General features: G+C 34.0%; 2 protein-coding genes across 6 annotated transcripts; one reads left to right on the forward strand and one right to left on the reverse strand.

The window, feature by feature from the left end:
• Positions 1–25,123: 25,123 nt before the first annotated feature.
• On the forward strand, positions 25,124–34,298 carry LOC121213573 (metal-nicotianamine transporter YSL1). Of its 5 annotated transcripts, XR_005908969.1 has the most exons (10): positions 25,164–25,654; positions 25,761–26,123; positions 26,209–26,381; positions 26,693–26,787; positions 26,871–27,005; positions 27,157–27,346; positions 27,434–27,548; positions 27,640–28,777; positions 29,293–29,480; positions 33,964–34,298. XR_005908969.1 is itself a non-coding variant. In XM_041086367.1 (8 exons), the coding sequence occupies exons 2-8, from the start codon at positions 25,772–25,774 to the stop codon at positions 28,566–28,568; spliced, it is 1,989 nt and encodes a 662-aa protein (XP_040942301.1). In that variant the 5' UTR covers positions 25,124–25,654; positions 25,745–25,771; the 3' UTR covers positions 28,569–29,071. The 5 variants fall into 5 exon arrangements, 2 of the variants coding, with proteins under 2 accessions (XP_040942301.1, XP_040942299.1); XR_005908970.1 differs by lacking the exon at positions 33,964–34,298 and having other exon boundaries at positions 25,124–25,654; positions 25,745–26,123; positions 29,293–29,572; XR_005908968.1 differs by lacking the exon at positions 33,964–34,298 and having other exon boundaries at positions 29,293–29,572.
• Positions 28,829–35,739, reverse strand: LOC107950729 (protein HLB1). The gene is made up of 14 exons (XM_041086370.1): positions 35,269–35,739; positions 34,534–34,656; positions 34,347–34,416; positions 34,058–34,171; positions 33,702–33,785; positions 33,305–33,355; positions 33,164–33,193; positions 32,961–33,023; positions 32,753–32,818; positions 32,486–32,611; positions 31,920–31,955; positions 29,757–29,876; positions 29,259–29,447; positions 28,829–29,070 (listed from the first exon to the last, which is right to left on the reverse strand). The coding sequence occupies exons 1-14, from the start codon at positions 35,622–35,624 to the stop codon at positions 28,960–28,962; spliced, it is 1,539 nt and encodes a 512-aa protein (XP_040942304.1). The 5' UTR covers positions 35,625–35,739; the 3' UTR covers positions 28,829–28,959.
• Between the last annotated feature and the right edge of the window lie 36,350 nt (positions 35,740–72,089).

Raw genomic sequence — 72,089 nt, forward strand, 5'->3', positions numbered from 1 at the left:
TTCGATGACTTCCAATCTGAGATAGCTTCGAAATTCACCATAAAACAATGGAAAAGTAAACAAAGTAAGCTATAGAGCTTAGTAAGCTTGTATAGTTAATAAGTAAAACTCACCATTTAATCATCATTCAAGTAATATAACATAGTATACTTCAAAATCATGTAATTATAATGTTAACATATATTCAATCACATAATTAATCAAGATCTCATAACTTTTATAGTTTCAATGCTCGTATAGTTTTCGTACGTACCTATACTGATACGTATCTATTTCTCACCATTTCATATCTTTGATATACCAGTTGAGCCATTTGGAATACCATTGGATACATGGGGAATCTCGCACCCTAAGTGCCAATACATAGCTGAAGCTATCTCAATCTCATATTACATATAATGCTCACTCTCGAGCTATCAATGGATCTGCTCACACAAGTTGACGGTCATGACGTAGCTACATGGTGCCACTCACACAAGTTGATGAGAATTTGCAACACACGCCAGATAACTCAACCACCAGTAGGACGTACGGACTAGCACCCAAATCACATAACCCCTAATGATATGTCATTCGAATCCTAATCTATTCCTAAGGTTCAACCAGGATTTCACATTTTTCGAATCATCGTCGAACATATCCGCAAGGTCGTATTCATAAATAATTCAATAATGAAGCATTTAAAATGCAATTATATTAATGCTTATTAACATATGAACTTACCTCGAATGCAAAAATGATGAAATGAGTCGATTAGTCCAACACTTTATTTTTCCTCTGATCTAAATTTGAATTTTGCTTTTCTTGATCTATATGTAATTAAAATTAACTTATTAATTATCATTCTATTCAATTTAGCCCAAAATGCATATTATGATAACTTTACACTTTTGATATTTCAACAATTTTACAATTTAGTCTTTAGCTCATAAAAACACAAATTCATGCAATTTAGTCCTTACCCATGCTAGCTGAATTTCATATAGACCCATAGCAACCCATATTTTTCATTTATTTCACAATTTAACCACAAAATTTACACATTTCACAATTTAATCCCTAATTGGCAATTCTATATAAATTACTTTATAAATGTTGTTTATCTAACAACCACCATACACTTTCTATCATCAAACATAAAAATAAACCTATATTCATAAATGAAAAAACCCTAAAACTTTAATATTTTTGCAAATTAGTCCCTGGGCTAGCTAGATTAAGCTGCAACGATCTCAAAAACATAGAAATCATTAAAAACGAGACAAAAACCATACTTAAATGGACAATGGAAGCTTGGTCAAATGTTAAATGTTCAACAATGGAGTTTTCCCTATTATTTTCTATTGGATAAGAACTAAAAGATGATAATATGTTTTGTTTTTATTTATTTTAACATAATTTACTCAATTACTATTATAATACATAATTTACTCAATTACTATTATAACCTTTAAAAACATTAAAGTTTTCACTTATACCAAGCCATGTACATCCAATATCAACATAAATGGTCTAATTACCACATAAGGACCTCCAATTTAAAGTTATATAGCTATTAGAAACCTTTAGCTAATAGAACTCAAGTTTTACACTTTACGCGATTTAGTCCTTTTTATCAAATTGAGCATTTAAACGATAAAATTTCTTAACAAAATTTTCACACAATCATAATATCATGTTGCAGAAATTAAAATAATAATAAAATAAATATTTCAACCTCATATTTGTGGTCCCGAAACCACTGTTCCTATTTGACTAAAAACTGGCTGTTACAATTACACGGCCTACCTACACGGGCATGTGTCCCCTGCATTTAAGAAAATTTTTAAATTTTTGAGAAAAATTTTTTAAGATCTCAACTTAGTCCCAACTTGTTTCTAATGCATTAATTGGGCCTTAAAGGTCCATTTAAAGGACAATATGATTGGATTTGGATATGAATAGTAAATGACATGAATTAATTATATTTATCTGTAAACTTCGGTAATGCTCTGTAACCCTATTCTGGTGATGGATATGGGTTAGGGGTGTTACATTTATTGGTATCAGAGCTACAGTTTAGTCGATTCTTGGACTAACGTAACAAGTATGAGTTTAGCTATACATGTCATTATATAATTTGTGATAGTGTGATATCTCCTGACCATTTTAATTGTTTTTTCATATAGTAATGTCATCCAACCAAGCTAGAGCTGAATCTGAGGAAGCTGAGAGCAATGCTTAAGCTGCAATACAAAGTGCTACATCTAGTAGTAGTAGAAGCCGTATCTAAGGGCCGATGTGAGGAGGCAAAAGAAGCCTTCTTTCAAATGATAAACGATTGGTTCACAGAATTTTTGAGAACAAATCCTGCTGTACAAAAATCTCCCCCTCTTGCTCCTCAACCGGTTCCTGACATGTCACAAAGTGCTAGACCTGTTAGAACTGGTAAGCCTTCAGTAAATACAATCCATAAATATGGGGCAGAAGGATTTAGGGCCACTACCGAAGATGATGGGCTGAATTTTGGTTGGAAAATACTATCAGGGTTTTAGATTAATTATCATGTACACTAGCTGAGTGTCTAAAATGTGTCGTATCATTGTTAAAAGATTTGGCTTATCAGTGGTGGAATACTCTGGTTTCTGTTGTGCCAAGGAAAAATGTTACATGGGAGTTTTTTCAAATGGAATTTAGAAAGAAAAATATTAGTCAGAGATTTTTAGATCAAAAAAAGAAGGAATTTTTAGAGCTAAAATAGGGAAATATGACAGTATCTGAGTATGAACGAGAATTTGTTAGATTGAGCAAGTATGTTAGGGAATGTGTTCCGCCTGAGGTTGTTATGTGTAAACGTTTTGAAGAAGGATTAAACGAGGACATCAAGCTATTGATTGAAATTTTTGAATTAATGGAATTTGTAGTACTGGTCGATTGAGCACACAAAGCTAAGGAATTAGGTAAAGAAAAGAAACAAGCAGAGAGAGAAGCCCAGATTTCTGGTAAAAAGATTTATGAGCAAATCACAATCATCTGCTTTTAAGAAATCAAAGAAATACCATGATCATTTTACCGCATGTATGGGATATCCTGGAAAAGAACGAGGTTCTTAACACTCTAACCCGAGATCTTCGTCTCTATCTGTAACAAGTGTTGGAAGTGTTGGTAACCCCAAATTAATGTGTAAACATTGTAATAAATTTCATTTTGGGGAGTGCCATATGATAAGTGGAGCTTGCTATAGATATGGTTCTCTTGACCATTATCTTATAGATTGTTCAGAAAGGACTGAAAAAGATATTGATTAGACTTCGAAGCTGAGTAACCCCGGCTCACCCTGGCAATGTTAGTTGTAGCTGAAGTGCTACGAAAGATTTAACAGTTAAATTTGAAATAAGGGCACCGAGAAGGACATATGCTATACGTGCAAGAGAGGATGCTTCTGCACCAGACGTCATTACTAGTACATTTTCTCTTCTTGATACTGACATTATTGCTTTGATTGATCCTGGTTCAACACATTCATACATATGCACAAATTTAGTGTCTGTTAAAAATTTACCTATTGAGTTCACTGAATTTTTAGTTAAAGTTTCAAACCCCCTAGGCCAGTATGTTATGGTGGATAAAGTTTGTAAAAACTGTTCGTTGATGGTAAAGGGTTATTATTTCTTGGCTGATTTGATGCTACTAGCTTTTGATGAATTTGATGTAATTTTGGGAATGGACTAGCTAACTCAACATAATGCGGTGGTGAATTGTAAAAACAAAAATACATTGGGTTGAAATGTTAGAATGTTGAATTACTTTATGTTGAATTTGATAAACTAGATGGGTTATTTAATGTAATCTCAGCTATATCAGCACTGAAATATGTCAGAAAAGGTATGATGCTTATCTTGCATACGTGTTGGACACTAAAATATTCGAATCAAAGATTAAGTCAGTGCTAGTTGTTTGTGAGTTTCCTGATGTGTTTCCAGAAGAATTACCCAGATTAGCGCCAGTTAGAGAGGTGGAATTTTCTATATATCTTATTCTAGGAACAACTCCTATATCTATAGCACCTTATCAAATGGCCCCAACTGAGTTAAAAGATTTGAAAGCAAAATTGTAAGAATTGATAGATAGGGGCTTTTCTCAACCTAGTTTTTTTCACCTTGGGGTGCACCGGCTCTGTTTGTCAAGAAGAAAGATAGATCGTTGAGGCTGTGTGTTGATTACAGGCAGCTCAATAAGGTTACAATAAAAAACAAGTATCCATTGCCTCGAATTGACGACCTATTTGATCAGCTGAAGGGTGCCACTGTGTTCTCTAAAATAGATCTTTGTTCTAGATACTATCAGTTGCAAGTGAAAGACTTAGATGTATCAAAGACAACTTTCAAAACCAGTTATGGGCACTATGAATTTCTTTTGATGTCATTCGGGTTGACGAATACACCTGCAGTATTTATGGATCTGATGAACAGAATTTATAGACCGTATCTAGACATTTTTGTGGTGGCATTTATTAATAATATCTTACTCACGAGATGAAAATGAACATGCTGATCATCTGAGAATTGTGTTGCAAACTCTGCGTGAGAAACAATTGTATGCCAAATTTAGTAAATGCTAATTTTGGCTTTTGAAAGTTGGTTTTCTTGGATATATAGTATCTGCTGAAGGCATCAGAGTATATCCAAATAAAATTTCAGCAATTGTTAATTGGAAACGACCTAAAATGTGTTTGGAGTCAGAAGTTTTTTGGGATAAGCTGGTTATTATCGGAGGTTTGTAAAAGGGTTCTCAATGATAACTTCTTCGATAACTCGTCTATTGCAAAAAGATGTGAAATTTGAGTGGTCTGATAAATGTCAACAAAATTTTGATAGATTGAAAACTTTGTTGACTAAAGCACTTGTGTTAGTTCAACCTGAACTGGGTAAAGAATTTTTAATATACAGTGATGCATCATTGAATGGTTTAGGCTATGTTTTGATGCAATAAGGCAAAGTAATAGCTTATGCTTCTAGAAGACTAAAACCACATGAAAGAAATTACCCGATACATGATTTGGAGTCAGAAGTTATTGTATTTGCATTGAAAATTTGGCGGCATTACTTTTTTGGTGGAAAATGTTACATATTTACGGATCACAAGAGATTGAATTCTCTGATAATGCAAAAAGACTTGAACTTGAGACAATGCAAGTGGCTTGAGTTATTAAAAGATTATGATTTGGTTATTGATTATCATCCGGGAAAGGCCAATGTGGTTGCTGATGCTCTGAGTAGGAAATCTCTGTTTGCTTTGTGAGCAATGAATACCTAGTTATCTTTGTCTGATGATGGTTCAGTCATAGCTGAGTTAAAGCTAAACCAATATTCCTACAACAGATTTGTGAAGCTTAGAAGAGTGATGATGAATTACAAGCTAAACGGGTACAATGTGAGTCAAATTCTGATTCAGAATTTAAGATTGGGTCTGATGACTCCTTATTATTCAGAGGTAGAATATGTGTACTGAAGAATTCAGAACTTGTACAGAGGATTTTGTATGAAGCTCACAATGGTACAATGTCTATTCACCCTGGTAGTAACAAAATGTACAATGATTTGAAAAAGATATACTAGTGGTCGGGAATGAAATGAGATATTTCTGAATTTGTATCTAAATATTTGATATGTCAGCAAGTAAAAGCTGAACATCAAGTGCCTTCGGGATTTTTACAACCAGTTACTATACCGGAGTGGAAACGGGAAAAAGGTTACTATGGATTTTGTATCAGGATTACCCTTATCCCCGAAAAAGAAAGATGTTATTTGGGTAATAGTCGATCGTTTAACGAAGTCCACACATCTTATTTCGGTACGTATGAATCTCTCCCTGGATAGATTGGCTGAATTATATGTTTCTGAGATTGTCAAACCACATGGAGTGCCAAATTCCATTATTTCAGACAGAGATCCCTGGTTTACATCTCGATTCTGGAGAAAATTGTAAGAAGCTCTGGGTATGTGTTACATTTCAGTACTGCATTTCATCCTCAGACTGATGGTCAATTTGAACGTGTAATATAGATTTTAAAGGATATGCTCCGGTGTTGTGTTTTAGAATTTGAAGGTTGTTGGGAAAAATATCTACCTTTAGTTACATATAATAATAGTTATCAGTCGAGCATTAAAATGGCATCGTATGAGGCTCTATATGGTCGTAAATGTAGAACTCCGTTGCACTAGGCAGAACTCAGTGAGAAAAAGATACACAGGGTTGATTTAACTCGTGAGACTAAAAAAAGGTAAAAGTAATTCGGGATAGTTTAAAAGCAGCTTCTGATCATCAAAAGTCTTATGCTGATCTTAAATGAAAAGAGATAAAATTTCAGGTCGATGATAAAGTATTCTTGAAAATATCACCTTGGAAGAAAGTTCTTCAAATTGGCCGTAAAGGAAAATTGAGTCCATGATTCATTGGACCTTATGAGATTACAGAAAGAATCAGACCTGTTGCATATCGACTGGCATTACCACCAGAGTTTGATAGAGTTCATAATGTTTCTCACGTGTCCATGTTACGACAGTATTAGTCAGATTCTTCACATGTTATATCTCCGACAGAAGTAGAAATTTAGCCTAACATGACTTACAGTGAAGAACCGATTAAAATCCTGGCACGAGAGACAAAAGAATTAAGAAATAAAAAAGTAGCTTTAGTAACAGTTCTTTGGCAATGACATGGGATTAAAGAAACTACCTGGGAACTGGAGGATACCATGAGAAAGCAATACCTTAACCTTTTTACTGGTAAGATTTTCGAGGACTAAAATTTTTAAAGGATGAGAGTTGTAACAACCCATTTTTAGTGAAATCGGAACAATGGTTTCGAGACAACAAATTCGAGTTAGAAAGATAATTTATTTTAATATTATTGCATGAGTTTCATTATGATAGAAATGACATATGAAAATTTCATTAAGAAAATTTTACTGATTTCATGTTTAATTGTGGAAAGGACCAAATTGCATAAAGTGTAGAAGTTGAGTTCTAGTAGCTATAAGTATCAAATAGCTATGAAATTCAAAATTTGAGGTCCTTATATGGTAATTAGACCATTAAGAAAAGTTAGTAGATATTTATGATGAATCATCCATGGAAAATTAGAAAAAATAAATGGACTAAATTGAAAAGTAGGAAAAATAACGAATGATATAATAATTAAATAGAAATAACATATTATAATTATCATCTTCTTCCTTAAAATATATGGAAACCCTAGGAAAGAGAAAGTAAAACAAATAAGCTTAATTGGGTAAGTAATCTTGTCACATTTTTAGTAATTTTTATATTTCCGAGATCAGAATAGCTTAATCTATCTATTTTGGGGATCAATTTGTAAAGATATCAAAGTATAGAAATTTTTCCATAGATGTAAAATCTCAAATTTTGAAATTTATGGTAGAAAATGAAAGGTTGTTGAAAGATAAACAACTTTTACAAAGAGAATTTTTATGAAATTGTGATTTAGGGACTAAATTGTAAAGATGTAAAGCCCATGGAAAAATTTTGGTTTTTGTGAAATTCATGGGCTGTTATTTTAACATGTAAAATTCAGTTAGGCTTTAAATAAGGATTAACTTGCATGAATTTCATTTTCCAAGCTTAGGGACAAAATTGTCATTCATGAAAAGTATAGGGCAAAATGGTAATTTTGCTTAAGATGTGAATTGAATTCAATTGAGTATAAAGAAAATAAAATTGATGCTAAATTCATTTATATAGATCCAGAAAGATCAAAGAAAGAGTTAGATCGAGGAAAAGAAAAGGTGTTGATTAGTAGATTTTCATACACGAACAAGTGTTGAGGTAAGTTCCTACAACTTAATTATGTATATTAATATGTTTGAATTGAACGTTTCATTTGTATGAATTGTATAAATGTTTAATGTATGAAATTAATCATATGCTTGATATTGCTTGATAAATGATAAGTCCCGTTTGAATAATGAAATACGATGGGTACAATATTTTCCTGTATTGATTATAGTCCTGCATATGTTGCCAACATTATAACTAGGACGAGTATCTTACTAAAAGCCCTCTCGAACGTTCCTTTTATATGGTTCCTGCGAGCATCCTAATCGGAAGTGATTCTGCATGTGTTGCAAACTACCACAGCTCTTTGTGAGCGTCCTGTTATATGATCAGTTGTGATCCTGTATATATTGCGGACACAAACGAAAATCTTTATGAGCATCCTATTATAGCTTGCTTGAGCTTCTTGTTAAATGGCTATCCGGAGCTCCTTGATAGTAACTCTCTAGAGTTACCTGTTAAGCTCAATGAGCTTCCTGATTAAAACTCTTATGTGTTTCCTGTTTAGCCCAGATATGCTTCCTGATACATGGCTCACATGAGCATCCTGTTACATGGCTCGAGAGAGTGCTTCCTAATTATGTACCCTAATTGGGTACCCCTGAATACGAATGGAAGAATTTAAAGTTTTGTACATTTTGAGTGTACTATTTATGTATCCATCGATATTTCAAATAAATTCAACGAGTAAAGTTTTTAACATGTCTACACTGAACTTGAGATGACTTGTTATGGAAATGTATAAGTTATGTGAAGATACAATATGAAAGTTATTACCTGATGAGCTCATCATCATCATTATTTGAAAAGTATTTAGAAAATTTATGACTAACTTGCTTGATTAAGTGTATGTGATTAGGCAAATGGCTAATTTTGTTGGGATGCATGTTATTGATATGCTTATTTTAAATGAACATGATTGGCAAGTGAAATTCCTATTATACGAACTTACTAAGCATCAAATGCTTACTAGGTTTTCTTTCCTTTGTTTTATAGTACTCAGAAGCTCGTAAAGGTTGGAGATCAATCGGAGCATCATTACATTATCCTCCAGCTCGTTTTGGTATAAATAGGAATCTTACCTTGGTGTAATGGCATGTATAGGCTAATGATAATAAATGAGGGTATGTAAATTTTTTGGTTGTAACTAGCCATTGGAATGGCTAGTGATAGTAAATTTAGTGCATACTTATGCATGAGGTTTATTATAATTAGTCTATGAATGTGTTTAGTTTAATATATTAGATGCAATTAAGTTTGGGTAAGTACATAATTTTAATGTAAAGATGATACTTGAAAGCATGAATAAATGTGTCATGTATAAAACTTGATCATTAGTGTAACACCCCTTAACTGTATTTGACGCCGAAACAGGGTACGAGGCATTAACGGATGTAAACAGAAGCATCATACATTTCGAGTTGTAAATTTGGCACCAAATTTAAACTTTTTAACAATCAATCACATCATCCCAAAAACGAGCCTACGAGTCCCAAAACATGCTTCGGAAGCAATTCGGGAGTAAATCGAGAACTTTAGAAAATTTTATGACACTTAGAGAATTTTTGCTGCAACAGGGGTCACACGCCCGTGGGGCTTGGGACAAGCCGTGTGGTCACAGATGCCCCTGTCCCAAACCCGTGTAACTCTCTGTTTGTCACCTAAGAACAAATTGAAGTCACACAGTCGTGTCTCATGCCCATGTGCTCGATACTGAGAATTCTGTTTGCCACAATTTAAGTGCATGGGACAACGGCCAGATCAAATGCCCATAGGGCTGACGGTGTGTCACACACGGCCTAGACACACGCCTGTGTGTCTACCGTGTGGACAATAATAAGGCTATTTACCAAGCCATTTTTCACCCTTATCCACACATACACTTATCCCAATTCAAAGGCACGAAACGAGACATACTTAGGCAACCAAAACATCCACATTTATGGTCAAAACATATCAACTTTGAATCTTTATCTAACATATTCACTACATTTATTAAGCCCTAAATCAAACATACAAATCTCACATTCATTAGGCTTCATTCAATTACTATCTAGTTACCAAATTATACTCAAATTCCTCATCTCATCAATAGGTCACAATTCCAAACATTACACAATCATGCCATAAATCACATTTCCAAATATTTCACATTCACCAAGCATACCATGATCATATCACCATAGACATTGACATATATATGAATATACTTAGGCTTACAACCATGTTGCCAATATAAGCCAACTTACATGACCAACAGTAAAACATGCCTTTGACAATTAAAAGCCATTACATTGGCTAAAATCATATGACACATACAACAAAATCACCAAGTCCCTATACATGTCATAACTCAAAATACTTGAATTTATCAATACCCAAAATAATAGCTTGATAGTGTGATAGGATCTCCTGCGATCTCCAACTTGAGCTAGCTTGACAGAACTATAAAATATGGGAAAGGAAAGAGGGGTAAGCTATATAGCTTAGTAAGCCCGTATGAACATAATAAGCAACTCTTACCAATCATTTACCAAGTCTAACAATATAAACACAAAACAAAATAGTATAAATTGCATTAAAACCAACAGTTATAACTTATTCAGTCACATTGTTTGTTCTATCAATTTGCAAACATAATTTAACATGTCTTGACATTACCCTAATAACCAAAATCTCTCCATTATAACCGTTTACCACAATCAACCAATCGTTTCAAACCTCATAATAAACATGCAAATTAATTATGAGTGTTCACTTTTCAAGCATATATTCTAACATATTTCAATTGTTTAAAGCCCATATCTTCTCATAATCATTTTAATAGGCAAATATGCCAAACTTTCCTTTTTCTCATATTCGATAAATCACAATTTGTGTGAATCAAACATGCTAGATCATAACTCAATTTGGCCCGAAAGCCAATTACACGATCGCCAACCGAATTTATCATATATTTCGTACATCACAAGTATAGATCAATAATCACAAGGCTTTCACAAAAACATTATCATGGAAACCATGAACTTACAATATCATGAAGTCAATGCTTATAGACTTTATGTACATACCTGTAAAAATTCGTAATACTTACATGTTCTTTCTCTTCTTTGACATACCCATTAAATTACCTATTAAACCACTTGGAATACTAAAGGATACTTGGAAATCTCGTACACACAGTACCGTACCAATGCCATATCAGAGATATGGTCTTACATGTAATCTCGTATCGATGCTAATAGCCCTGCTATGGTCTTACACGAAGTCTCATATCAATGCCATATCCCGGATATGGTCTTACATGTAATCTCAGTAACCCTAATGTCATAACATTTGTATCTTATCCATTCCTAAAGTTCAACCAAGACTTTTGTTGTATCGAATCTCTATCAGTCATTTCAGTAGTATCGTACTCAATAGCATTCACATTTCATTTCAATAATATAACATTTACCACAATTATATCAATTAAGCATTTATACATATATAATTTAATTCTTATTAAACATGCAAACTTACCTTAGCATAAAAATGGCGAAAAGGACTTAGCCATCAAGTACTCGTTTTTCTCCCATTCTAATTTCGAACCTCGTTTTTCTTAATCTATAATATCACATTTAACTTACTTAATTCAAATCAGCCTAAAATCACATTATGGAAAAAATTATATTTTTTGCCCCTAAAGTTTGACATTTTTACAATTTAGTCCCTAGGCTCGTAAAATGAAATGTACTCAATTTCTTCAACACCCATGCCTAGCCGAACCTTATAAATGCTTATAGTAGCCCACAATTTTCTTTTATTTACATTTTAACACCCATTTTACAATTTTTTTACAAATAGCTCCTTTTTGACATTTTTACCGAAAATCACTTAGCAAAAGTTGTTTTTTAACATAAAACATGCACTTTCTACCATTAGACATCAAAATACACAAATATCCATCATGGTTAAAATTTTAGACTTTGATTATGTCTTAAGTTAATGGTAGAAATAGATAGATCATGCTACGAGGATTTCAAAAACATAAAAATCATTAAAAACAGGGCTAGAATGGACTTACAATCGAGCTTGGAAGCTTGAAAAAACCTAGCCATGGTTTCTTCTTGGTACATTCAGCCATGGGGTAGAAGATGAGCAAAAATTGGCTTTTAATTTGGCTTTTTAATTCATTTAATTACCAAATTACTAAAATACCCTTAATGAAAAACTTTAGAAACATACCTAACCATGTCCACTTTTGCCCACCAACTTAACCAATGGTCTAATTACTATTTGAGGACCTCCAATTTAAAATTTCATAACAATTAGACACCTCTAGCTTATAGAACTCAAGTTTTGCACTTTCTGCAATTTAGTCTTTTTGACTAAATTGAGTGCCCAAACGTCAAAATTTGTTGAACCAAATTTTCACAAAATCATTCCATAAAATTTTAGACCATAAAAATATAATAAAAATAAATTTTTCTACGTCAGATTTGGGGTCCTGAAACCACTGTTCTGACTAAGCCCAATATCGAGCTGTTACAATTAGATTGATTTATATGCCTTGAATTGGTTGGTGAAAATATTGAAGTGTTGATGTAGGTGCAAGGTAAAATGGGTGAGAAATAAGGTGTGGAAAATGGCCTTATTCTGTCCACACAGGCGTGTGTCTCAACCGTGTGTGACACACGGCCATATGCACGAGCATGTGGTTTGGCCGTGTGTCCCCTGCATCTTAAAATTAAAGAAAGAAAATGCTCAGAATTGAGCACACGGTCCAGCACATGGGCGTGTGTCTTGGCTGTGTAACCGCTGCACCTAACTTTAGAAAATTGAGTTGTCCACACGGTCTAGCATACGGGCGTGTGTTTGGCCGTGTAACCCAAGTCAAAAAGTTGCACGGGTAAGGACATGAGCTGGGACACGGCTATGTGCCTCACATCGAATGCCGACACAGCCTAAGACATAAGCGTGTTACTTGACCGTGTGAGCTACACAGCCTACTCACACAGGCGTGTGTCCCCTGTATTTAGGAAAATTTTTAAATTTTCGCGAAAATTTTTTTGAGATATCAACTTAGTCCCGACTTGTCTCTAATGCATAAATTGGGCCTCGAGGGTCCATTTAAGGGACAATATGATTGGATTTGGATATGAATAGTAAATGACATGAATTAATTATATTTGTTCTGTAAACTTCGGTAATGCTCTGTAACCCTGTTTCGGTGACGGATATGGGTTAGGGGTGTTACAAGATCTCTCACATTTTCTTTGTCTAAAAGTCCGCTCAATTTCAGGGTCCACAGGTAATACATCAATGATTCAATTTATGCTCATAAAACACCTGAGAATAAGTCACAAAAAATAAATAATAAAGAATAAATTAGTAATGTTAAAAATTAAAAAAAAATAAAAACCAAATTGTAAAAATAATTTCAAAAAAACAATTAAGGCAATAGTCCCCGGCAACGGCGCCAAAAACTTGTAACGCGGTTTACGCACGCAAGTGTACGTAGTAGTTGAAGTAATAAGTAAAAATGGGTTATCGTCTCCACATGGACTGTATAAGCTTAATCAATTAAGTGCAAAATTATAATTAACAACTTGATGTAAAAGCTCAATAAATTTGGATAGTGATAATTAAATTTAATTCAATGCAAAGAGTGATCTCTAATGCAATTTTAATCTAGATGCAATTTACCTAAATGTATCAATGAATGGCTTTAGAAACAAAAACAATCAACATAAATGAGCTAGGATAATTATATTAATCAATTCAATTTACTTTATAATGCTTAACAATGTTTGGAAACACTTCCACGACAACTCGATCGTTCATGAGTTTGGAAACCAAATTAAATCCTTTTGGAGTCTTTTACTTAGTTAAATATACATTTTACTGATCATATTAACTAAGGGTTTCTTAGCATTTAAGTAACGTCACAGGGACATTTACGTTTGTAACTGTTTAATTATATAAACCTAAAAACCATGAAAGATAATAGATCTAAGTAAAGATATTACGAACCTCAACTTAGTTGGGTTTAAGGATCTAAATTGAGCATTACACTTCTCAATTATGTGTTTACTAGCCATCGTCTAGTTAGGATCGCTTAGCTAACTTAAGTGCACCCAATCACGTATGAATGAAATGCATCTTGATATTAATTGAAAACATGATTGATTGAGGCCTAAACATGTTAAACATGAATAAAATAAATCTTATTAAATTAACATAATCATCCTAGCAAATAGGATTTAAAATATCATTGTTGATGTCAAAAAAAATAAACTTAAAGAAAACATAACTAAAATAAATAACAAGAGGAAAGCGCAAACTCTATTCAATTTAGTAGCCTTTTGGATCTATTTTGACTAATTTATTTCAGTAGCCTTTTGGATCTATTCTGACTAATGTGTTCATCTGTTTTGCTCAATGCTTATTTTGCTAACGAGTTCCTAAGGTGACCGACCAAAAAATGCTTTTGACACAGCTTTTGTGGCTAAAGGATGGGAAGAAGATGGGCGGCTATGCAAGGGGAAAAAATGGAAATAGAATGTGGAAAAATGCTAATGAAAGAAGAGGAATGAATTGCCAGGGATGATGGATGAATGAAGGGATGACAAGGTATTTATAGGTAAATGTAAAGGTTTGAGTTTACTAAAAATAGGTTTAAATTTCCTTCCTTCCCTCTCTCATATGGCCTACCATGCTTCAAGGAATAAGGGATGACCAAGTCTTCTCAATTTGAATTTCAAATTCAAGCTAAGAATAGCTTAGAATGGATGATTTCAACAGAGAAGTTGTTGGGCTGAATTCTAATTATTTTCCAACTGTGAGGACCTTCAATTAATTATCCCTAAACATATTTTGGGCGGCCACCTTTAAGAGCCGAATTTGGGCTATTAGTTCCCCTTATTGGATGGTTCTTCAGTCCCAAACTTCAGCAAACACGTCCATCTTTCATTACCTTCTTTATTGGGTCAAATAGTCAATCTCATGCCCCAAATTGCATGGCCGTCCACATGGATAACTTGTACATTTCCATATTTTATTTATTTAAATCATTTCTCCAATAGACCTCTTACATAGTGAAAAAAACATACATTAATAAATTAACATGAATTAATATAAAATATGCATGAAAATCATGTAATTAATCATAATTTCACATACTTTCTAAATTTGTGTCTAAAATTACTAATTAAGTAAAATTCACTTATTTCAATAATAATTACTCAAGATAAACACATTTATTAAGTAAAAAGATGGTAAAAATATATAGAAAAACTTATATAGCATCATAGTAAAAGAAGAGCCGATCTTGTTGGGGTTGTTGTTGGAGTTTTGAGTCCTTCCAGTTTTCTATCAATGAACTTACCATTTTCTACTACCCTCGCTAGTTTGCCGATCACTGTTGCTGAGGATACCCCTCCATCTACGGCTTGTGTTTTTCCTCCTATGCCCGTTGTTAGAGAAACACCGATTGAGGGTGATGGAGGTTTATTTCCTTGGTTTGGGAACTTCAGCGCATAAGAGTACCCTTATAACCCTAATGTCGTAGCCTTTGAATGGCATCTTTCAGTGCCATAAGTTGTTAAACCAAACAGCGCGCAACTACCTTCAGCATCAAACCTGTGTTCCTCTCTGCGAGTTTTGCTTTCTACAGCCAATATGGTTGGACTAAGGTATGAGGAGGCCCGTCAGAGGGAGCTCGTGGATACTAAGGCAGAGTTGACGAGAATTTGTGAGCAGCACCGTAAGATGATGGAAGTGAATAGGTCATCATTAAGCAAAACGAAGATCTCATGGAGTGTCTGGCCATTGTGGAAACTAAAGCGAAGGACTTAGAGCACGAGGTGGCCATTGAAAGAGAAATGAAATAGGCTTTGCAAGTTGAGTTGGATGAGCTTACAGAAGAGTACGCAACCGAAATGGATAGGATTATCCAAGGGTGTTAAGATCAAGTAGCTGGAACTATCAAGGAACAAATTTGAATCTTTGAGGATTTTAAGAAAAAGACAGTTGAAAATGTCTTAAGTTCTATTTCAAAGCTGAAGATGAACGTTTTTGCTCCATGCCCAGGTCGTTGGTGGTCCCTATGATGTTTACAAAGTGGATCTTGATACTCTTGAAAGGGTGGATATGAGCTCGCTAGGCTTCGATGTGTTATGTCCCTCGACTATTGCGTGGGACTCTTTCATGTCTATATAGAGGAGTTATCTATATTTTTATATAGAGGAGGATCCAGCTGTGAACGAGGATGTGGCCCCTTCTACTGCAAACAACGACGTTGCTCCTTCTGATGATGTGGACCAAGGCATAGATAGGGATAGCATGCCTTAGTTTTTTTTTTAATATTTTGTACTTTGTTGTTTATTTTCCAATGAGAATATGTTTAATTTTGTAGTTTTTACTTTTTTTTCCTTTGCGAAGTTAATCATTTTTATCGCATAACTATATAGGTATTTATGAATAACCTTCGAGAATCACTAGCTACAATCTTTAATGAAAATTTTGAAAAGTAACACAACTGGGGGTGTTAATCCGATAGCTATTTTATACTTTGTGAAAATTTTGAAAGATAAAAAGCTGCAGATGCGAATTTGCGAGTTATTTCATACTTAAGAAAATTTTGAAAGGGAACAAACTGAGAATGTTTATCTAGGAGCTGTTTCATAATTTTGAAAGATAACAAACTGAGATTTTTGCTCTCATTAACTGTCTTAGAGGTTCTGGTTTTTCGTCTGCGAACCTTAATATGACAACTGGGAGTTTTGCTATCGCTAACTATTTTGGAAGTTGTGATTCTTCGCTTGCAAACCTTATTAAGACATTTAGGAGCTTTGCTCTCGTTAATTTTTATGGAGGTTGTGGCTCTTCACCTACGAGCCTTAATACTACAATTGGGAGCTTTGTTGTCGCTAACTATTTTAAAGGTTGTAACTCTTCACTTGTGAACCTTAATATGATAGCTGAGAGCTTTACTCTCGCTAATTTTTTTAAAAGTTATGGCTCTTCGCCTATGAACCTTAATATGATAGCTGGGAGCTTTGTTCTCACTAACTGTTTTGGAGGTTGTGACTTTTCGCCTGCAAACCTTAATATAATAGTTGGGAGCTTTGCCCTTACTAACTGTTTTGGAAGTTGTAGTTCTTCACCTACGAACTTTAATATGACAACTGGGAGCTTTACTTTCGCTAATTGTTTTAGAGGTTACTGCTCTTCGCCTGCGAGTCTTAATATGATAGTTGGGAGCTTTGCTCTCGCTAATTGTTTTGAAGGTTGCGGCTCTTTGCCTTTAAACCTTAATAATACACGAACATTGTTAGGGAAAAATTTTCATTTACATCATAAGGAGTTAAACATAGTATATTTTTAGATGTCGGGCGTTTCAAGTTTGCGATACAACTGTGCCCTCTATTCTTGCTAGCTTATACGCTACATAACCTATTTTTTTCTATCACTTTATATGGCATTTCCCAATTTGGAGCAAGTTTTCCTCATTGGAAAGAGGGTAGACTAGCCTTAATATTTCTTAAGACAAGGTCAACTTGGAACTGTTTGTTTCTAACCTTGGAATTATAGTAGTGAGCTACCTGTTGGGTGGCGTTGCATTTCTAACTTTAGTTGCTTCTCTAAGTTCGTCAATTAGATCAAGGTTAAGTCTGATATCTTCCAAATTAGCTTCCTCATTGAAGTTTTATGTTTTATGCAACCTTAAACCAACTTTTGCAAGGATTACAACTTTTTCATCGTAGACCAGAAAGAAAGTTGTTTCTTCTATCGTGGTGTGAGGTGTAGTTTGCAGGGCCCATAAAATTCCCAGTAGCTCTTCCAACCAAGCTTTATTAGCCTTACCCACTTTTTTCTTGAGGGCTGTTAGGATTTTCTTATTTGTTGCCTCCACTTGCCCATCGATCTGTGGCGTTTTCACTGAACTCTGGGCTAGAGCTATTTGGAGGTCAGCGTAGAACCACTTGAATTTTCCCTGAAATTGCATGTTGTTGTTTGTAATAATTGTGCAAGGTACCCTGAATCTATAGACAACTGATTTCCATGGGAAAAACTCCATCTGTTTTTCTGTAATGGTTGTCAGAGCTTCAATTCCGATCCACTTGGTGAAGTAATCCACAACTACTACTATGAATTTCTTTTAGGTTGTGGCTATAGGAAATGGACCAAGGATATCGACCTCTCACGTGGCGAACAGCCAAGGGCTTGAAATGACTTGAAAGGTTTCCGCTGGCAGTTGCTTGACTTTGGAATTTCTCTGGCAGGAATTGTGACAACCCTAGTTTGACCCCAGTCGGAAAGTGGTTTCGGGACCACAAAACCGAGTCACAAAAATAATTAGATGTTATATTCTGTGCTTAGTATATGTGAAAGTGCATGTGTGAAAATTTCATGCTTTGATTTTTTTTTTGTATGTGAAATTTATTAAATAGGACTTATGTGAAAATTTTTGAAAATGTTATAGGTTAATTTGTAGTGGCCAAATAAATTGTAGTGTAAAATAAGTGGATTTGCATGTCAAGTTTCCCACTTTAGTTGTAACGGCTGGCCATGATAATGATGATAAGTAAAATATGTATTATATAATAATATAATAATGGTAATGGTTTAATTTATGAAATAAAAATTAAGTAAAATAAGAATAGATAATAGAAAAACAAAAGAAAAACAAAATGTTTGTTTCATCTTCTTCCTTAGTAGCCGAACCTTAAAGAAGAAAAGGGGATATAGCATTTGGTCACTTTGAGCTTGAATTAAGGTATGAAATCCATGTTAGTTTTTGAAATTTTTGTATATATTAAGCTAGTTACAAAATCCCTTACTTGCCCATGTCAAAATTTTGAATTTGGTAGCAATATGAGTATTCGGCTATAGAAGATGTTTAAGGGAATGGTTGTTGCCTTTATGATTTAAGGAATAATTAGGAATGGGTGATGTTTGAACTAGTTTAATGTTCTTATAGATAGTTTGAATGATAGAAAAAAATCGGCTTGTGTAATTGTGAAAATGCCGAATGTGAACATAGATAATAGTTGAGTAATGCTTGTGTTTAAAATGATGGAATGGAGTGGATGCTTTAAATGTGTTATGAACAATTATAAGTTAAATTAAGGTTTGCTAAATTACCATTGTCATTGCCGAATATGTGTTTAATTAAAGAAGAATTTGTTGTTGGATGTTTCAAATGATTTAGATAGTTATAAAGTAAGTTTGAGATAAGTATTATGTTTTTGAGAAAGGTTAATATGTTTGGGTTGAATTTGTGGCTAGTTCGGTTATGATATGCATGGATAATAGTATAGGTGTATTAGGTGGTGGTATTTAATCAATGTGTTGTAAGAGAGAATTGATAATTAGGGTTATTTTGTTATACCCGAATTTGATCAATAAATAAATAAAATGTTTTAATATGATTATATCATAGCAAGATTTATGCTTTGATTTTATTTCAATTTGTAATTTGGCATTTTTTCATGATTTGATAGTTGGATGTGTATGTATATTAATTTATAAAAATTTGAAAATGCAAGGTAATAAGTTAGGAAAATGTTCTATGATAGCTTAAGTTTATTAATAGGAATAAATGCAATGTTAATATTTAGTTGCTAGTGTTTATATGTGTGTTAGCCGAATTTGAACTTGAATAATGATTCGAGCACGATGTAGTGTATTGAGATTATGCTTAACTGAAATTATAGATATGTGATGAAATTGATTGGTGATATACATGTTTAAATAATATGAATGCAAAGAGTTGTGAAAGAGTAAATTGTAGTAAATCTGCTTGGGACAGCAGCTGTAACGTGATTTTGGAAAATCACCATAAATTGTGGGAGTGGAGTTAGAAGCTGAATAAATTATGTAATTAAATCTTAATGAGTCTAGTTTCAAATGAAATCAACAAGAACATATTTTGACTTCTGTACAATTAGAAATTTGATTCGTAGTAAAGGGTGGTCAGATTAGTCAAACAGTGAAACAGGGGAAACTTTAAGAAAAATCTGGTATTGATTGGCCAAACCAAAAATTCTGAAAATTTTATGGATAAAATATATATGAGTCTATTTTTAGGTAAAATTTACGGAAATTGAATTGGAGTTTCGTAGCTCCAGTTATAAATAATTTAGTGACTGTTGCTCAGGAAGACAGCTTATAGTGAATTTGTGATTATGTGGTAAACATTGATAAAAATTTGTTAATGAGTTGTTTATTGTTTTCTTATAAACTTACTATGATCTATATGTGTGAAATTCGAATATATATTATATTTTTGAAGTAATGCTTGAATAGTCAAACAATGACTAGTTTAAAATTGTTGAATTTAAGCTCAAGAGCATAGAGGGGCAAATTCGGATAAGGGAAAAGAGAAAGTAGTTGAATAGCCGATCCGAGACTGTTCGAAAATATTCGAGGTAATTTTTAAGTAGTTATATATATAATATTATTAGAAAATGATATGACAGATTATGAGAATTAAGTGTTACTTGTCAAATATGTACATGGCCGAATGGCAATTTGTATTGGAAGTAAAAAGTGATATGTTTTCATGATCAAATGATAGTGTTAGATGAGAATGAGTAAGATTTTACGTGTAAACTATTATGTATTTAAATGTGAGTGATGAAATGAGATAAAAGTGAATGAAGTATAGGATGATATATTTGAATGATGATTGTACCTAAATTGGTGTGATTGTGTTGTATAAAACTTGTTGATTTGAATATTGTACAGTACTATTCGGGCCTTTGAGCCTAGCAGGCTATAATGCCGGTGAGATATTATTCGGGCCTTTGAGCCTAGCAGGCTATAATGCCGGTGGGATATTATTCGGGCCTCGAGCCTAGCAGGCGAAATGCCGGTGAATGAATTCGGGTTTTTAAACCTAGTAGGCTGAATGCCGGTGATTTGATAAAAGTCTAAAACTAAGATACCTCGTGTTAGAACGACGAATGAATACATTCAATACGTTAAGTTGGCTAGGTACGTATTATGTATTTATATGTGAGTATGATTTAAATTGAATCATAAGAGTATAATTTGATACATATGTGAATACATGATATATTTATATCTATGATTATGATATATTCGGTCAATGTGTGAATGTATGTGAAAATGTTAGATTTATTTATGCCATATGAATTCAGATTAAGTGTAACTAGAATACTAAGTGTGCATTATATGCTTGTGTATATTCGGCCAATGGTAATAAATATATAGGAAATGACCTTTTGAGAAATTGGATAATTGATGTATAATTGAGTTTGTATGTTGTATTGCTTAAAACTTACTAAGCTTATGAAAGCTTACTCCTTTTGTTATATTTCTCTGTTTTATAGATTGTTGATTCCAGTTACCTGCTTGGGGAGGGGATTGTCAGCAACTCGTCACACTATCTGTCTTTTTGGTACTACTATATTTTGGAACTAGTATGGCATGTATAGAATAGACTTAAGTGAATGTTATTTTGAGATGTTTTTGTATATATGCCATGTGAATATGGCAACTTTTGAATGTCGATATAAGTTGAATTTCTATCTTTGATGATGTTTGGCTATGAGTATAACTGCTAATTAAATTATGTAAATGTGTATGTAGTAATGTTGAAATTCAGAATTAGTAATTCTTCATAACCCATTTCGACGACGGATACGGGTTATAGGGTGTTACAGGAATCACATGTGCGAACCATCTAGTGTGTGTCTTCTTGGATTGCAGGCCAGTAGTGCCCTTGTTTGAAGATTTTTTGTGCGACCATTTTACTGCCTAGGTGATCACTACAAAATCCTTTGTGGATCTCTTTCATAACATATTCAGCTTCCAGTGGCGATAGTCACTGTAATAGAGAATGTGAAAACCCTTTTCTATATAGTGCACCCTTTAATAAGGTGTATCTATTAAACGTGGGATAAAATAAGTTGTCTTAATTTATCATGTAATGAGTTCAAAATATTCAAATATTCAATTCATATGTGGGGAGTTTAGCAAATATTTGTTTGGCTTGTCGGCAAACCATCCAGCGAACAAGTCTTCTTTGTCATGTTGGGCACCTGAGCCTAATGCTCTTACCTGTCCTGATGATGAGTTAAAGGGGAAATTATCACCTATGTGAGCCATTTTCTTTGAAAAGAAAACTTAATCAAACTCGAAAAAACTTGATGATCGGAAATACTTTTACGCTCACCACACCAATTGTTGAGTAATATTTCTCTTGTGTCTTATTGATATGAATATTCATGTATTTATACATGTTGTTGCAGGTACTATTACAACCCATGATAGGGCCCCACTTTACCCCTAATACTGACATTCTCTGCGAACTCCAGGTCTGTTGGGTACATGTCTACGGAGCACGCGGTCCTTTCTGCGCTTGGGACTGACACTCTAGATGAGCTCTGTACTTATTGGACACGTGTTTGGATTGCCTGCAGAGTACGTGGCCCTTTCACTGAGTTCCTTGAGTGTATGCGAAGTGAGACTACGATCTTCCCTAGGTTCCTACGAGTTGGATTTGTAACTTCGCCTTGCGAGCTGGATCCGCGAGTTGGTCCTATGACCTTGCCATATGAGCTCGTGCAAGGTCCCCACGAGTTGGATCTGTAGCCTTACCTTGCGAGTTGGTTCGCCTTGTTGTCTTCTCGTGGTTGAGTCATGGGTTGGAGGCTCGAATCCTTCTAAGACTTGGGTCTCAGATTATTAACGTATAATAATTTTAAATTGTAGTTTTCTTTAAGAACAAAAGATTGTTTCAAATTGATTAGTTTAGAATAAATATTTGGAAAAAAAATGTTCTAAAAAAATTGAGAATTAAAAAAAATCAGTTAAAAACCAGAAAATTGGATTTTTTTAACACAATATTTTAGATTCTTTTTTTCATTGTGATTTGGATATTTTTGTAAATATATTTCTTCCTGATTTTTGTAAGTTTTAATATTTTCTTAAATTTTTTTAAAGAAAATTAAACTAAGCGAGTAAAGTTTTAAGTGTGGAAATGAATCCCTTTCTACAAATCAAAGTCTTCTCTTTAGTTGGTCAATGTGAAGCAGGATAATAATGTGGAAGTGGAAATTTTTTTATCTTAAAATCAAATGGATTTTATCAATTATAATTGGTTAAAATGCTAAATAGCCCCTTAATTTTTTATTATTTTATTTAGGTAAGTCTATACGCTTTTATTACAACTGAATAAACTCCAAAACTTTAACTTGTATCCAAATAAGCTCTAAATTCGATCTAATACATTTTTTTAATCAAAATTTTAATTTATACCTCAATAAAGTCTTAACATAAATCAAAATTTTATTTGAATAAACTAAATTAAGTAAAAAAAAAATCAAAGGATAAGGGCACATTTGGGTACAATACGGGCTTATTTAACAAAAGTTAACTAGTTTTAAGGGTTTCTTTTAGAAGTATAGCCACTAGAATTTCACTTTCATTTGATTTTGATTGAATACCTCATTGATAAAAAAACCTTTTTATATAATTTAAGGTTACTTATGCACCCAAAATATATACTGTCAATACATAGATGATAGATGGTTGACTGTGATTATTTGCTGAGAGTTCTACCCATCTATATACAATTATCACGGATGATTTGCATAACAAGTAACAACAAAAGGAACTGATTAACAGGGAAATAATTTTTTTCTTTTTTCTTTATCGGGGTCAATTATTTTAGGAGATGTTTTAAAGTGTCATTCGTCATGTAATTGACTAATCCCTCAACAATCAAAAGTACCACTTGGGCTACGTTGTGCAGTGCTATTGTTGTAGGTAAGTGGATTATAAGCTTTAGGGTAGTGGTTTAAGTCGGCTTGCGCTCAAGTTACTTAATAATTATTCTCATGCTCTATACTAACTCCTCTTCCTTAAGCTTTATAGGTCCACCAATCGAGGCACTCCTAACTTTGTGAACTAGGCCCACCAAGCACGTGCTCTCGACACGTTAGCTCTTGGCACAATATGAGAGATAAAACCTCCACTAGGGGATGATACCTTCCGTTGTTGGAGGCAGGGGCGAAGTCAGAACAATCTTTTAGGGGGGGCAATTAAAATTTTAATTTTCTATAGTCTATATCTTTATAACGATTTGAGAAAGGATATAATGAAATTCTTTGATTGGTTTTTCCCAAAGAGAGAAATGGTCCGTTTTATTTGACCCATGGCTCCAACAAAACCAAACCATTACACAATTAACAATACCAATTAAAGTAATATTTTTTTCTATTTAATTTAAATATTCAAATTAACTAGAAAATTGAATTTAATAATTTAAATAGTATCATAATTTATTTAATTAAATTAAATATTAAATAAATGGATTTAATAGAAATTAAATAGAATAAGAATAGAATTAAATAGAATTCTCTAATTTCTAATTCGAATTTTGAATCTTAAAACTAAAATAATAATAAATAAACAGAGATTTGAAAGAATTAAATCGAATTTTTATAATTTTAGGGGGGCCAAAGTACAATTTTATCTTTACTAATTTAAAATTTTTAAAAAATTTAAGGACTCAAATAGTAATTTTATATTTTAAGGGGGTCGGGGCCCATGCCAGTCCCCCTCTAGATTCGCCACTGGTTGGAGGACCAATTAACTGTCCAATTAACGATACTTCAAAGACTTCTTTCAGAAAAGTTAACCTCTTTGCAATAATTAACAAAATCAAGCTAATTTAAAATGTCGTGTTGTTATTGTAACCACTAGGATGAAGTTAGCTCCAACATGGTTTTAAGTATATATATTTTTTCAATTTAAAAATTTTAAAAAAAATTCCGGTAAAAATAGGTATTAACATAACCAGCATAATACAAATAAAAGGTAATGCTAGGGTGTTGAAGTAGTATGAATTTAACAGTGAAGCAAAAGCACGGAGTAGTCAACAACAATAAGATAAGGTGCAGCACATGAAACGTGAGTACTTGATTTTTGCTTTTTTATTTTTTTATGTCGGATTAAAATTTAGGTAAAGGGAGACTACTCTAGTTCAGAGTTAGGGTACATCATCAGTCTCGTCGAGATAAATTAAATTTAGGACCATTAATGAAATTCAAAGCTGAATTCACCCATATTTTCCAAATGAGTGACTTCACTAACTTTTATTACCTCTAACATTGAACATATTATCTATCAATTTCATTGCTCCAATAAGTGAGTGACCCACACAACAAAACAAGTCAACAATCGTCCAGAATCATGTTTAAACACTTGTGAAGAAAAAAGAGGAAAAGAATCTCTTCTATCGACAAACACTATCATAACCAACTCAATGGTATAGAAATAAAGAGGAGAGGTCAATTATAAGGTCATCGAATCAAGCCAATGCTCGTTAACAAGCTGTTAAAAGTTTTTCAGCTTTTTTATATATATATATACATATTTTTATAATGCTACTAATGCTACCCTCCCTTCATATCAACCATTTTTTATTCCATGTTCTTTTTCCTCCTATTGCGTGAGAAATCATTTCTGCTTTGTTTGACCACTGAATGTAACCAAGTAGATTCTGAAACAAATATTATACATGTTTTTCACTGTTGGCTTGGCTGCAATCATTTATTTTATGAATGCTAGGGAAGAGACTGAGTGCCTTTTCTTATCCCCTTAATTTGAGGATCTTTGCGTATTAAATTAACTTCTAGCTATTATATATACTGGTGTCTGGTTCATTGAGAATGATTTTATGTATGTTTTAAAAGAACCAGACAAAGAACCACTTGACAACTTGTTTCAATCCCTGATCTATTCTGTCTACCAAAAAGCTTGAAGAAATTAGACCTACACGGAAGACCAACCAAGTCAAGGTGAGTTATATGTATATATGTGTGTGTGTGTGTGTGTGTGTGTGTGTGTGGATATAGATATAAGCTATTTTTCTTGTTTAATGATTTCAGAATATACCCATTTCAGTAACAAAGAGCATGGAAGAGGTGAAGGATACGAAAGAGAAAGAGAGGGAAGACATGGAAGAGGTGCATGAAGAAACCGAGGGTTCAAGGACAATACAACCATGGACTCAGCAAATCACTGTGAGGGGAGTGATTGTAAGCATCTTGATTGGGACGGTTTACAGTGTGATAGCCATGAAACTGAACCTCACAACAGGTTGGGTCCCTAACCTGAATGTCTCAGCTGCTCTTATCGCCTTCCTTTTTATCCGGACATGGACAAAAGTTGTTGAGAAGGCAGGATATACGGCCAAACCTTTTACAAGACAAGAGAACACCATGATTCAGACATGTGCAGTTGCATGTTACAGCATAGCTATTGGAGGTTAGAGGTTTATTTTTCAGGCTCATTTCAATTCTCCCCTTAACATAACATAACATATATTGATGATTGATGATGTGGAGTGCAGGTGGGTTTGCATCTTATCTGTTGGGATTAAACAGGAAGACATATGAATTGTCCGGAGTAGGCACTGAAGGGAACTCTGCAAAGGCTATAAAGGAACCAGGACTTGGGTGGATGACCGGCTTCCTTTTTGTAGTTTGCTTTGTTGGTCTTTTCGTATTAATTCCTTTAAGAAAGGTAACCTTCGCTTGCTTACTAAAATAATCCACTTAAAATATTATCTTATATTACAATTTTAAGGTCTTATTACCTACATAAAAGGTCCATTATTCAAAGAATATCTAATTTAATAAAAAAATATATATTCTACAAAATTATTGTTTGAAATTTTGATGTATGTACTCCAAAGAAAAATAACAAAACATGCTTTCTCTAATCAAAGAATCAGAGCAGGAACGGAACATCCTTTTTGAGGCTTTCTGATTTCTTTTTAGAAATAAATAATAAAAAAGAAGATAAAATTAAAAAAAAGTGCTTCTTCTTTACAGGTCATGATAGTGGACCTCAAGTTGACTTATCCAAGTGGCTTGGCTACTGCAGTTCTCATCAATGGCTTCCATAGCCAAGGCAATAAGTCAGCCAAGTAAGCAATATATATTATAAGGATCAAACCAGAAGAAGAAGAAGTTATGAGATAATAATGATATGATTAAAACATAATTGCAGGAAACAGGTGCGTGGGTTCCTGAGGTACTTCTCAGCTAGTTTCCTATGGGGATTTTTTCAATGGTTTTTCTCTGGGAAAGAAGAATGTGGTTTCAAGCAGTTCCCTACTTTCGGACTTAAAGCCTGGAAGCAAACGTACGTCCGCGGGTCCAACATGTTATCAAGTGTCCTTTTTTATTATTATTTTACTGCATCATAGAGATACATGTCATCATCCATCAGTGGACAAGATAATAATCCTAATCATTTCCTGGGCCGTTGTTGAATATATATATATATATTGCAGATTCTTCTTTGATTTTAGCTTGACCTATGTCGGGGCAGGAATGATCTGTTCTCACCTGGTTAACTTGTCTCTGCTATTTGGAGCTGTGATTTCATATGGAATAATGTGGCCACTTATTAATCGCCTTAAAGGACAATGGTTTTCTGAGGATTTACAAGAAAGCAGCATGAGGAGTCTATATGGATACAAGGTCTCTTATTTTGTCTATTCGCCCACTCCCTTAATGGTTCCAATGTTCTTTGGAAATGTTTATAACCTAAAATATAATGGTTGTTAGGTTTTTGTATCTGTTGCTCTCATTCTTGGTGATGGCCTTTACAATTTCCTCAAGATACTGTCTTTCACGCTTATAAACATCCATGGTAGATTGAAGGACAAGGGCCGAAATAGAGGTAATAGAGCAGCATTCTCATATTCGGTTTTCAGGGCCAAAATGTAATGAAATTTTTGGCAATGACTAACCAACCTATGCTGTCCTTGTAGATGAGGAGGATGATCGGAAGAAGACAGCTGAGGATCGAAAACAAAACGAACTTTTCATCAGAGAAACCATCCCCATGTGGATTGGGGTCGTTGGATATGTGGTATTGTCTATCGTGTCTGTTGTTGTGATCCCCATCATGTTCCCTCAACTCAAATGGTACTATGTGATTATAGCTTACATTCTTGCCCCATCTCTGGCTTTCTGCAATGCTTATGGGGCGGGTCTTACCGACATGAATATGGCCTATAACTATGGGAAAGTAGCCCTTTTCGTGTTGGCAGCATTGACAGGCAAGGAAAACGGTGTTGTAGCAGGGCTTGCCGGATGTGGACTCATCAAATCTGTTGTTTCTGTTGCTTGCATTTTAATGCAAGATTTCAAGACAGCGCATTATACGCTCGCATCACCAAGAGCGATGTTCTTGAGCCAAGCAATTGGGACGGCTATTGGCTGCGTTGTAACGCCTCTCAGCTTCTTCCTTTTCTACAAAGCATTCGATGTTGGAAACCCATATGGAGAATTCAAAGCACCATATGCCTTGATATATAGAAACATGGCTATTCTAGGTGTGCAAGGATTTTCGGCTTTGCCTCGGCATTGCTTGCAACTCTGTTATGGCTTCTTTGCTTTTGCAGTGTTGGTGAATTTTGTGAGAGATGTCTCACCGCATAAAATAGGGAAATGGATGCCGCTTCCGATGGCAATGGCAATGCCATTTTTAGTTGGGGGATATTTTGCGATTGATATGTGCTTGGGAACTTTGGTCGTGTTTGCTTGGCAGAAGCTAAATGCAAAGAAGGCTGAGTTGATGGTTCCAGCCGTTGCTTCCGGGCTAATATGTGGGGAAGGGCTATGGATTCTCCCGGCTTCAATTCTTGCCTTGGCCAAAATTAATCCTCCCATTTGCATGAAATTCCTGCCTTCTTAGAAAAAAAGGTTCAAGCATGAAGAACAATAAAAAGTTTGAAGGGAAGTCCGAAGCAAGCTGCTCGTTCCAGCAATTCTCAGAGTAGTAGATTACTAGATATATATACTCATCTTTTGGCAAAATAAACCAATCTTAGTTAAGACAGGGTAGATAAGCACACCCCAGATGTTGCCTTCAAGTTTCCATTGCTTTGGCTCCTTTATTAAAGGGTAAAAAAGTTATTTTTTTTTGTTTATATATATGACATTAGCTGCGGTAGATACCAAATGAATAATTTGATTACTATTCCGAAAATTTTGACAATATAAGAGTCGAATTAGATCCAACCAAATTTGAAAACAAATGCAAATGAGAAAAAAGAAAGAATGCAAGCTCAACATATAAGAAATGATTAGGTGGCGATGATACCCGCTAGAACATCAGTTTTCCTTCGTGCATAAATTGTGTAAACTAAGCGGAGAGCGTCAAGCCACCCGTCTAGGGATTCCCACGAATCAGCAACCTGAAGCGAAGAGAAAACAATACTCACTAAAGCTAGATTGCCATACATATATTGCTCACATTTCATCCAAATGACAAACATGGGCATAAAATAATTTTCAAGTTTTTGATCTGCATGGAAGTTATCGTTCCTTCATTATGATTTAAGAAAAAAGCTATTAGAACAAAAATGTAAAGCATAATGCTTACCAAGAAAACTTGACCGGATGTGGTATTAATGCAGAGGCCAGCACCTGGAGGTAAAGTTAGATCAGCAGAGGCTGATACAGAAATGATGTCTGGAATATAAACTCTGATAGCCTTTTTGTCCGTATTTCCTGCATCCACGATTCTTCCAGAGAGGCTTCGGGAAACTTGTTTCTGCTCAACTTTGATGACCTGGTCAATCGGAAATAGAGGACATGGAGAAAGGTATTAATTCTTCGTGTAGCAATTTATGTTACTTTTGCCTTTTGTAGATAACAGCCTGGAATTTAAATTGAAAACAGCTTACAAAAAACATATATATGATGTATTTTGTCATACTCTATCATTCCTTCCTCTCAAAAGAGACGTGCAATAACATAACTTCATGCACTAAATATAAACAAACATTTGAAGAAATGAACCCTCAATCCCAGAAAAAAATGAAAAAGAAACTTTATATTTATTTACCGTGGACAAGAAGAAAACCAATCAGCTTTTTACCTGTTGAAGTGCTTCTTGATTCAGAAAGAACTCTGTTCTCTTCCAATCACTATGAGGTGGAAATGTGTTTCCTACTGGTGGTGCAGTCAGATACCCATCTTTAAGATGGGGTAAAGGTAGCTGTCAAAAATTTAGTTCCGTCAGAATATAAAATAATTTGCCCACCAAATTCAATTAAGTATTAACAGAAGATGACCACCGCAGCCATTTGCACTATATAGATTCAATAGTTCTCTTCACCAGGTGAGTGCCAGGTTTAAACATGAAATGAGCTAATGAGAAAAAACAATATCCCTAACACACAGACACACTTTGAAAAGAAGAAGAGGGTGAAAGAATAGGGCTATTAAATGTTCTAAATAAATTTTTGTTGTTATGATTTGAACACAAGATCACTACTCTGAATATTGCTTCTTATCATAAAATTTGGCTCTTACGATTTGCTATTAAATGTTCTGATAAAATTTTGGTTCTTATGATTTGAACACCTAAAATGAATATTCTTGGGGACACTGTGGGCAGTCAATCATTGAATATGTTTACATCCAAGCCAAAGTAAAATTCTCAAAAACATTGGATTAGGCATGTAGTTTGTTACGAATTATTGTGATTGATAACTCAGCACATCAACGGGAGTCTAAAACCTTAGGACTCGTAAGAGAGACCCAAATCTTACAGTCTTTTTTTGATAAAAATTCTGCTTAGGGTTTTATTATTACATAAGTCAACCAATCTTATTACTTAAAAGAGGAGACCTATTCTTAAAAGGAAAATAAATCAACTGAAATTAAAACATAATAAAAAAAACCCAGGTTAATGGCCTTCCCTAACATAGATTTGGCCTGTTACATTACTCCCTTCTAGAGAAAGAGCTTGTCCTCAAGCTTGAAATCAGGATAAACTTGGTGGAACGTCCCTTTTGTTACTAATAGTCAAAAGCGATAGAGATCGTAGACCCCTACAAAGTTATTCTCATTTACCAGCAACCCCGAATAAATCTATTCAAACTTCTCACCAGCATTCAATATTTTCAAGAATAACCCAGCAAGTTTAGACCCATTAAACTTTTCCAGTATGGAGTTGATGGTTTTGGGGAGCAGGTTTAAAGAAAATGGCTGGCTGTCAGATATGAGTTGGAGAGGGATTAATGAATAAGACAAGCAATTAAAGTCGGTTGTAACTGATATGATTTTTATTGAGATGGGATTAGGAGAAATTGATGCATAGAATAAGAAAGAGAGATCTGTAGCCATGGTTTGGTTTTGTTCAGTTAGAGGGTGTACGTTTGTGTCTATCATAGACTTGCTAACCTATTTACCAGCAATTATTTTATAAATTCCATCATGTAATTCATCAAATAGTTGGTTTTTGGTTAGAGCAATACTTCATGAATATCCTGTAACGTATGATCCAATATATATTTTATCTTTGTTTGCATAAGCTCAAGCCTCATGTATTTTTGCTTGCCATTCTGCCGACCATTATCTGCCGTTGCTGAGGATCATTGGCTTTGAATACCAAACTGTTACAATCACGTTCGGGATTGATAGTTCAGCTCATCAAAGGGAGACTAAAACCTTCAACTCACCAAAAAGAAATTGAAACTTTAGGACTCCTTAGAGACAAACCCAAATCTTTTAGGATTCTTCTTAAGAAATTCTGTTTAGGGTTTTATTATTTCTTAAGTTCTTTTAAATAAAGACCAATCTTATTACATAAAAGAGGAAACCTAGTCTTAGAAGGAAATAAAACAATTGAAATAAAACCATAATCAAGAGACCAAGGAAAGCAATAAAAGTGTAATCTAAGCGCTAACTAAAGATTCCAAATTAATGGCCTTCCCTAACTTAGATTTGGCCTTTTACATAGTTCTCTATAATTTTGCATCAGTTTCTTGTGCAGCTCAAGGACTCGGTTATAGTGCAGTGATACTTAAAAGTAAAAAACAGCATCAATTTTCCGACAAGAAAGAACTGTGGAATTCATGGATCACGCCCCAAAGTATTACTCCTATAAATTAAAAGATCCATGACAATGCTACTTAACTAGGAAAAAAGAAAAGGAGATTATTTTCGCAGCTAAGGGCTCAACATTGCTAACAGAAGATTCAATCGATTTAGAAAACAAAACCTCAAAAATATTGTTGAAAGATTAAATACTGACCATTGAATTAACAAGCTTCAAGGCACTGCTGTAAACCTGGACGTTCAAAAATACCAAATAAGAACATATCCACAAAACTAAGATGGGAATTTTGAAGTCAAATTGTACAATTCTGAAACTTTAAATTTAGGAGAAAATGAAAAAGTATGACATTAGCTTTCTTATAGATTTTATGATTACAAAAAGCTAAAATTATGCTACAAAAATTTTCATCAGCCAATAATCATGCAACCCATATAACCAGAAATCGAGACTACATCTAGTCAGTAAAACTCTGATGTCCAAGAAACACACTGCTCAAAACCTGGACATTTTAAAATAACAAAATATATCCACAAAACTAAGATGGGAACTTTAACGTCAATTTGCACAATTCTAAAACTTTAAATTTCAGAGAAAATGAAGAAATATAACGTTAGCTTTCTGGAAAAATTTATGTTTGCAGAAAGTCAAAATTTATGCTGCAAATTTTTCATCAACCTATAATTATGCCACCTACATAACCAGAAATTGACTCTATCTATTTAGTAAAACTCTCTAGTCCCAAATAAATATAGATTTCTTACAGAGTAATTTGGTTTCAATGCATGTGCAGCTGCAATGTATATAGCAGACTGGCTATACAGCTCATTGGAGGACATTTCTTTAGGATTTGTAGTACCGGTTTGTACTGAATCCTCAGCTAGTGCATACTGCAATTAAAATACAGATATTTCAAGTTTTGATATGCTTCACTTAGAAATGTTTACATAATGAAGCCATTAACTAATCTCATTTATATCAAAAAGAAATAATCATAGGTGAAGTTTCCAGTCTAAGAACTAGGTACTTACCAAGACAGTTCCAAGGTTGTATATTGCTCGATGGAAATCAAATTGCAATCGTATTGCTGCACGAAACTGCATTAGAAGTAAAGGATATTATAAGAATAGAAAAGAAAACTATAAGCTATTCTTTTAGGACATATCAGATGTCAGATTACTTTGCTGCCTGTTCCTATAGTCATCCAAGCACTCTGATTTCCCCAAATGACTTTTGTACCTTACTAATTGCAGTCTTCACAATTTTTTGCTTCTCTCGTGCAGAAACAATTGCACTGAGTTCCTAAAGAATATGTGATAAGACAAGAAAGTAGGTAAAGCATTCTCAGAGTCCATACAAATAGAATCAAATCTTAATTTGAAAGATATGGAAATAAATAAAGCTGATTAATCAACATTACGCATCACTAAATCATAATTTACCTGAAGTGCAAGTCCCCAATTGTTTAGCGCCTGAAAAAGATTTTAGCATCATTATAATCACTGGCAGAATAAAAAAAAAAAATGAAGTCACTCTAGATAGCAGAATTACAAGACTAAAGTAAATAACTACTTCAAATATACCTGAGGGCTATTCCAGTTGAGTTGGACAGCTTTTTCATAGTTTTTTGTAGCCTACAAAGCCATAACAATAAGATTAGGCTCCATCAAACTCAAGGTAAAGGTTTTTATTTATTAAGGATCTCTATACAGCACCACCACAAAGACAACGTGTTTCCGTACTAATTCTAGAATATATATCAAGGTTCCACAGTCAAAACCAACTCCCATGGTTCTGGCCTTACTGAAACAGATTATATAAAAGTAAGCGGTTAACATGAAACAGAAACAGGAAATGAGATCTTATCCATCCAAGGAAAAGGTGTTCCATGACAAGACACCAAGAGTTTCCAATAAAGGACTAGTGTTATTCATACAAATGTCTAGCGTGACTGAAATACCAAAATTATATAGTCAGAACCTGCTCCCATAGTTCTTCAGCCTCCTTAGTCCGACCACGCATTTTCGCTCGATCAGATATTGCTATTGCCCAGTTGTAGAAAGCCTGTCAATTAATGACTTAGCATCAGAGTCATGTGAATGAAAATCAGAAAAACATATACAAATTATACAGACTCATTTCTCCTTTTGTGAGTACGTGTATATATAGAAGCGCTTATGCAGCTCTAAACTCATTTCTTTTGTGTATTCAGCTTCTTATGTGACTTATGCATTTTGAGCAGTCATCATGCCTTTGGCAGTTGAAAGTGAACCAAAAAAATCACAAATCCATAGGAATGCAACAAGGTCATCTGGGACATGGAGAAGCACACATACATCATGAAGTGTCGGGCAAAGACGAGTTGCGTCGTTATACTTTTTACAAGCCTCCTCTAGCAAGTCATCTTTAGAAGGTGAAGTAGAATCTGGACTAACATTATCAGCACTTTCCTGTAAGCCAAATAAGAACAGTGTGGACATGATATGAGCAATTTGCAACATTAAACATTATGATAAGCTTGACCCTGTTATGAAGGCTGTCCTAGCCAAATAATGATTGAATCTTATTGATATATAATTCTGAATGATGCTAACATAATAATCAAAATGAACCAATATGTCAAACCTGAAGAACCAATGCCCAGTTGTAAAGTGCATCATAATCTTCTGGGTTTTTCTCTAAAGCAGCAGCATACCTGCAAAGCCAAACTGAAAATCACTACTATGGAATATCAGGACTCTGGAACAGAAACATATCATGCTCAATATCAAAGCAAATTGTGATAAGTGTAAGAAAATAAGACTGACAGTACCTCTTGGCAGCATACACAAGAACCCGTTGGCGAGACTGGCCCTCCTCATCAGCACCAGTGACACTACTGACCAACTCCATTGCAGCACTGTTTTGGTTGGATTGTCTCTGCGTGCTTTCTCGACTGGAACATACAAATCACAGAAAAGAAAACAATATCTTTTACAAGCGGAAGAAGAACCAGAAATACAAGCAGGAACAATATATAGCATACTTAAGCTTTACATGAATGTGGCACATGAAAAAGAAGGTAAACTTAATTCCAGAAGTGAAAGATCCTGATACTAGGGGTTCATTCATTAAGTTAGACATAAAGTAAGACTACAATGAACGCCAAACACGAAATCCAAAACCAATTGAAGGACTGAAATAAACATATATTTCTTGCATCTGAAGTTTAAAGATAATGAATCCAGGACAGTGGAAGACCGTCACTGGAGAACAGTTGCTCATCCATGCAACTAACGAAAATTAACTTGTAGTTTAATAGCAAGAGTACACCTCAATTGCATTTGGTAAAATTCTCCAAATTGTCTATTCAGGATATAATCGAGAAACAGCCTAACTTTACAATTAATCGTTTCACATATGTAATTAAGGAGATGGATCAACAGAGAATTCCACAGATCCAAAAATTTCTACATTTATAATCTCACTAAATCCAATTATAAAATAAAAGAGCGTCGTTGCTTGTTCAATCGAAAATCCAGAACGAAAAAAAAAACAAAAAATGTACCTGTAAGGAGAGCCTGCTTCCTCTTCGTCGCTTTTAAATTCAGTTAGCAACTCTCTCATCGTGAAAGTCCGATTCCCTTCATCTTTTCGCAGCTGCGGCCGAGCATTTTGGTCAGTGGATGACGGCTTGGCCGCGTCATTGGGTTGGATCGAGCTCTCTTTGTCCTCCTCCTTCGTGTTCGGATCCGCACCGGTTACAACAGGTTCCACCTTCAGTGCCTCCTCCGGTTTGTTTTCCGGTCCTGGCTCCGTTTTCGATTCGGGTTGAGATTCCGCTTTTGATTCTGGTTCCGGTTCCGGTTCTGCTTGTGGTTGGTGTCCATTGTGAAGTTCGGATTCCTCAGTCGTTTCGGTCATTGCTATGGAGAAAGTATTTCCGTACAACGCCAAACACAGAAACCAAGAAGATCAAAAGAGAGTGAGTGAAGAACAAAACAAACAAAATATGCAGCGCGGTGGTGTGAAGGTCGAGAAAACGGTTTAAAGAAAAGTCCCACGTTAAAAAATAGGTGAAATTCATTATTAGTTCCTATACTATGTGTTTGTTATAAATTCAGTCCTTGTATTTTAATTTGGTATTATTAATCCATGGAATTTTTCAACTTTAAAATTTCAGTAGTGATTCAAACGTAGTTGCTAAATCTATGTCTTTCCAAAATCTTATAAAGTAAACATTTTATTGATTGTATCGTATAAATTAGATTTTGGTCATAAGCTTTAATTTATTATGAAATGATTACTAACTTTATTTATGTGTAACATTTTGCGGTTAAGTCTTTACCTTCTATAGCTGAAATTAGAAAATATTATTAGGATTGAAATTAAATTGTAATTTTTACGATAGTAAAAATAAAATTTTACTATTTTAATAGCCTATATCTTTATAAATTTTAAAAAGATTAAACTAAATTTTTATATTTTTAAGGAGTCAAAGTATAATTTTATCTTTACGAGCCTAAATAAAAAAATTTCATTTTGGGAGCAGCCCCTAGTTTCACCTCTGCCTAAAACAAAGGGCTACAGGCCCTTCTCTCTCTCTTTTTCATTCATTTTTCTTTTCTTCTATACAAAAATAAAACGTTTCTTTTATGAACTCTAAGGGTACGTTTGGTTTACTATAATGGAATAGGACTGTAATTGAATAAAGCTGTAATTGAATAGAGCTGTAATGAAATAGAGTTGTAATCAGTAATTCAACTGTTTGGTTGAATGGAATGGAATAGAGCTATAATAATATTTTTGTATTTGGTTGAATGGAATAGATGTTGTAATAGTATAAGGAAAAATACTTAAATGACCAAAATACCCTTAACAGAATTTTTTTGATAGATAATTATTGTTATTGTTATTAAATCTTAATAAAATTATTGTTAAATATTTTTTAATAAAAATAAAAATCAATAATTTAATCATATTTTAATATAATTATTATTAAATACAATTTAATAAAATATTATATAATTTAATAAAATTCTTAATATAATCATTATTATATGAATTAAAAAATCATAATATATAATATTATAAAAATAATATATAACCTACTTTATTATTTTTAAACTGCAATACATATTTAATGTGCTAAAATATCATTAGTGAAACAAATAATTTAATTATTCTACAATAAAAAAAACAAAGTATTAGAAGTAATAAATAGCTTGTGATTAAAAAAATTTAGACATTGAAATAGAATTAATGATATAATTTAAATGTTAATTTATGAGTTAAGTAATAATTTTAATCGATAATTTGTTACATATAACAAACATTATAATGTTACATTTCACATTCTCATTTCATTTAAATTGTGAGAGAAGGAAAGAGCATCACCATTGTCAATGGAGATTCCCATTATTTTTGTAGTTCCTAAAGGTCACTTTCTCAATACAGGAAAATTCTTAGGACATGTATCATGTGAAAAATAAAATAAAATAAAATAAAATAAAGAGCATACAGATTTTACATGGAAACCCTTTCAGGAAAACATCACGGGTAGAGGAGAAGAAAATTCACTATGTCGAATTCGAATAATTACAAGAGGAATAGACTATGTCTATTTATAGGCTTGTAAAGCCATATTCTAGTAAAACTGAAACACCTTATTCTAATCAATATCAAATAGATGGAATTTAATAAGGTTTAAAAAACCTTATTCTAAAATAAAATAAAATAAGTGTAATTCTATATGGATTCTTCTTTTATTTTATTTTACCACTGTATTTTATTTAAATAAGGATTCGGGTCACTTAATTCTAACAATCTCCACCTTAACACGAATTCTCAATGAACAAGTTCTTCATTGCGAACTCTCAACGAACAAGTTCTCCATTTCTTCCATAAAACCCTTTAAGGGTTTAACTTCAACAATGAACACCAATCAAGTCTAAGCAATGCTCAAACTTAGTTATAGAAAGTGACTTAGTCATCATATTTGCAGGATTTTCATGAGTACTAATTTTGCTCACAACAATATCACCACGAGCAATAATATCACGAACAAAATGATACCGAACATCAATATGTTTTGTTCTCTCATGAAACATTTGATCTTTTGTAAGAAAGATGACACTCTGACTGTCACACAATACTGTGCTGATTTGAAGGTCTTCATTGAGTTCATTAAAGAGCCCGTTCAACCAAATAGCTTCTTTACAAGCCTCAGTAATCGCCATGTACTCAGCTTTAGTGGCTTTCCAATTGATTGCACAACCTCTGATTATAAAGACATAACCTGTGAGATAACTTCTTCTATCAAGGTCTCCAACAAAATCAGCATCAACATACCCAATGACTCCATCTCTAGTTCTTCCAAACTGTAAGCAAACATCAGTAGTACCTTATAAGTATCTTAAAATCCACTGAACTGCTTTCCAATGTTCTTTACTGGGATTCGCCATATATCTGCTAACTACACTAACTGCATATGATAAATCTGGACGTGAACAAACCATAGTATACATGAGAGATCCCACTGCACTAGAGTATGGAACATGTGACATGTACTCAATCTCATCATCTGATTATGGAGACAAAGCTGATGAAAGTATGAAATGGGTTGCTAAAGGAGCACTAACAGGCTTAGCACTCTGCATATTGAACCTACAAAGAACTTTCTCAATGTACCCCTTCTGACTTAGGTACAATTTAATTGCTTTTCTATCTCTGAGAATCTTCATACCAAGTATCTTCTTTGTTGGTTCCAAATCTTTCATCTCAAATTCTTCACTTAGTTGGGCTTTGACCTTTCTTATCTCTCATTTATCTTTTGCTGCTATCAACATGTCATCAATATAAAGAAATAGATACACAAAAGAACCATCACTATTTTTCTTAAAGTAAACACAACTGTCAAAACTATTTCTTTTGAAATCATGAGAAGTCATAAAGGAATCAAACCTCTTGTACCACTGCCTTGGTGACTGTTTCAAACCGTAAAGGGACTTTTTCAGCAAGCAAACATAGTCCTCTTTTTCTGAGACTGTAAAACCCTCTGGTTGTTGCATGTAAATATCCTCCTCAAGTTCTCCATGCAAAAATGCAGTTTTTACATCTAACTGCTCAAGCTCCAAATCATGCATGGCTACAATACCAAGCAAAGCTCGAATCGAACTATGCTTCACAACTGGGGAGAACACATTTGTGAAGTCTACTCTTGGAATTTGACTGTAACCCTTTGCAACAAGCCTTGCTTTATATTTGGGTTCTTTAAATCCTGAGGTTCTTTCTTTTTTTTTAAACACCCATTTACAACGAACAACTTTTTTTACTTTTAAGAAGTTTCACAAGATCCCATGTTCTGTTTTTGTGGAGTGATTCGATCTCCTCTTGCATAGCAAACATCTATTTTTTTTTAGTCTTCACAGCTAACCATATCAGAATAATTAGATGGCTCTTGATTCGTATCTATATCTTCAGCCACATTTAAAGCATAAGCAACTAGATCAGCCTCGGCATACTTCTTTAGAGGTTTAATTTCTCTTCTAATTCTGTTTTTGGTGATAGAGTATTACGGTAAAGAAGCAACTTTATTCTCAATTTTTGTACTGGCTTGAGGAGTCGACTTTGTATTAATATGATGCTCCACCTGCTTTTGATTTTCTTTATTGGAAGAGTCTTTAAGAGATAAGTTAGGTAGTATAGCAGTTTCATCAAAAACAGTGTCTCTACTAATCACAACTTTTTTTTATTTTTAGGACACCATAACTTATACCCTTTTACACCAGGTTTATAACCAAGAAAAACACATTTAATGGATCTCAGTTCCAATTTTCCATTATCAACATGAGCATACACAGGACACCCAAAGATCTTTAAATCAGAATAATTAGCAGGATTACCAGACCATACCTCTTGTGGAGTCTTTTCCTCAATGGCAACGGATGGGGATCGGTTGATCAAAAAACATGCAGTAGAGGCTGCTTCGACCCAAAATGACTTTGGTAAGTTGGCATTTGACAACATACATCGAACCTTCTCCATGATCGTTCTGTTCATTCGTTCTGCAACGCCATTTTGTTGTGGAGTATGACGAACTGTCAAGTGTCTCACGATCTCTTCTGGCTCGCACAATTTATTAAACTCACCAGAACAGAACTCTAAGCCATTATTTGTGCGGAGGTATTTTATTTATTTTCCCGTTTATTTTTCAATCATAATTTTCCAAGACTTAAATGCGGAAAACACATCGCTTTTCTATTTTAAGAAGAACACCCAAACTGTTTTAGAAAAATCATCAAAAAAGGTTAGCATATAATTAGCTCCACCTCTCGAAGGCACTCTGAATGGCTCCCACAGATCAGAATGAATATACTCCAATGTTCCCTTCGTGTTATGGATTCCTCTGGTGAATTGAACTCTTTTTTACTTCTTAAAAACACAGTGCTCACAGAAATTCAGTTTGCAAATTCCTTGCCCATCAAGAAGTCCTCTTTTGCTCAATTCTGCCATGTCATTCTCACTCATATGCCCTAGGCGCATATGCCAAAGTTTAGTAATATCATCATCTGACAAGGAAGAGGAAGCGACAGCTGCATCACCAGTAACAGTAGAACCCTGCAAAACATATAACTTGACAGTCTTTCTCTGCCCTTTCATCACAACAAGAGAACTTTTGGAAATCTTTAAAACTCCACTTTCAGCTGTGTATCTGTACCCTTTTGAATTAAGAGTACTCAATGAAATTAAACTTCTCTTTAATTCTGGAACATGTCGCACGTCATTAAGTGTTCTGAGAACTCCATCAAACATCTTAACTTTAATTGTTCCAACACCTGCGATTTTACACGAAGCATTATTTCCCATCAAAACAACACCTTCAGACATTGTTTTGTAACTTATAAACCAATCCCGATTGGGACTCATGTGGAAGGTGTAGCCTAAATCAAGTATCCATTCCTCGCTCGCTTAGAATTGTTGACAGGAGCGACTAGAATTTCACCATCGCTGTAGTCTTCTACAACATCAGCTTCACCAGAATTTTCTGGTTGTTTTCCCTTTTGATTTGCAGCCTCCCTTTTAATCTTGTTCTGTAGCTTATAGCACTCAGATTTAATATGCCTTTTCTTCTTACAGAAATTAGAAGTTTTACCTCTGTTTGAAGACTTTGATATACCCTTAGATTTACTGTGAGGGTTTCATTCCTGTGTCCTTCCACGATCATCATCAGCATTTCGATCTTGTCTCCCACGAACAATTAGACCCTCTCCTTGAAAGTCGGGTCTAACCACAAGATGTTTCATCTTATCATACAAGGTCAAAGAATCATAAACCTCATCAACTGTGAGAGACTCGCAGCTATATAAAATTGTGTCTCTAAAGGTTGAATAAGACCGGGGCAATGAACAAAGTAGAACCAACCCTAGATCTTCCTTATCATACTGAAGCTTCATGGCCTCCAAGTTTGAGCGAATTTCTTTAAACATTGTTAAGTGTTTGTATACAGACGCACCTTCCTCCAAACAATGAGCATAAAGACGCTGGTTCATATGCAACTTGCTTGTTAGAGTTTTCAACATACATATTTGCTCCAACCTCTTCCATAATCCAGCGGCGGTCTTCTCTTTCATCACATCCTGCAAAATTTCGTTAGACAAATGCAGATGTAATTGTGTTAACCCCTTTCGATCCTTACGTTTCTTCTTTTCATCTGTTAATGACGAAGGCATCTTATCTATCCCTAGCAGGGCTTCTTCTAGATCCATCTGCACAAGAACTACTTGCATCTTAATCTACCACAACGCAAATCTGGTGTTGTGATCCAATAGCGAAATTTCATACTTCAAAGACACCATTACCGTGATCGAGATGAACAACCCGAAAGCTCTGATACCAAACTGTAAAAATAAATAAAATAAAATAAAAAAACATACAGATTTTACGTGGAAACCCTTTTGAGAAAAAACCACGGGCAGAGGAGAAGAAAATTCATTATGTCGAATTGGAATAATTACAAGAGGAATAGACTATGTCTATTTATAGGCTTGTAAAGCCATATTCTAGTAAAACTGAAACACCTTATTCTAATCAATATCAAATAGATGGAATTTAATAAGGTTTAAAAAACCTTATTCTAAAATAAAATAAAAGAAGTGTAATTCTATATGGATTCTTCTTTTATTTTATTTTACCATTGTATTTTATTTAAATAAGGATTCGGGTCACTTAATTCTAAGATATCATTCTTGTGATTTCATGCCAACCTAGCTCCACCAAATCTCTAAACTTGTATCTACAATAGGTATGCTGGAGAAGTACTCACATGCATCTCCAATTATACACTTATTAGCCATCGAGTTAAATTTTTATCAGTATTGCCTTCTTGCTGTGCTTTAGAAGAATCTTCCTTTTTCTCCATGATCTGCTGGATACCCTCTTGATATCCTTCTATGAAACTCTTAAGAGCATCTCTATATGCAGAAGCCCTTGTCATGTATAACTTCTGTAAAGTAGGCCTCAAAGTCTCCACCCCTCCTCTTGCAACAATAGATATTAAAACATTTCCATAGACAACATCAAAACGATGTAAAATTCAATAAGATAAACTATAATACCAGGAAAATAAGAGAGAAAAGGATGAGAACTAAATAAAACAAAATGCAGTCAAAGATGACTCTGAGCAGCAAAGGGAAAAAGAAATCGATATTATACCATAACAGTACCTTTGAAACACTCAATACCAACGTTTTCTGCAACAAAATTGAGGTCTCTCAAAACTGTGAACTTGTTTATTTGTTGAGCCAACAGGCTTTTAGTGTAAAAACTAAGCTACTCTAGGTAAGCCAAAAGTATCTGCATGGAATATCGATGGGATATTGATAGGCATATAACTTAAGTTTGACACAAAATTAGAATATAAGAAAGTGAAGTTGAAATAAACCTGACACTAGCATAAGTATACTTTACTTTTCACTCGCTCTCCCAAAATGGAAAACCTAAGGCTTTGCTTGGTTGCAGAAATCTAAAAGAAAACAGCAGACGGGACCATGTTTCCAACAAAGCACATCATTGTTTTCATTTGACACTAGTATCCCTTGAATGCAAAAATGGAGATTAACCTATTAAGATAATACGGTACCTAAAAAATGCTAGGCTACCTATTTTTCCTCCAGAAGAACTTTCATGCAATAAAAAAGCGATGACAACTCTTCTTACCTTGCCAAACCAAAGCCCTGCCATCTTATTCTACCAAATTTGTCAAGCAGGAAAATATACCTTCAAACAAGTGAAAAAGCATCTTCTCAGACTAACAAAACAGAACTGTACGAATATTAGTTATGTTCTTGATTAGGATATAAGAAACTTTTGATTACCCAGTTAGAAGGTTCAGTATCTTAAGTTCCTTTCTTATGAAGCTCTAAAAGACAAAAATATAAAACATAAATCCATGAAGAAAAATAACACATAAAAATTAATAGATCATATGTATAAACGAAAACATACTTGATCCAGGCTTTTCAACTTCCCTCACAATATTGGTCATTCTGGCCTTATAACCCAAGAATACAGTTAATCTGCATGGCTAAGTAGGATCATCTTTAGGGAAAGCCTTCACTGAAAACCATAAAATAGTAACATAGATTAACAATTACAAATTCAGGTACAAGTCACAAATTAAAGCATAAAACAAAAACAAGCTAATTTATTTGATCTAACAACTACAGCTACAAAATAAACATTGTTAAACAATTAAGAGGGAAAACTAGGGGAAAATGAACCTTTTCCTCGATTTCGGGAGGCTCTTTTCCTCGGGAGAAAGCCCAATGAACCGTGCCTCGGATGCTCAAACTTGTAATGAGACATACTTATTCACTAACAAGAAAGCTGCAAAATTCAACTGAACTCAATTTATTTCTTAACGTAAGCTATAAGCCACAAATGTGAGTAAAGCTCTATATACAAAATTATTTGAAGTCAATATACATGTTCATCAAATAATCACATTAGAAGTAAAAACATAAACCCAAATACAAAATTGGGTATTTGAAGATTTCAACAATTACCCAAACATAAACTAGAAAATGGAAATCCATTTAACCTAAAACTGAATTAACCTGAACTTATACATACATGTAGACCAAAACTATACAATCCAACCATAAAAGTCGACAACCGGAATCCATTTGACCTAAACCCAAATTGATCCAAATACAAAATGACCAAAACATGAGCTTCAAATCCAAATCAGCTGGTCATAAAACAACCAAAACCCAAGTAAAAAACAATCTGAACCTCAAATTGGCAAAACCCAAAATAAATGAAATTTTTAAAACTTAATTTGATTCAATCTATATTGATCCTACTCAAAATCAACCCAAACTGACAAACTGTTAGATCTATAAAGATGTATAGGAGATTACAACAAAATTCAAGCTAATAGGTAAACAAATAGATGGATCTGCTAGAAGTAGAAGATTGGGTTGATTAAAATTATATTGATTAAGCTAAATCAAAATCGTTATTGAAATTTTGAAACATGACAGATCCATTTTGAAGCATCATAAAATGATTAAAAATGATTTTCAGAATTAATTCAATAAAATAAGTGTAAAACGAAAGAAAAAAGAGTTGAATCTTGATGTTGAAACATATGAAGAACAACAGATCTAGCAAACTGAATGGAAATGGATCCCCCAAAGACCAAAAGCCTAAGGCGTAAACTTAACGTATGCCAATTCTCGGGCTCCTTCGGTATTTTTTCCAAAAAAACCCTTTTTCTTAGGATTTTTGGCAAAAAAGAGCCCTAGTCGAGACTCCAGCCTTAATTTCTCCAATCATGGGGAAAATCCAACTCACATACAATCGCAGAAATTGAAGCTTACATCAATATTTTTTCACACCCCAAGATTAAAAAAAACAGAAAAGTTAACAAAAATTATCAGCAAATAGTCTAAAAAAAACTTGAAAGCTAATACCTATTATTTCTACTAATTTAACAAAAAAATTTAAAAAAAGGAAATCAAAATGGGAGAAGAGTTACCTGAGGGAAGACTGCCAATTGTTTCTCTTCTCAAGTTTCCACCTCGACCGAAAGCCTTGTTGAGGGTTGGAGTTAGAAAAACGATTCTTAATTGAAGGCCTCGTTAGGGTTTGTCAAAAGGAGATAGAGTTGGTGAGAATAGAAGAATGAAAAAGAGTGAGACAAGTTTGGAAGAAAATGGGTAGAAAGAATGAAAAAAGATTGCTTCAGACGTGAGAAAGAGAAGGGTAAAGTTGAAAGCCTAACATAATTTTTCACCAAGCCATTTGTTGAATCCCTATTCCGTGAGGAGAGTGCCGAATTGTAAATGACACTTTTGCGTTGAATAAGGCCATATTGAATGAGGCTGTAATAACCCATTACACCAACTAAACAAAATTTTAATCAGGGGCCCATTGAATTCAACTGTAATGGCTTAGCATTACAGCCAACCAAACATGCTGTAAGATGTTGGTACTATCTCAACCTTAAGTCATACATTTTTTGCATGAAAGAAATTTCTAATGGCAATTCCATTAACAATGAAAGTACCCTTCATCTCCTTAACATCCAAGTTAATGAGATTACTAATTCCTTGAGGAATACTTCCAATAATCTAATTATCTCCCATGTATTGTTTTTCAAATCAAGTTGAGAAACTTTTATAAAGTCTAGAATCATTTCATAAATGAGATTATAATTTATGCCCAAATGCTGCAATTGACTGTAGTTGCTTAAAGAAGAGAGAAAGTTCAAGTCTTCTAGCTTCCCACTTCCAAGGTAATTTCCTGAAATGGTTAACACAAGAAGATTCCTAAGGTTCTTATATTCTCAGGAACTAATCTAGTGAAACCATTTAAGGCAATGTCAAATAGTTGTAGGTTAGATAGGTTGGATATTGACATTGGAATTTCTCTAGTAAGCTAATTAAGTTCAATAAAATCCCTTCAAGTTTGGGACAAATATAACTTACTTTTTGCGAAAGATTTTCATGTAATTGGTTTTTAGCTGCATTAAGGTGGAAATGTTTCCCAAGGAAACTAGAATAGTCAACTTCTTTAAGGAAGGTTAAGTTTTTTATTGCGGGAGATATGGAGTCGGCCAATGCCAAGCCACTCATGTTTAATAAGGTTACCCTCTAATTCGAACATTTTCACTGAACACCTTTCAATTTATGGCAATGGAAGGAAGCATTTCATAAAGTCAAAACTCCATGAAAATCCCTAACAAATTAATCTTTCAAAGTAAGCAAAGCTAGGCTATCACTTACGTTAATATTCAATGTTCATGTAACAAGTTTGGAAAATATTATTAGCAAAGTGATTGCAATAATGAAAAGAAGAATTACCCATTGGTTTTTTAAGCTGAATATCTCCTATTGGGACCTTAGTTAACCAGTTTTTGAAGTTTTATCTCATATTCGAACATCCCCTTAGACTGCTTAATTGTCACTAGCTTGTCTAGATAGTTTTCTGGATAGCAGTCTGAAATTGCCTTCAAGACAACTCAAGATAAATTTAGAAGTTGGGATTTTTACTTGGATTCTTTTGATGCATTATATTGTCTGCAAATGATCTTAAGGCTATGGCTTGATTCTTTCCAAATAATTCTAATTGTATTTTGGTGTGAAAGAGGAGGAAAGGTTGACTTGATTTATCTCAAAGAATTTATTTTTATCATTTGAAAAATTATTTTATGGACCATTTCCACCACATCATTTATGGTCTCTTTCTAATTTAATGATATTTCGATAATTTTCCATGTCATTAACACATAATTTTGGTAATTTTTTTGCTTGAACCTCAAACCCTAAACCTAAGGTTTTGTGTGAATAAAAATCATCATTTATGTTACAATATCATCCATGATAAAGTCCTCTAATCTTTATCACTTATAAGCCAAGTAAACTGATCAACTTAATCACCACATCATCCATGAGACCTTATTTCAACAAAATTTTCCATGCCATTGACACGTAATTTTGATTTTTTTTACCTCGAACCGAACCCTATAAAAAATCATAATTACATGTCAATGACATGGAAAAAATTGTTGAAATATCATTAAATAATTGGAAATATATCATGAATGATGTGGTGAGAATGGTCCATAAAATAATTTCTCTTATCTTTTAAGCCTTTTACTGGTGATTAAGTTTATTAGTTTACTAATAAAGATTGGAGGACTTCATCGTGATTGATATTGCAACATAAATAATGATTTTTATTCATACAAAGCTAATTGGAGAAGCTATCATATTTAGCCTATAAATAGGTTTCACATATGCTTGGACCTATACACTTTTTGGAAGAGTACGTGTGATACATTTCTTTAAGTATTCGATATTATCTTTTGTTTGTATTTTGCACTCGATTTATAGTAATTATTGGAGAGTTAATATTTTTTGTAAGTGAGGTTATTTGGGTCAATGATTGTAATCAATAAAGGTTTTCTACTAGGGCTACAATTACTTATTGTTTAAGGATAGATTGAGCTTTAGCCAATAGGTTACTGAATCGATTATTGAATAAATCATTCACTGAGTAAGGCTCCACAGAGTAGAAATTTTTTCAAACTGCGTTAACAAATTTTGTGTGCCTACATCTCTTCTTCTCTTATTTGCTTATTGCATTTAGTAAAATGTCTTATTCAAAGTTGTGTTCAAACATCTGTTAAGGTAGTGTGCTTGGACATAAGGCAAACAAGTTGCCTTTTCATATCAATCATTGAAAGAAAATAGAGAAATCAAAATGAAATAAGTTAGTTTTGATGAAAAAAGTAAAAAAAAAAAAGAAGAAGAAAGAAATACAGGTTGAATTGATAGTTGATTCATGCGCATGTATAATCTTAATTAATTAGGAAAGAGAAAATAAATGTTGAGTTCCTTATACTAGATTGGATAGTTAATGTTGTAGTTCAAATAGTTTAAAAGATGACTAGAGTAATTGCCAAAATGTTTTGTTTCTATTTATAAGGAAAGAAAAAATGAACAGGAAAGTAGAAAGGCCTAGAACCCTTTGACCCAGATGCCTTTGGTTTGTTAAAATTTTTGTTACATTTTGGTCATTTTATCTCTAATTTAATTAAATTAATTAAGTGATAATATCAAATGGTTATTTTATCTCTAAATTAATTAAATTAATAAGAGATAAATACTAAATAAGAGAGTTAGTTCCTGTAGAACACTCAAATGAAGAAATTAAATTCTACAAGAACTTTCTTTTATTCAAGTGACTGGTGCTATAGAAAAAGGGTCACCCTAAGCCATTATACAAATTCATAGATTTAAGAATTCTAGAAATTTTGTAGAATTCTCTGAAGAAACTGAAGAACTTGAAGAAATTGTGAAGAATGCCACATCAATTCTGAAGAAAAGCTGCATTTCGATCCAATTCAACCAATGAAAGGAAGCTAAAATACTGTTTTTGAAGGTCACATTTCAATGCAGTTCAATTGAAGAAAGGAAGTTCGTACTCATTTTAAGATTAAGTCTCAACAACCTTTGAAACAACCTACATCCTTCCAAGTCAAGTTTAGACGACCTTTGAATCAAAGTAAAACAGAGATAAGAATAAAACACTTTCTTTTTATTTAAGAAATTTTTAGAGATTTTAGATCTTTCAAGGTTTATACAATTTTTTGGCACACTTAATGGGACAATCTCTACCTTTCATCTCTTTTCTCAAAATTCAAAGTTCCAAGTTACAATGAACTCAAAGAAGATCATCATCAACAAACCCAGCTCGCAAGCCTGCTCAAGCTAATATTGCAACCCGTTTAGCTGTTGGATCTGGTGCCCTAAGTATAGTATTTTTGTCTACGTAAACTAGTAATATTTTCGAACAGATTGGTAAATAAAATTTCATGAATTACTTAATACCCTTTGTATATTATCCCAGCGTGGTTTTTTCATGTAAAGCAAAATAAAAGAAAATATTTGCTCACTGGTTGTTTAATGTTTAAACTAATTCTAAGTGGTATTGTGTGGTTAGATCATAATACGGAAAGACAACTTATATTAGTAGACAAACCTAAACATGTCATTAGTCTAATCGAAAATGAGCAAACTGATTGAAAGACTATTATGTCGTCTACTAAGTCCAATTGGAGAGATGCCTTGCCTTAGGCATCGGAGTGGATGACTCCCAAAAGATAGAGACATAGATGTGACTAACTAAACTGAAAGTACATCGAACTGGACCCAAGAGGAATAGTGATGAATTCATTTAAGTATTTATTCACTTGTGACATTCAAAGTGTGGCATACCTTAATCCTAGATGGATGGCGGACTATGTATCCTTGACTCGTATACTTTGATGTAAGTAAAAGCTTGAGTTCAAATAAAAAGGAACCGAAAACTGGTGCATTAGGTATCGACTTCTGCAGCATGTTATGTCATTCACAATAGCGAAATTCATAACCCGAGATATGGGTAAATGATATCCTCTCATTGTTATTACATGGTTGATGAAAATTAAATATGTCCATAGGTTGTTCATCTTTGTGATGAATGGCTTGAATACTATTTGATTGTAATTGACATTTCATGAAAAAATATGTAATGGTTACCATGAGATAAATTAGGATCATATTGGGAGAACAGATTTATCCCAAAGAGATTATGGATATCCTAGGAGGGTGACAAACTTATGACAACGTCATTAGACGAGCATTAATTGATTTGCTTTCGTAATGGCATGTCATTAGGGAGAGCTTAGTCGTGACACTACAGTGGAATGATTTTGTGACTAAATGAGTTCAAAAGTAAAATATGAAAATCTAAAACTTAATTATAAATTATTTGAGCCCTAATCACATATGTCCAATTGATCCCTCTACTAACTCGTTGAAACCATAAATGAATTGCATGTTGAATCAAATGAACAGAAAAGGATGAAAATGGTAAAGTTAGAGAAATGTGAAACATTTTGAAATGAATATGGTTTTCTCTAAATGAAAATGACCAATGAACTTAGGGCTTAACTTGCCCTTTCGACCGAACCTCAAAACTTTTTCCATAAGGAGACTTTAAGGAAAACCAAATCCCTCACAGTGAACTCGATGCCCTTACACTTTAAATCGGCATACGACTTCTGTCTATCAGAATCTGCTTTAACCTATCTCAAATCAACTGAATTTTACCTTTGGTCTCCATGACTAATTCTAGACCAATCAACTTTCTTTCACCCACTTCAGCCCAACATAAAGGCGAGCGACACTTATGACCATAAAGAGCTTCATAAGGTTCCATTTGGATACTTGACTGATAATTGTTATTGTAGGAAAACTCTACCATCGGTAGATATTTTTCCCAACTACCTTGAAAGTCGATTGTACAACTCCTCAACATATCTTCTAGAATCTGAATAACTCTTTTTGATTGACCATCAAACAGTGGACAAAAAGCTATACTAAAATCCAACTAAGTACCCAAGGCCTCGTGTAATTTCTTCCAAAATTGAGACGTAAATCGAGGATCTAGATAAAAAATAATCAACACTAGCACACCATGCAATCTCACTATTAGCCTAGCTAACTTTTGAAGAGAATAATCAGTGTAAATAGGAACAAAATGGGCAGACTTCATCAACCTATCCCCTATGACCCAAACTGAATCTTTCTTAGTGGGTGTCAACGACCACTATAGAATTTGACTTGGTTGGAGCAACCCTAATGGAAACTAATGCTCAACCTTAACTTGCTGGAAAGTTAAACACTTTGATACGAATTCAATTACTTCATGTTTAAGACCCGACCACCAATACACTTCTCTTAAGTCACGATACATTTTATTACTACCAGGATGCATAGCATAAGGGTTGCTATGTGCTTCCTGAAGTATAGAATATCCCAAAATTTGATCGTTGGGCACATAGTACCTCCCTCTGAAACACAAAATACCATCAGAATTAATCCTAAAGTACTCAGTCGACCCATTTTCAACGTGTTTAAACTGAGGTGTTAGAGTTTCATCCAAACGCTACTTATCTTTGATTTCCTGAACCCAAACAGGCTTTACTTGCAATTCAGTCAAGATATGCCCATCATCCAATAGACTCAAGCGAGCAAACATAGCCCTCAAATAAGTCATTGCCTTTTTACTTAAGGCATCAACCACTACATTAGCCTTTCTAGGGTGATACTTGATCGTACAGTCATAGTCCTTCAAAATTCAATCCATCCACGTTACCTCAAGTTAAGTTCCTTTTGAGTAAGAAGATAATTTAGACTTTTGTGATCGGTGTAAATAATACACTTTCATAATACAAACAATGTCTCCAGATTTTAAAAGCAAAGATAACAACTGCTAATTCCAAATCATGAGTGGGGTAATTACATTCATGTGGTCAAAGCTGTCTTGAGGCAGAAGCTACAACTTTACCATCTTGTATTAAAACACAACTAAGCCCAACATGCGAAGCATCACTATACGCAACATACTCATTTCCAGATTCCGATTGAATTAGGATGGAAGCTTCTATCAACACGGATTTTAACTTTACAAAACTAGCTTGCTGCTCTTCGCCCCATCTAAACAGAGTGTTCTTTCTTAACAGCTTAGTCAATAGGGCTATTATTAAGGAAAAACCCTCAACAAACATTCGATAATACCCGGCAAGACCTAGAAAATTCTAAATCTCTGAAACATTCTTTGGTTATTTCCAATCTAATATGGCTCAACCTTTTCGGTATCTATGCAAATACCTTCAGCTGATACGACGTGACCCAAAAACATAACTTCCTTCAACCAAAACTCACTCTTATTGAGTTTAGTAAAAAGTAGCTTTTCACGAAGTATATGTGGGACCACCCTTAAATGTCCATCATGTTCAATTTTTGTCTTGTAATATACTAAGATGTCGTCGATGAATACAAAGATGAACTAATCAAGGAAAGGCTGAAAAACTAGATTCATAAAATCTATGAAGGTCGTTGGCGCATTAGTCAACCCAAAAGGCATGACAAGAAACTCATAATTTCCATAACGAGCCCTAAAACAAGTTTTGGGAATATCAAATTCTTTTACTTTGAGTTGATAATACTCAGATCTCAAGTCAATTTTGAAAAGATAGTTTCACCTTTGAACTGATCGAATAGGTTGTCAATCCCTGGTAGAGGGTATTTATTCTTGATAGTTAGCTTGTTCAGCTATCGGTAGTCAATACTTAATTGTAATGTACCATCATTCTTCTTCACAAATAAAATTGGTGTGCCCCATGGCGAAACACTAGGTCTAATGAAACTCTTATCCAATGGTTTTTGCAACTGTACCTTCAACTTCATAATTTTGTTAGGTGCCATGCAGTAGGGAGTGATGGACACCAGTGCTGTCCCTGACAACAATTCAATACCGAACTCCACTTTTTTGTTCTGGATGTAACCCTAGCAGTTCTTTGGAAACACATCAAGAAATTCCTTTACTGTATGAATGTTATCAATTGAAGGATCAACAGCATTTGCATCTTGGACATAAGCTAAAAACACTTTGCCTCTATTTTGCATAATTTTTTTTGACTACCATAATAGAAATCACACTAGAAAAATAATTTCGACGTTCCCTAACCATAATAATTTCTTTTCCAGTCTCCATCACTAAAGTTACCCTCTTCAATGGACAATCCAAACAGACTTGATACACAACCAACCAGTCCATCCCTAGAATTAGATTGAATTCGTTAAAAGAAAGTTCCATCAAGTCGGCAAGAAATACCTCTCATTGAACCTTTGAAGGACATCTTTTATAAATCTTATTCACAAGTATAGATGACCCTGAAGGACTGACTGCAGTAACATTGTTTTTAGTTTTATCTACCCCAATCCCCAATTTTATAGCCATATCATAAGAAATATACGAACGGGTAGATCCTATATCAATTAAGTCAAAATAAAGTACCAAATAAATACTGAAGGTACTTGCAATGACGTTAGTCGCATCTCTGTCCTCTCGGCGTATAGTTGCATAAACTAAGGCAGGTTGCCTAGCCTCAGTCGTATCCACACCCTGAGCTGGTGCTCTCTAATCCTGATTACCATTCCTATTTCAATTTTGATTACGACCTCTCTAAGCACTCTAACTACCCCTTTGATTTTGACCCCTAACTTGGCCCTGATTCTGAACCGGAGCCTGTACTTGACCATTCCAACAAGGATCATCCTTAATCCCATGCTCCATCGAGCCATAAAACAAACAAGTACTCATTTTTCTCCAACACTCACCTAGATGATTCCTCTAACAATGTTGATAACCCAGGATCTGCCCCTCTCAAGAGTCCACTGCTACCCTATTCTGTGGTGGTCTAGCCTCTCTGGCTCGCTTAACATGTTGCGATTTTTGGACCAGTAGGGCCCATCTCTCTTGGGCTGATCCTTTTGTTTCCCTTTTTTCTCGTACTCCATGTGCTTAATCTCCTTTATAATATTGGTCTTCTCGACCAAAGCCTCAAACACACGCTCTTGGTGCGGAGCTACCTGAACCTTAAGGTCATACTTCAGACCCTCTTGGAAACGGAAACTCTTCTCTTACTCAGGCGCCACTATACTAGGTGAATAGTGGGTCAATCTCATAAATTATGCCTCGTACTTAGAAATAGTCCTATCATCATGTTTAAGCTCAATAAATTCCAACCGTCGAGCCTCTACATAGCGAGGGCCCACAAATTTACCCTGAAAGGCCTCTTGAAAATAAGCCCAAATAATACGTTCTGGCAGCGTACCCCCAACCATCGATTGCCACCATCGATATGCCTCGTCCCTTAACAAAGACATGACACCCTTAAGTTTCTACTCAAGAGTATAGTCCAGATCATCTAAAATCCGTTCAATGGTTTCCATCCAGTACTTAGTCACTGTAGGAGTAGTTTCAGTAATACCACTAAAAAATTATGCCCCACTAAAGCAGAGCCTCTCAGAAATCATCCTACGACTGACACCACCCATCAAAGCCCTAGCAACCCAATTCAAAGCCCTTAATAAAGCCTGTGTTACAGGATCATTTCCATCATAGTCATCATTATCTCTATTTTCCATATTCCCACCATGAGTAGTGGGTTCACTATTAACCTCATTATGTTCATTATTTTGTTTTGGCTCTAAAGATGTAGCCAACTCAACCGAAGCCCTCAGAGGTCGCCCCCTATGATCACCCCCTACGACCCCTTCTACCATAAGTGATCATTCCATGACTATTCATTTTAGTGTTTTAATTCTACAATTTAAGAGTAAGTGTATATTTAGTACTTTGTTTAATCTTTTACCGTATTCTTAATCTATAATTCTTTCGTTAACATTTTATGCAACAATCTCTACAGTTTTACTAAAGTTTCATTATTGTTTCTATGGACTTGGCATCGAACCTTCGGACTCTGTCGTTCCCTGTAAAAAATACTTTTTAAAATATTGTGGTTTGTTTTTCCCAAAAATACCCTTTTTATGTATGTATGCATGCGAACTCGTTTTGAAAAATTTCAGTCTGAGGTTTTGAACCTAGGCTCTAATACCACTAAATGCAACCTCCCAAACTCGACCTAAACATTATGGCCAAATCGTGAAATTCACATTGGACACCTAAGCATTGATCCTACATTATCAGTAGTTGACACCTCCAAAACACTCTCTTTTAATAAAACCGCAGTTATCTTTGTTATTTTTGGGAAAATGTTAATTTAATTAAACCAACCTTTATTAAGTCAAGTTAGTAGAACTGGGGTGGTTTTTAGAAAACATTGCATGACATTGCCTTAGAAGGAAATCATTTTGTTTATCTTGTTTGCAGCGATAAAACGAATAAAATTCCCAAATATTAATTTAGCCAAGTGACATGCTCAATCCAATTTCTACATATAATAAATATGAAACCATACATGCATGAAAACTCTAAAATGGAAATAGTCCCAAACCACAGTTCAAATAATTTTACAGTCTAAAACCCAAATAATGCTAGGAAATTTTAACTAAAAATAAAATAAAAATAATAATGTGAAAATGAGTCCGAAGTCCTCTGTATATTCGCATACCAAATCCAATTCTAATTTTGTTCATTACCTGAGAAGTTGAAGTAATGGGGTGAGCTTAAAAAGCTCAGCGTGAGCCTAAACAATCAAGCATATTACCTACATTCAAGCATTATCTCATAGAACTAAATAACACAATCAAACATTAATAGCAACATTCTTATGTAACATGGTCATGGCATAATGCACATGTGAGTTCCTACCCAAACCATCCGCTGCACACCATGTGTTCCGTAGAACCCATTTGCCAAACTCCAACGTATGCGAGCAAACCTCAATGTGGTATAAACCACTATATAACATAAATGTAGAAAATCTACCAAATAACATATAATACGATAAAATCATCATCCCCTCGATACTCCAGGTAAAGTTCACTGATTACGTATAAATGTTGACTTAATATGCTACTAGTACTCTACAGAACTCTTCCGTCAATCACAAAAAATAACCCACCCCAGTACACATGCAATATGTCATACAATCTCATACATAGCCATAAATCAATACGTTGACGTTTAATTTTCATGTTCAACATATGCCCTCAATTATCAAATACTTTCAGTGAACGGAAATAATATTCCAACTTTTAATTTAGCAATAAAATGGTATCATTCAACAAATCACAATTTCATGTTTATTTACAACTTTTCTTTGTGTACATGTATAGTAGTCTTTCGAACATATCATAACAAATCACTTGTTCGAATATATCAAGCATAAAACTTATTTCATTCATAATCATGCAATATATACAACCCAAACATATATCAAATTAACCAAACATTCATGACAATGTCAATCATTCAATCATTCAGTCAAACTAGCAATAATGCTACCATGCCAAATAGGTAGGGCTTGAAACGTACCTGATTTGGCCACTTATAAATTTAATTTCTTAGTTATTAAGCCAAGACCAATCAACAAGATAAATCATCAATTAAATCATAATAATTTTTATTATCAAACAAGTTATTGAGTTTAGGACCATACCTTATTTATGCTCTTTTGCAGCACACTAGCAAATCTTGTGGTTTCTTTAATAAACTTTAAAACAGACCTAAATTTAAAAAAAAAAGGATCCACTTATAGGTACAATCCAATTGTCACAATTACAACTATTTTTCAAATCCAAACTAGTTAGATTTCTTACACTAATTTGAGGCGAATCATACGCACAAACGTCTTTCAGCTTTATTACTAATTTGGGGTGTTTAAGTCAGCACCTAACACAATTAATTAATGAAAAATAAGTAGCTAATATATGATTAAAAATTCCTTATTTGATGAATTAACAACTTTTCCTAATTTTTAAACTGAATCTATTCACTAACTTACAATTACCTACACTTACGATTCCCGAATGGTCAGATCTAAAGTGTCGATTGATCAAGATCAATTTTCCCTAATTAACACATGTTTCAAGGCTGATTAGGAGGGGTTAAAGAACCCAAGATCATGCTAGAAAAATATGGTAAAAAATTAAAGAAAAACACCCCCCTTTCTTGCCTATTGGTATGCGCACCACCAACTACGGTGGCCAAATTGGGGCTGATTTAAAACCACTTTTGAAATCAATTAAAAAGCTGGAAAAATACCTATTAAATTTTTAAAAATGCCCCAAATTCTAGATCTGGAATTAGGTTTTTATTTAACAAGAGTTAACAAGAAATTGAAAGAAAAAGAGATCTTACACAAGCTAGATGCTATGGGCGGTGTAATGAATTGTAATGTGTTTACGCAAGTGCATGTAGTCGTTCAATTAATAAGTAAGTAAAAATGAGTTATCGTCTCCACAGGGTGTAACGACCCTATAGTTAAGGGTATCGAAAAGTGCATTCCTAGGACTTTGTTTCCGTAAATCGGATTTGTAAATATTTTTAATAAATATTTATAAAGCTAGTTGTGTAGTTAATTAGGTTCCGATTAAGCGAATTTACTTGAATTAAGAGTTATTAGAATATAAAGACTAAATTGCATAAGTATTAGAAGTATAATTATAGATTAAAATTATTAGAGGGACTAAAATGGTAAATATATAATTACCTTATTGTGGTGGATGGTACTAATGGTATATAAACTTATTGGTTAATAAATAAAAATTAAAAAAATGTATATGTATATGTATTATAATAATATTATAGCATAATAAAATGAAATAGAAAAGAAAAATGGAATAAAAGAATAATAAAACTAGTAGTGGCATACAAATTAAGAAAGAAAAAAAGAAGGAAAAAGAAAAGAAAGGTAGAAAGGAAGTCACGCACGGCCTAGGGACTTCTAAGGTTCAAACTTCAATTGGTTAGTCAATTTAGTCTCATGTCTTGTAATTTTTATATTTTTGGAATTTTGGTACCTAGGGCTACCCGACCCATGTTGTAATTTTCGCATTGATTAAGATTTTAAATGCTGTTATTATTAAATATTTTTAGTATTGGGGATTAAATTGATAGATTTTTAAGTTAGAAGTGAAAAAGGATTAAATTGTAGAACAAATTGTAAATTTTGAGTAATAGGGACTAAATTGTGAAACATTTGAAATTTAGGAGTTTAATTAAAAATAGGGAGTTAAATCTAATTTAAAATGAAATTTATATAAATGTATAAAATTAAATGTGAAGAATAAAAATTAGTCTCAGTTTAGGAACTAAATTGGAATTTGAGCAAATATTGAGTAAAATTTTAAAATTTTCAATATGAAATTAAATTGTCTTGTATTGATGTATTTTAATTGTTTTAATTTCATAGCTAACATCGTACCAAAATCCTCGACTAAAAAGGACAAGGATAAAAACGAAGTCGAATTGCTCGGAATCCACGGTTTGTATTTCTATAATCTGAACCTAGTTACTAATTTTTATATTTTGATTTAATGCATATGGTGAGTGGTTGAGTTGAGTATTTTGGCACTTTGATATTGAATTGAAATTATAGTTGATTGAAATGGATTGAATTAGTATATATATTATGAATGTATTGATTATTTGAATTGAAATAAATATATGTGTAAATGTGATAATGTGCAATTATGATAAATGGATATTGGTTGAATTTGGAAAGTGAATTTGAACCCTATTAATTGTATCTGGTTGAGTAGGATATAGATGACATGCCATAATATAAGGAGAGTTTAGGGATATTTTTGACTTCGAGTCAATGGGGCACTAGGTGCCAATTTACTTCGGTTAAACCAATGAGACACTGGGTGTCAATTTATATAACGCTGGGCGCAGTTATTACTTCGGATTTATCCGATGAGGCACTGGTTGCCAAACTGGTGTGTTGGTTGGATTCGTGTATCCGCCCTAGTCTGAGTCGTGTTAATAGGGGTAATCAAATAATAAAGTTTTGTAATTTATATTTAATGATATTATATGTGAATTGAAAATGAGATAGTGATTTGAAACATGAAAAATGAGATATGTTGTGGCTAAATGAAATATATGAGGTACTCATGAATTGAATATTGAATGGATAATGCCATTGTATAAACAAATGTGGTTTGGCATGAGAAAAGCTATTTATATAGCAACTGTGTGAATTGGGACATTGGTTAAACAAATGAAATATGACAGCACGTGTAAATTGAATATAGTATGAAATGATATGATATTATGTATGAATTCAAAAGGTTGGCATATGGTAGTTGTGATCTTAGATATTAATAAGTGTTTATAATTCAATTGTGCATTTTGTATTCTCTTGTCTTTAAATGTTCGAATTATAGAAATATCATTGAGTTTTACTCAGTGTATGGTTTTGTTTTTCTCGTGTGTAGGTTAGGTACTTCTCTTTTGATCACCGATTCAGCATCCAGTAATGATCCCGATCTCAACTGTGGTGATGCTTATCTTTTTGTGTTGGCATGTACCTAGGATGTCTAGTTGATAGTTATTTTGTGGATGGATTGTAAATGAAGTTATAAGTGTAATGTTGGTTTGAGTATATAATGTATGTTTGTGTTTGAAGCCACAATTTGACATGTTGTTTTGAACCAATGCTTGTCATGTATATGTGAATTTAAGTGGATGTTTTAGGTAGATATGAACTAGGCCAAATTGATGGATTCTAGCATGTTTAAAATTTTTATTTGAATGATGCATTGATGATATATTTTGATGATATAAATGTGGTACCAGTGAGGGTACATTGGTTAGGCACCTAGGATGATTATTTTGGCATGTTTTGAGTATGTTTGATCGTGTTTTGAATAGATTAAACGAATGGTTTTTGAGTTACTTAATGCCCAAGCAAGTAGTAAATGGTAAACGTGTGGTTTAAGGTACATTTTAGGTCCACATGGCCAGACACACGGGCGTGTAAGGCCATTTCGAGGGTTACACGGCCTGGCGCACAGGCGTGTGAGGCCATTTCAAGGGTTACATGGCCTGGCACAAGGGCGTGTATCTTGACCGTGTGACCCAAGTCAGTGAGTTACACGGGTTAAGACACAACCATGTGTCCCTACTTGGAATGCCCACACGACAAGATAGATAAGCGTGTGACTTGGCCATGTGAGTCACATAGCTTAGCTACATGACCATGTGACCCCTGCAGTTAAAATTTTTCTAACTTTTTCCTAAATTTTTCAAATGTTTCTGATTTAGTCCCAAATCATTTCTAAAGTGATTTTTAGGCCTCGAAGGCTTGAATAAGGGATTTTATGCATGTTAATAATGAATTATATTATGATTTTTGAAATGTTTTGAAATGAATGATTTAGATTATGGTTACTCGATAATGCTTTGAAACCCTACTCCGACAATAGATACAGGTTAGGGGTGTTACATAGGGACGGTATAAGCTTAAACAATTAATTGCAAAATTATAATTAACCATTTGATGTAAAAAACTCAATAAATTTGGATATTGATGATTAGATTAATTAAATGTAAGAATGATCCCTAATGCAATTTCTAATCTAAGTGCAATTTACCTAGGTGTATGAATAAAGGCTCTAGCAACAAAAACAATCAACTTTAAATGGACTAGGATAATTATATTAATCAAATCAACTTACTTTCATCGTGCTACCATGTTCGGAATTACTTCCATGGCAACTCGATCTCTTATGGGTTTGGAAACCAAATTAAGTCCTCTAAGATCTTTTACTTAGTTAAATATGCATGTTACTGATCATATTAGACTAAGGGCTTCTTAGCATTTATGCAAGGTTATAGGGACATTTACGTTTGCAACAATTTAATTACATAAATCTAAAAACCATGCTAGATAATAGAGCTAACTAAAGATATTATGAACTTTAACTTAGTCGGTTTTAATAACCTAAATTAAGCATTGCACTTTTCAATTATGTTTCTACTAGCCATTGTCTGGTTAGGATCGCTCAGCTAATTTGAGTGCACCCAATCATGTATGAATGAAATGCATCATGATCTTAATTGAAAACATAATTGACTGAGGCACAAAACATGTAAATATATATTAAATAAATCTCATTAAATTAATATAACCATCCTAGTAGATAGAATTTAAAACTTCATAGTTGATCTCAAAAACATAAAACACAAAGCAAACATGTTTAAAATAAATGACAAAAGAAAAGAGTTTGCTTAGTTCAGCAGCCTTTCGGATCTATTTTGACTGATGTGCTCAACTTTGCTTAGTTCAGCAACCTTTCGGATCTATTCTGACTGAAGCGCTCCTCCGTTTTGATTGAAGCTTCTTTTGCTAAGGGTTTAGAAGGTAGCTAGCTAAAGAGTGCTTTAGAAAAATCTTTTTGAGGCTAAAGATGGGAGAGAGGATGGATGGCTATGTAAGGGAAAAAGGGAAAAGAAATTGAGAGAAAACTAATGTGAGTGAGAGAGAAATGCTGAGTGATGAGGGATGATGGAAAAGTGAGGAATGGCAAGGTATTTATAGGTGAAAGTAAGGGTTTGAGTTTACCAAAAATAGGTTTAAATTTCCTTCCTTTCCTCTCTCATGTGATCGGCCATGCTTCAAGGAAAAGGGATTACCAAGTCTTCTCAATTTGAATTCGAATTTCAAGCTAAAAGTTGCTATAGAGTGGACGGTTTCAATAGGCTAAATTTTGATTATTTTCCAACTATAGGGACCTTCAATTAAATATCCCAAAGCATATTTTGATCAGCCAACATCAAGTGCCGAAATTGGGCTTTTAACCCCCTTGTTGGATAGTTTTCTCAGTCCAATAACTTAGTACACATCTCCATCTTTTATCACCTCACCTTTCTTTACTTGGTCAAGTAGTCAACCCCATGCCCTTAAATCGCACGATCTTACAGTCCACATGGATAATTTGTGCATGGCCATCTTTTATTTGTTTAAATCATGTCTCCAATAGCCTACCTACATAGTGAAAAAATGCGTACATTAAAATATTAACATGAATTAATATAAAATATGCTTGAAAATCATGTAATTAAGCATAATTTCATATACTTTTCAAATTCATGTTTAAAATTACTAATTAAGTAAAATTCACTTATTTCAATAATAATTACTCGAGATAAATATAATAATTAAGTAAAATGGTGGTAAAAAAAATAGAAAAACCCTATATAATTTCGATTTTACAAGCGGCAATGACACTTCTTGGCAACGATAGGAATCGATCTTGAAGGTTCAAGTTTTCAGATTTGGGGTTGAATAAATCAGGGAAAAATAGAAGCAAGGTGATAGAGGAGAAGAGCAAAATCTTGTGGCAAAAAGAAAAAAAAAAGATGATAAAACTAGGCATTATGGGCGACGAAAAACTAGGCATTATGGGCAATGACAACAATGGAGGAAAAAATAAAAAATGAAAATCAAGGAAGAGAGGAAATGAGAAGGACGGCTAGGGTGAGGGAAAAAAGAATAAAGGCAAATCAATTTGTGTAAAAAAAATATTAATAAGGCATGGACGACACACTTTAAAAAAAAACAAGGGACTTTACAAAAAAAATAATTATTAATTTGCAACAAAAAGGATTTGAATTTAGGACCTCATTTAATTCCATGCTTTCACATTTAACAACTAGCCACTTATCTAATTCCTTATTTTTGATATAATTCTATATTCTCATTAAGCTAAAATTTGGGATGTTACATTTAACTTAGCACTTTATAATTCAATCAAACCCAATTCTTGTTTTTCTATTTTCCAAAATAAACATCTTAAATTAATTTAAATAAATTAAACTCTCAATTAAATAATTTTCTCAACCCAATTCTAATTTCGTTAAAATCATGACGATGCTATGATAAAATAATCTATAAGAAAATATATTTAATATTTCTACATTCAAGGGATTCACTATGACCAATTAATTTATTTTCATTTTTGAGCTTCAATTAATAAATTAATAATTCAAAAAACCACAAATTAATTTGTAGGTCATTTCCATTTAGAGAAAACCACATTCATTTCCAAAATTTTCACATTTCTTTAACTTTACCATTTCCATCCTTTTCTGTTCATTTGATTCAACATGCAATTCATTTTAGTTGCAATGAGTTAGCAGAGGGATCAATTAGAAATAAGCGATTAGGGCTCAAATGATTTATTATTAAGTTTTATATTTTCACCTTTTAATTATAAACTCATTTAGTCATGAAGTCATTCTACTGTAGTGTCGTGACTAAGCTCTCTCTAATGACATGTCATTCCAAAAGCAACTCGATTAATGCTTGTCTAATGACATTGTCATAAGTGTGTTACCCTCATAGGATATCCTGTCACGCCCCAAAATATAGGAGATTAATTGAAATAATTAACCAATAAATGACTTAGGCTTGATGGTTAATTAGTTAGAGCACTCTCTAGAAGTCTTAGGTTCAAGCCACTCTTCTCCCATTTATTTTCTTTCTAATTTTAGCAAACTAGGATAAAACCACACCAAAATATATATTGTTCAGAGTGCAAAATTAACAAGAAATAGGCTTTAGGCCTAATGGTTACATGTATGCATCTCCCCTTTTCATACTTGAGTTCGAGCCGCCAAAATCCCCAAAATCCATTTTATTTTCGGCAGCAGGGATAAATTACCATGCAACCCCCTAAAGTTTGAAAACCCTAGGTATTTAGCCCATTTTTCTAAATACAATTAAATTATGGCTTCCCTTTCCAAACTAAACTAAATTTTTACTTTTTTTCCCTATTTCTTCTTCCTATTCTTTTCCATATTCTTCTTTCTATAATATTTTCTCTCTATTTCCATCAGTAACAACCTTAATATTTGTCATTAGAAACTAAACAAAATAAATTAAGGTAACATCCCTCACCCATATTCAATGCCAGAATAGGGTTACGGAGCATTACTGGACTTTTTAAACAATTAAACATTCATTTCACATACATTTTCAATATCATATAATCAACATTCAACACTATTCACATCGTCTCTATTACAAGTCTACGAGGTTCAAAACAAGCTTTAGGAGTGGTTCAGGACTAAACTGGTAACTCAGGAAATTTTTATAAAACCTAGAAAATTTTTCAAACTAGAGGCGACACACGGCCTTGTGGCACAGGCCGTGTAGACAATCGAAATGGGATCACATGGCAGTGTGCCAACCCGTGTCTGACCCTGTTTAACTCCCTGACTTGGGTCATATAGTCAACCACATGCCCATGTGACCAACCTGTATGCCAAGACGTGTGCTAGGCCTTGCCAAACCTGTAGGGTATACTAACTTATGCCACACGGCTAAGTCACACGCCCGTGTGCCAAGCCGTGTGGAGCATACTGACTTGATTTTTAATTCAACACCAAGGGACACATGGCCGTGTAACCTGATTGTGTGTCACACACGACTGAGACACACGCTCGTGTGGACAAAAATAGGTTATTTACCAAGCCATTTTGCCACCCAAACTTACTTACACCTACATCAACCCAATTGACACCAAAACATATCATATAATAGACATTCCAAATCAACTCCAATCAAGCTCAATTCATGATAATCTCATATCATTAACCACAATATACACAAGTATCAAATTTGACAAGCTCATTCATGCTAACTCACAATCACAAATCACCTAAATGGCATCTTATAATTATGCATCATTTTGCCTAAACAAATAAGCATACTAATTCTCAAATATCAACCATTTGACATCCACAATACCTATAATCAAAAAGCATCATACATCCATCAACAAACTCACAACATAAGCCATATGCACATATATATACACAACCAAATCAACCAAATTAAGCCAACTCTCATGGCTATATACAAAACCAAACTCTAAATATTTATAAACCATTTCCAATGACTAAATTCCTTAACAACACATATACCAACATGACCAAAGTCCCTGTACATGCCATATACTCAAAATATATAAGTTCAAAAGTACCAAAATGATAGTTGGATAGTGTGATGAAGTCTCCAACGATTCCCGAATCGAGCTAGCTTTGATTTCACTATAAAACACGGAAAATAAACAAAGTAAGTTAAAAAGCTTAGTAAGTTTGTATAACAACAACTTAACTTATCAATTATGCACAATTTAAGCAATTTAAACATATCAAAGCATATCTCATTTTAAACCATCAACCTACCACTATTTTCATTCGCAAGGTTAGTTATACATTTCACAAGTTTCTTCGATTCAATGCTTGTACAGTTTATGTACATACTTGTGTCATATCGTATCAAATACATACTCATCCACATCATTGATTTGCCTGTTGAACCATTTGAAATACTATCGGATACCCAGGAAACTCGCACCCTAAGTGCCACATATATAGCCGAAGCTATCTCAATCTCATATCACGTATAATGCTCACTCTCGAGCTCTCAACGGGTCTGGTCATACAAGTTAACGGTCATGACGAAGTTACACGGCGCTGTTCACACAACCTGATGAGAATCCGCAACACATGCTAGATAACTCAGCCACCAGTAGGACATACGGACTAGTACAAAATCACATAACCCCTAATGACATGTCATTTGTATCCTAATCTATTCCTAAGGTTCAAATTGGATTTCTCATTTGGTGAATCATCGTTGAATATGCCCGTAGTGTTGTATTCTCAATTTATGCAATATTAAAGCATTTAAAACATAATTATAACAATGCTTATTACATACGAACTTACCTCAAATGCAAAAGCGACAAAATAAGTCGATTAGTCTGAAACATTGTTCTTTCCGCGATCTAAATCCGTATTTCGCTTTTATTGATCTAAATATAATAAAAATTAACTTATTTAATTATTGCTCTATTTAATTTAGTCCAAAATACACAGTAAGGCAATTTTACACTTTTGCCCTTAATAATTCATATTTTTACAATGTAGTCCTTATCTCATAAAAACACAAATTCATGCAATTCAACCTAAACCCATGTTAGCCGAATTTCAATTAGGTCCTTAGCTGTCCATACTTTTCATTTATTTCACAATTTCACCACAAAATTACACATCTCATAATTTAATCCCTAATTGGACATTTCACTAAAATCACTTAACAAATGTTGTTTATCTAACAACAAGCATATATTTTCTACCATTAAACATCAAAACACATATAGATTCATTAATGGTAAAACCCTAAAACTTTAATTTTGAAAAATAGTCCCTGGGTTAGCTAGATTAAGCTGCAACGATTTCAAAAACATAGAAAATTAAAAACGGAAAAAAAATTCACTCACCTATTGAGCTAGGAAGCTTGGCCGAACATAACATGCATCCATGGAGTTTTTATCTTCTTAATTTCAGTGGAAGAAACTAAACAAAGATGATAACTTTTTTGTTTTATTATTTTATTTATTTAATTTACTAAATTACCTTTTTAACCTTTAATATAATTCATTAAATTCACTGAATATAAGTCCAAAAATGTCTACTCATATTAACAATGGTATATTTACCACATAAGTACCTCCACTATTTAATTTCATAGCCATTTAATACCTTTAGCTATTAGAACATCACTTTTGCATTTTACACGATTTAACCCTTTTTATCAAATTGACCATTCAAACAATAAAATTTCTCAACGAAATTTTCACACAATCATACTATCATGCTTTAAACATTAAAATACTAATAAAATAATTATTTTGACTTCAGATTAGTGGTCCTAAAACCACTATTCTGATTTGACTAAAAATGGGTTGTCACAACTCTCCCCCCTAAGGAATTTTCGTCCCCGAAAATCTTACCAGTAATGAGGCTAGGATATTGTTTTCTTATAGCTTCCTCAGGTTCCACAAGACTTTCACTAAAGCTATGCTTTTATTTCTCAATTCTTTAACCTCTCGAGCTAAAATTCTAGTCGGTTCTTCGTTATACATCATATTAGGTTGAATTTCTATCTCTGTTGGAGAAATGATATGCGATGGATCTAATCGATATTGTCGTAACATTGATACATGAAATACATTGTGGATCTTTTCTAAGACTAACGATAATGCTAGCCGATATGCCACTGGCCTTTTTCTTTCTATAATCTCATATGGCTCGATAAATCGTAGACTCAATTTGCCTTTGCGACCAAAACGAAGGATTTTCTTCCATGGAGATGCTTTTAGAAATACTCTGTCACCGATCTGAAATTCAATCTCTTTACGTTTCAAATCCGTATATGATTTTTGTCGATCTGAAGCTGCTTTCAAACTTTAGCGAATTACTTTCACTTTATCTTTAGTCTCTCTAATCAAATCAACCCCGTGAATCTTTTTCTCACTAAGCTCGTTCCAATACAATGGAGTTCGACATTTATGACAATACAATGCTTTATATGGTGCCATTTTTATGCTTGATTGAAAACTATTGTTATACGTGAATTCAACTAATGGAAAATATTTTTCCCAATTGCCTTCAAATTCTAAAACATAACAAAGAAGCATATCTTCGAGAATCTGAATTACTCTCTCAGACTGACCATCGTTTGGAGATGAAATACGGTACTAAAGTTCAACCGCGTACCCAGATCTTCTTACAATTTCTTCCAAAATCGCGACACAAACCTCGGATCTCTATTCGAAATAATAGATACTGGAACTCCATGCAATCTAATGATCTCAGAGATGTACAATTCAGTCAATCTATCAAGGGAATAATCTATACGTACCGAAATGAAATGTGATGATTTTGTTAGTCTATCAATGACAACCCAAATAACATCTTTCTTTTTCGGAGACAAGGTAAAACTTAATACGAAATCCATCGTAATTCTATCCCATTTCCACTCTGAAATCATCACTGGCTATAGCAAACCCAAAGGCACATGATGTTCAGCTTTAACTTGTTGACAAACCAAACATCTCGACACAAACTCTGAAATGTCTTTTTTCATACCCGACCACCAGTACAACTGTTTCAAAATATTATACATTTTAGTACTCCCCAAATGAACAGATAAACAACCATTGTGTGCTTCGTGTAGAATTTTTTGAATAAACTCAGAATTTTTTGCTGCGCAAATTCTACCTCGGCACATTAAACAATAATCGAATCCGATCTGATAGTCTGAATCACTAGTCGATTTGCATTGCATTCTTTTAGCTTGCAACTCGTTGTCACACTTTTGAGCTTCACAAATTTGCTGAAGAAATACTAGCCTAGCTTCTAATTCTACTAGAATCGAACCATCATCAGAAAAGTTAATTGTGTATTCATCGCTCGTAAAGTAAATAATGATTTTCTACTCAGAGTATCCATGACTACGTTCGCTTTTCCCGGATGATAATCAATCACTAACTCATAGTCTTTCAACAACTCGAGCCATCTTTGTTGACACAAATTCAAATCTTTCTGAGTCATTATATACTTTAAGCTCTTGTGATTGGTAAAAAATATGGCACTTTCCACCGTATAAGTAATGTTTCCAAATCTTCAATGCAAAAACAATAGCAGCTAATTCTAAATCGTGCATCGAATAATTATTTTCATGCGGCTTCAACTGTGTAGAGGCATAAGCTATCACTTTACCTTCTTGTATCAAAACATAACCTAAACTGTCCAATGACGCATTGCTGAAAATCACAAGCTCTTTACCTGACTCAGGTTGAACCAAAATTGGTGCCTTAGTTAACAATGCTTTCAACTGTTCAAAAATTTGTTGATGTTTCTTAGACCACTCAAATTTCACATCTTTCTGTAGCAATATAGTCATGGGTGTAGCAATCATCAAGAATCCTTGAACAAAACACCGATAATAACCAGCTAATCCCAGAAATCTTCGAACTTCGGACACATTTCTTGGTGGTTTCCAATCAAGAACTGCGAAAATCTTACTTGGATCAACTCGAATACCTCCTGTTGAAACAATATGCCCCAAAAATCCAACATCTTGGATCCAAAACTCACATTTGCTGAATTTAGCAAACAGTTGCTTGTCTCTTAAGGTTTGTAATACAATCCTTAAATGCTCGGCATGCTCAGACTCATCTCTTGAATAGATTAGAATGTTGTCAATGAATACAACCATAAATATGTCTACATACGGTCCAAAGATTCGATTCATCAAATCCATAAAAACTGCTGGAGCATTAGTTAATCCGAAAGACATAACAAGAAATTAATAATGCTCGTACCTTGTTCTGAACACAGTTTTCGGTACATCTGTATCTTTTACTCTCAACTAATAATAACCAGATAGCAGATCAATCTTTGAAAACACTACTACTCCTTTCAACTGATCGAACAAATCATCGATTCACTGGAAAGATACTTGTTCTTTATCATAACCTTGTTGAATTGATGATAATCAATACAAAGTCTCAATGATCCATCTTTCTTCTTTATGAACAACACTGGTGCACCTTAAGGTAAAAAACTAGGTCGTGCAAAACCTCTATCTGTTAACTCTTGCAACTGAGGTTTCAACTCTTTCAATTCTGTCAGAGCCATTATGTACGAAGCTATCGATATCGGTGATGTTCCTGGTAATAATTCAATGGCAAATTCGACCTCTCTGATCGGTGGCAACCTCAGTAACTCTTCTGGAAACACATCCGAATACTCACAGACTACTGGCACTGATTCAATCTTCGATTCAAACACTTTTGTATCCAGTACATAAGCAAGATAAGCTTCACAATATTTTCTCACATATCTCTGAGCTGACATCAATGAAATTACAATAGGCAATCCATTCGACTCATCTTATTCAATTCGAAAGATTTCACTATTTTGATATTTCAATTCAATAGTCTTTCGTCTACAATTCACAATCATGTCATGAAGCGTCAACCAATCCATACCCAAAATTACATCGAATTCATCAAACGATCATAGCATCAAATTAGCCGAAAAATAGTAACCCCGAGTCATTAAAGGACAGTTCTTGCAATCTTTATCAACTAGAACATATTTGCCTAAAAGGTTCGACACTTTAACCACGAACTCGGTACTCAACAGGCAAACTCTTACTAAACATTAAATTTATACAGATATATGAATGGGTTGATCCAGGATCAATCAAAGCAATTACACTAGTGTCATAAAGAGAAAATGTACCGGTGATAACATCTGGTGATGACACATTTTCGTGAGCGTGAATAGCGTAAGCTCTGGTAGGTGTTCTAGCCTTGGATCTCACAGCTGAATCTTTTGTCGCACCTTTAGTACTAGTTACATTCCTCGTATTTGTAAGTGGCCTCCCTCTAGTGGTTGTGTTGCTCGGTTTTGTATTCTGGAATTTATCTTTCTCGGCTAACTTTGGGCAATCTCGAATGAAATGATCTTCCAAGCCAAATTTAAAACAACCTCTATTATTTATCCAACACTCACCAAAATTTCATTGACCACACTATTAACACTCGGGTTTATTATTTCTCACACTGCCAACACCAATACTGATGTAGCTTGAGTTTTAGGACATGGGTATTGCTTTCCACGATCTCTATTTGGATACTCGATTGAAGCATTTGAACGAGTATACGAATCCCGTGATTTCTTTGAGGAGGATTGATATGGTTTACACATCAATCTCTTTCTCAAATTTCTAGCCTCAAAATCAGCTTTTCTTTTTTCTTTTCCCAATTCCTCGGCTTTGCAAGCTCGGTCAACTAGCACAAAAAATTCTTTCAACTCTAATATCCCGACTAATAATATGATATCTTCATTCAATCCTTCTTCGAATCTTTTACACGTAATTTCGTCGGTGGAAACACATTCTCGAGCATACTTACTAAGTCTCACAAACTCTCGCTCATATTTAGTCACAGGCATACGACCCTGTTTCAACTCTAAAAACTCTTTGCGTTTTTTATCGATAAACCGTTAACTGATGTATTTCTTTCTGAACTCATCTTGAAAGAATTCCCAGGTGACCTTTTCTCTCGGCACCACTGATACTAGAGTATTCCACCACTAATACGCTGTGTCCCTTAGAAGTGATACAACACAGTTTAAACATTCAGCTGGTTTGCAACAAAGCTCATTAAATACCCGAATTATATTTTCAAGCCAAAACTCAGCTCTCTCAGGATCGTCATCAACAGTAGCTCTAAACTCTTCGGCCCCATATTTTCGAATCTTATCAACTGGTGACTTATTCAATCGCAAAAGTTCCACACCTTGAGGAGCTACGGGAACCGGTTGAGGGTTAGGTAGGGGTGGAAGCTGCTGAGCTGCCGAATTAGTTCAGACATACCTAGTAAACCACCTGTTTATCATCTAGAAGAAGGCTTCTTTGGCCTCTCTTCCCTAACTACCCGATACAAGTCTCGACTCTGATTGCGCTAGTCCGTGAATAGAGGCTAGTGCATTACTTTCAACATCATCAGCTATAGCTCGATTGGAATCCATTTACTATATGAAAACACGATTTAAACTGTCAGGAGATATCACACTATCACAGGTTATATATGACATGTATAGCTAGACTCTCACATACGCTACGTTAGTCTGAGAATCGACTAAACTATAGCTCTGATACCAATAAATGTAACACCCCTCACCCATATTCAACACCAAAATAGGGTACAGAGCATTACCAGACTTATTAAACAATTAAACATTCATTTCACATGCATTATCAATATCATATAATCAACATTCAAAACTATTCACATTGTCTCTATTACGAGCCTACGAGGTTCAAAACAAGCTTTAGAAGTGGTTTGGGAATAAATCGAAAATTCAAGAAATTTTTACGAAATTTAAAAAATCTTTCAAACTATAGAGGACCCACGCCCGTGTGGCCTGGCGGCCAAAGACACGCCCGTGTCACAGGCCATTTAGAAATTCGAAATTAGATCACATGTCCTAACCCTTGTCCGAACCCTTGTCCGACCCAGTGTAACTCCCTAACTTGGGTCACACAGTCAACCACACGCCCGTGTGCCCTTTTGAAATTGCCTTACACACCCGTGTCCCATGCTGTGTGCTAGGTCGTGCCAAACCTGTAGGGTATACTAACTTATGCCACACAGCCAAGTCACACGCCTGTGTGCTTAGCTGTGTGGAGCATACTGAATTGATTTTTAATTCAACACCGGGGGTACAACGGCTGTGTAACCTGACTGTATGTTACACACGGTTGAGACACACGCCGGTGTGGATAAAAATAGGCTATTTACCAAGCCATTTTGCCACCCAAACTTTCTTACACCTATATCAACCAAATTGGCACCAAAACATATCAGATAATAGGCATTCTAAATCAACTCCAATCAATCTCAATTCAGGATAACCTCATACAATTAACCACAATATACACAAGTATCAAATTTGACAAGCTCATTCATGCTAACTCACAATCACAAATCACCTAAATGGCATCTTATAATTATGCATCATTTTGCCTAAACAAATAAGCATTCTAATTCTCAAATATCAACCATTTGACATCCACAATACCTATAATCAACAAGCATCATACATCCATCAACAAACTCACAACATAAGCATATGCACAGATATATGCACAACCAAATCAACCAAATTAAGCCAACTTTCATGGCTATATACAAAACCAAACTCTTAATATTTACAAACCATTTCAAATGACTAAATTCATTAACAACACATATACCAACATGACCAAAGTCCCTATACATGCTATATACTCAAAATACTTAAGTTCAAAAGTACCAAAATGATAGTTGGATAGTGTGATGAAGCCTCTGACGATTTTCAAGTCCAAGTTAGCTTTGATTTCACTATAAAACACGAAAAATAAGAAAAGTAAGCTATAAAGCTTAGTAAGTTCGTATAACAATAACTTAACTTATGAATTATGCACAATGTAAGCAATTTAAACATATCAAAACATATCTCATTTTAAACCATCAACCTACCACTATTTTCATTCATAAGGTTATTTACACATTTCACAAGTTTCTTCGATTCAATGCTTGTACGGTTTATGTACATACCTGTGCCATCTCGTACCAAATACATACTCATCCACATCATTGA

Source organism: Gossypium hirsutum, chromosome A02 (genome assembly GCF_007990345.1).
Source record: "Gossypium hirsutum isolate 1008001.06 chromosome A02, Gossypium_hirsutum_v2.1, whole genome shotgun sequence".
Classification (NCBI taxonomy): Eukaryota; Viridiplantae; Streptophyta; class Magnoliopsida; order Malvales; family Malvaceae; genus Gossypium; species Gossypium hirsutum.

Coding starts and splice junctions, on each gene's coding strand:
- LOC107950729 (XM_041086370.1), bottom strand. CDS start 35,624: ATGACCGAAACGACTGAGGAATCCGAACTTCACAATGGACACCAACCA. Junction 33,194..33,304: donor TCAACTGGAATAGCCCTCAG/GTATATTTGAAG, acceptor AATCTTTTTCAG/GCGCTAAACAATTGGGGACT. Junction 29,448..29,756: donor ATCAAGAAGCACTTCAACAG/GTAAAAAGCTGA, acceptor CCGATTGACCAG/GTCATCAAAGTTGAGCAGAA.
- LOC121213573 (XM_041086367.1), top strand. CDS start 25,772: ATGGAAGAGGTGAAGGATACGAAAGAGAAAGAGAGGGAAGACATGGAA. Junction 26,788..26,870: donor CAAGGCAATAAGTCAGCCAA/GTAAGCAATATA, acceptor ACATAATTGCAG/GAAACAGGTGCGTGGGTTCC. Junction 27,347..27,433: donor GGAGTCTATATGGATACAAG/GTCTCTTATTTT, acceptor AATGGTTGTTAG/GTTTTTGTATCTGTTGCTCT.